This window comes from Hermetia illucens, chromosome 2 (assembly GCF_905115235.1).
Source record: "Hermetia illucens chromosome 2, iHerIll2.2.curated.20191125, whole genome shotgun sequence".
Lineage (NCBI taxonomy): Eukaryota > Metazoa > Arthropoda > Insecta > Diptera > Stratiomyidae > Hermetia > Hermetia illucens.
In genome coordinates, this window is record NC_051850.1 from 69424419 (window position 1) to 69496507 (window position 72089).

Sequence of the window (72089 nt, forward strand, 5' to 3'; positions counted from 1 at the left end):
ATCAGCGACAGTGATCTGCCCAGAACTGAGCGATTTAAATACTTCGGGTTAACGCTATCAGCCAATGGAGAACTGCGTTATGAAATTGCTTCACGCATTAACGCAACCTGGATGAACTGGCGTTCCACAACTGGTGTTCTTAGTGATCGACGTATCAACGAACGTTTCAAATCTAAAATTTATCGCAATGTTGTCCGTCCTGTCGCTCTCTATGGTTCTGAGTGTTGGCCAACTATAAAAGACAATGAGCGGCGTCTTGCGGTAATGGAGACGAAGATGTTACGTTGGGCTAGTGACGTGACACGTTTTGATCACATCCGAAATGAGAATATCCGCGATCGTTATGGGGTTGCACCGATCTTGGGAAAATTGCGAGAGAGGCGTCTTTGATGGTATGGTCACGCAATTTGTGCTAACGAGAGTTCACTTGCCAAGATTGGTCTGAATATCGAGGTCGATGATAAACGACCAAAAGGCAGGCCTAAACAACGGCGGCTTGACATGCTGGACGGGGATTTAAAAGCCTCGAGATTGCACCCAGATCAGGCATTCGATAGAGTCAAATGGCGAAACCGATCACGACCAGCCGACCCGCTTGTGAACGGGACAAAAGCTGAAGAAAAAGAAGTTGTGTCGCAAGGAACAACAGGACAGCCACCACGATAAATTTCCCTTGCGAAGCTTGACGACCCAAATTTGAAATTTCAAATTTGAATATTCAAACCACGAAAGCGGATTAAACAGGAACCTTCACAGGACTGCCTCTTGTCGTAGACCATTGTTGATGGTGAATTGGAGTGATTCTGTTGCTTTTATCTGGCCGAGATATCGAATTCTTATTTATGATTTCATTGAGATCTACATCCAAGGGACCGCCATGGAAGAATTAAACCTTCGCGCTCCCCCTCCTAGGACCTGCTAATCTACCAAGGCTCGATTCGCGACAATGTTTTGATCCACCATTTTCTTCCAGTCGATATTTTCGCAATGACCGTGGTCGCATTTACCAAAGAGATTCAGGATTCCAAGTCATGACATCCGTTTTTCTTATGTGGGATGGTGGGTAATAATTATAATTGATGATCTAGACAGGGGAGCCACTGGCTTCTACTGTGGAAAGGAAATGAGAAAATTGCAAGAAACCATCTGGCATCTTTTTTCACCAATAAGCCAAAGTTCCGACGGCAGCCATTCGCAAATTTGGCTTTCACCTTTTTCTCCAGATCTGGGTCTCAGCAACTTCCATCTCTTTGCTCGTCTTAATGAGCAACTTCAAGTAGAAACGTTTTCAAATAATAGTCTTGTTACGATTGTTGAAGGGGCTTTTTGGACCGTCAGACCAATCAAATTACTTTAGATACTATCAACCTTTCAGAAAAAATAAGATATATAGTCGCGTGATCCGTCCCACCAGAACCGATGCAAATATTCCCTATAATTTCACGTGAACATTTCTATCAGGTGGTAATTTATTTATTCGTATTTTTACTCAGACCGTTTCTCTATTTCTCGAAATAAGTTCAGGGTATGAATAAAGCCAACTTTTCCGCAATGGTTTCCATTTTCTATACATTACCTCCTTAGGCAGGAAACTCACGCTAACTTCAGATAATTCATTTGCCATTTCTTATACAGTAGTGTCCTTTATTTATTAAACCTACATAGATCGTCCCCGATATAACGTAAATTAACATCTTATATTATCTTAAATGGACTTCATACTTGTATTGCAGTTACCCTACGCCGTTTTCTGATCAAAAACAGACTATATTCACCAGGTTGTCCGGATAGCTAAGTGGTTAGAACACAAGGCTGTCGTACGAAAGGTCGCTGGTGGCAGTGGTTTGACGTCGGATACCAATCGACTCAGCTGTGAATGAGTACCTGAGTCAAATCCAGGCAAGCGCAATGCTGAACACATTGCCTCCTACAGTGTATGGTTACGGTCTTGAATGAAGTGAACTAATACACTTCAAGGCCCTGATCCAATATGGATTGTTGCGCCAACGATTATTATTATATTCAAAAGATATCTAGGTAAATGTACAAGTTTTTCGAATATTCAAAAAATCATTAGAGTGTAACTTTAACATTGCTGGTTCGAAGTCCAATTTAGAAAGAAAAACATTGTATGATACACATATTATTTATTTGGCTTTTTTCTCCTCATTTTTTGTGCATGTTTCTTCTTATTTTGAAGTTTCTTAATTCTATTGTCTAGTTCACGCTTCTTCGCAAACTCAACACGCAACCGTTTCTTGACAATTTGTTCAGGATTTCTCAATTCAGAGTCAATTCCCATCCGCTTTTTGGCTTCTACTTTAGCATTGTGACGAGCATGTCGACTAACAGGATAACGTTGCTCATGAGAAAGTGGTGCCTCGTTCCCTTCTTCTTCGCGCCATACTTGTTCTTCAATTTTCGTCTTTTCTTTCCAGTCCTTGTAGCGTCCAGTTTTGTATGTCGCTGGTATCCATAATCCGGACTCAGTTCGAATTTTACCTATACGTGGATCCTGAACTGAAACCATTTTCTTTTTCACACGATCCCATTTCTTCATTCCCTGCGAATATTTCACTGTTTGCGCTTTGTCAACAATGCTGAACTCGGCATTTTGTGCCTGGCGATCAAAATTGTTAATAGCAAAGCCTTCTTCAGTATGTTTATCTGCCGATTGATACGGTATGTAATTTTCTAAATCTTTCTTCGCGCCGGTTTTCTTTCTACTTTTCGATTCCGGTTGAACTTCGGAATTCTTAGGCTTTGTAAAGCCAACTATATTCCCAAATACTTTCTTAATATCTTGCTCGTCAGTGTCTTTAGTTTCCTACATCAAAACATTAACATATAGTTCCGTTAGAAACTTATCATTTCATGAAAACTTACTTCATTTTTTTCGGATTTCTTCCCGTGTTGTTCTTCCACTTCGGTGTCCTTGTGGTTAATACGATACTTATCTATTAGCACGGAATGTGCAGCTCTTTTCTGTTTCATAACTTCCAGTGAAAACGACTTTTTATGTGGATTCAATTCAAAAATTGTCTGAAAGTAAAAAGAAAATATACTACAACTTGGGAAAAAATTAAGTGAGCGTGCATTATGTAATTTCAAGAGTTAATGGCTGATTGGGTTGATCGGGTGTGTTTGTTCCCACTATGGGCTCATCATTTATTTAGTATTTATATAAGGAAACTGAGGCACAGCACGTCGAATACCGGAAAGTCGACGCATCAGCTATGAAAGTTTTTGTGTATTTCTTGCGTAAGACCATTTGAGTGTAGAAATCTTTCATTTGCACGTTGCAATGAGTATGCATTTCTGCATTATAATTTTATCAGTAATAGTAGGGTTTCCACCAAACTTGGTATTATCATGCTTTATATAATTGCCTATGGTACCGTACTACTGTTTCTACTGACCCCTTTGATTCGATGAAATAAATTGGCTCCCCCCAACACAAAATGACACAACTCGTTGCACGTGTAGCGTTTCATAGACCACATATGCTAACCATAGCTCCAACTGTTTCCGAGTTAATCTCGTGTGACACACGGACAGACAGACAGACATTGAATCGATTTTAATAAGATTTTGTTTCACACAAAATCTTAAAAATATAATAATGTTTTATATTATTAACTTTATTTGACCAGATTATAGAATGGAGTGTAGACACTATTTTATTATTAATAGCTTTATGAAAATATTTTGGGTAGAAGAACAGAAATTACCAGTGATATTTTCGAATAGATCCTTAAAACTATCAACATCATTATCGTGGAGGATGATGGGTTTTATGGATTCATTTAAACGTAGCGGTATGTTTTGTTATGCAGCTAAAGAAAGCCTAGAAACGCTTAAATGGCTGGAAACTTATCCCACGATTGTGGCAAAATTAGATTTAATCGAAGGGCAAAGGAGTGGCAAAATTGTTCCACATTGTTGCCCAAATAGAAAGAATCGTCTATTAATTAAATCAGTAGATATCAACAATATGTCAACAAAATTTATTTCCAACAACTCCAATTCACAGCATCACACAATTTACTAGAAAAATGGTAAACGAATTTTTTTTTCCTTTTAAAAATTAATACCGACATTGTTTGCCCATATTAATAATTTCCTTTTTGCTGCTACTATTACAACATTGACTTTATTGCAACACTATTTAAGCTTCGAAAACTAATCAAAACTACTTTTAACAATAAACCGCACGCAATCGTTTGCGGGGAAGCCAGTCTAGAACTTTTTGACGATTGATTTTTTTTCGGTTTAATTATACTTTAATATCTTTTTCATCGTTGTTTAGTTTTATTGAAAAATGTGCCCAAAGTTTGCTCTTATTGCCGATCTCTACAATGGTTTAAATTTAAATATACCAGCCAGCAAAATCAACATTGTATACATTGCGAACCATGTACACTTGTTTGAAATTCAAACTGAAAAACTTTTTGTTCAGTGAGCAAATCTATAAACGGTCATTCTCCCTTGTAAAGCAGAATTTGTTTGGACCTTGCCAAGCAGAGCTTGATCGAGCCAATTGTGATCAACTCTGTGATCGGTGAAGATCGTATGGTCCCACAGTACTTTAACTAGATAATTTCCAAGATTCTCTGCGGAGTATACTTATAGTAAAGATAGTAGTTTCCTACTAATTTCTTGTTTCACATGTCAAGCTTCTATTCGACTGAAATTACATTCAACATGGGATGAAATCCCATTATGTACAGTCTAAGCCTTCTTGAAGTCACAAACATTTGGTAGATGACGATATTAACACTCCTAGCATTTCTCTGAAACTGCTTCCAGCGTAAGTAGTTGTCCAGAAATCTGTTGTGGATTGCCCATCCCAAACCATATTCGTCAATCAGGTTTTCAACGTAAGGTCTAAGTCCCTTCTCCAAAATTATCATATCATAATGAATATGAATTGGTTGCATAATTGGGGGATAGGGGATTGGGTTATATTCCGCGCTGGCAATACTTCTGTTTTAAAATGGCTTACGTTATGATACTGCATGTTATTGTTGCAACTACGGCGAATTATGATTGCCTAAGAGGTTTCCATTAGATTTATGACTGGCGAATAAGCGAGTCTTGGTAAAACAGAAAGACAGTGACTAATCATATACTGATTCCGGGTGTTAAGAAGTATGCCGAGTGTAGTGTAAGGAAAATAATTACCAACTAGACACCTGCTAACAAGACAGTGCTTGCAGGAGATATTTGCATCGTTTCTGATTTGACTTATATCGCCACTGATTTGTATATTTCCCGCTTCAAATTCTAACGTATGCAATACTTCAAAACATCACCAATTATAATGAATCTTAATATTCTACTCTTTCAATTGATTGTGGGAAAATTTCGACAAACTTAGTGGAGAGTCCACCTAGAAGTTGCGGGTAACTATCATCGAAATTATAATTTGGGCGAAGATTAAAATGTTGTGTAGTGTAGCCTGATGAACACAAAAATAAGTTACAAATATCGTTAAACATTGAGAGATTTCATTTTCTGATAATTATTCGACAAATTTAATGAAATAGTTGCCATAGTATCTAAATTACTCACCCCGGATGGCCTGTAATTTCTCATCTGCATGAGAATGTTATGTTTTTGTTCATCCAATTGTTGTAAGTCTTCCTTTCTTTCACTTTCCTTCCTTTTTATTTTTTCCAAACTATCATCCTCTATTTCAATGGAAAGCCCTACGAATTCTTCAAGTGATTTCAACGCGAAAAATTTTATGTTTTTGACCTTTTTGTTAGATTCTACTGAAGCCGCCGGACGAGAAGATAAATATTTTTTGTATGCGTTTTCACTAGTTCTATAGGTACCAGCCTAAAAAAAACAACCAATGACTTTACCTACCAATAACATAAACAACATGTAATTATTTGGTACTTACAATATGATGACTTTTTAGCATCTCTAGAATAGTATGATGTTCTTCTTCAAGGATATCTTGAGGGATAACACCAATGGAGTTATTATCAGAAATATTGAAAGGCCTATTCAAAAAAAGATGCAAATCAAGAAGATGAGCTTCGTCTTCTGTTGAACAAATTGTATAAGCAGTTCCTCTACGGCCGGCACGAGCACAACGACCTGCAATTATGACAATATACTACAAAATTCATTTCCGTCCAAGTTTTCTGGGCATAACTTACCGACTCTATGAATAAAAAGTTTCGGTTTGCCGGGAAAATGCACATTAATGACAAAATCTAAACTTGGTATATCTATGCCGCGAGCCGCAATATCAGTTACAATTAAAACAGATACTTTCTTGTGGACAAATTTAGCTGTATTTATTTTTCGGGCTGATGGATCCAGGCTAGAGTAGATAGAGGTGTTGGAAATGCCAGAACTGGTGAGAAGCTGAAAATCAAAACATTGGTTATTTGTTACTTTAGTAAATGAAGAAAAATTGTTCAGTAGTGATGTGCTCAGGCTACGGAGAGTGAGGAACCATTCCTATACCCGAAATACGACGAAATTGGGAACATTTTCATTACATTATATTATATCCTGCTGTACATGCTTACGAATGGAAAAATAACAAATGGACCTTATTTGCCTTAGTATTCAAAAAGAGAAAAGATTTCCCATGCGAATTGGAGGCAATTTTGATCAAATAAGGGCCTTTACTCTGTCGGATCTTTACCAGACCTACACATAGATTTATTTTGATATTGAGCAAAAAAAAAATCATGGATTGACCCAAAGCAACCGTCAGCATCCCAATCAAAACACATTCATTAACTATAATCAGAAATGCGTGGTACATTACTAGTTTGGAAAACCAAACCAAATATTTAATGTAAATCATTATGGCAACAACCAATTGCCACCTTGCTCTGAAGGAAAAAGTGGTTTTGTTCTATGGCAATGGTATACCGCATATTGCGGGGTCCCTTCTGATTATCTTCAATGTGTGTTTATGACAAAAGTGTTTGTGATAGACAGACAGACAGAGAGCAAATTAACCGATTTTAAACAGGTTTTATTTTACACAAAACCTTAATAGAAGAGCACCTTGCAGTTATGGTGGTTGCACTGCTCCCAGCGCAGAAGTAAAGCCACGTCTAATGGGTTATCGTCCAGTCGTCCTTTCTTTTTTTATCTATGCCTTTCATAAGGACGGGCTTTTTCGGTTATGGCCTTCGGCTATGTCTACAGACCCGACTTGGTTTTTGAAATTACGTGCGCTTCTCGAAAACGGTGCCGAGGGTCCCCGCATTGCTCAATTTTAAGATTTTGTTGAAAACAAAACCTTATTAAAATCGATTTACTGTCTGTCCGTCCGTTTGTCTGGCTGTGTGTCACACCTACTTCCTCAGAAATGGATATCAAATTTGGTGGAAAGGTGGTAAATGTGAATCCCCTTGCTTGCAGTGAGTACTATCGGGGTCCTCATTCATGCACAAGGGGGGTGTACATTTTTTTTGACCGAATATAGTCATGTGTGGCACCAAATGAAAGATATGGGTTCGTACTTTCCGAAGCCGAATTAGGGGTTAGTTGAAGTAATTGATATTCATATACAAATGACTAAAAAACTAAAACAAAATAATTCTTTCTGACCTCATTCATAAGAACTCATCTCGTTTTGGTATTGACGAATTGATATGTGATGATGACGTCATGCAGAGTGCACGAAATTCACAAAAAAATGGTAAAGTTTTACCCCCTATAACTTTGTTAATAATAGTTGGATTTTCTTCAAACTTGACCAAATTGGGCATTATGTTCTTCATTCCATGCATGCCTTCATTACATACATGCATGTTTCACACAAAACCTTAAAAAGAGTATATTTTCCACGAATTTCACATATTTCTTTCTGGAAAGTACATCATTTATATTTTTGGGGAAAATTTAAAATATTGGATTGAATGATTTATTTTCTTTTAAGGATGGGGCAAAAAACTGACATTCCTCGAGCGAAAAAAGAGGCAATTTGTATTGGTATGCAAGACAATGACCCATGTCACACAGCGAAAGGTATGAAAAATTTCCTTTCAACCGAGAAAGTTCTCGTTTTGGCTTGCCCAGGAAATTCGTCCGATCTCAAACCAAATAAGAATGTCTGGCAGTGTTTGAAACCACTCCTTTACCTTCACAACAACCCATCGGTAAACCTTTAAAAAAAAAATATTTCCGAAGTTTGGCATGAAGCACTTGAAGAGCGAAATGCGGGGTATTTAAGGTGCTGTTATCAATTTTATTTGAGCAGTATCGTTTCACTTTTTGGGGCAACCATTATGAGTGCTCCCTTCCCTGCGTTTCCCCCAAATATGAGAAATAAGATTGGTTTCATTTATAACACCCCATGACTACTCTAGGATTAATAATAATTTATTTTATGTAAATTTCTACTAGCAGCTTACTTACTGAAGATATGAGTTCCACATGATGTTGAGTTCCAGCGAATACTACCGTTTGCGAGTCTTTGGGGATAATGTATTTTAATAAAACTACCAAAGTCGTATATCGTTCATCAGGGCGGCAATGTAGAAATTTAAGGACCAGACCTTCAGGTATCTTCGATTCAACATCTAATAATTACACCATTTTAGTGAGTTTCGATATATGTTATTGGACAAAGCTAACCTAACCGGATTAGCACCGGATCACTTAGACCAGCCTTTGCAAAATCAACCAAGAGTTTGGGTAAGGTGGCGCTGAACATTACCGTTTGCCGTGCTTCGGGCAATCTGCTCAAAGTCTCGTTCAACTGCTCTCCAAAGCCCATTTCAAACAAACGATCTGCTTCGTCGAACACCACGTATTCTAAAAGGAAAATACACATTTTAATCCACATTGGAGTCATTCTTTTCATCTACAATATTTACCGACGGAAGACAACTTTAAGTCCATCTCTACACACAAATGTAAGAATCGTCCAGGCGTTCCCACAATCACATCTGGACACGTATGAATGGCTGAAAACTGAGAATCCATCGAGTCGCCACCAAGCACAAGAATTACTTTTAAATCTAGAAATTTCCCAAGTTCGCGGATGAATTTGAACGTCTGGATTGCGAGTTCCCTAGTAGGAGAGAAAATCAGCGCGCGAGCGCCTTTCGTTGGATCACGCTGTTTAAGCCTCTCAAACATAGGAATCAGGAAGCAGGCAGTTTTGCCAGAACCAGTTTTTGCCATTGCAACAACATCTCGTCCTTCCAGAATCAGTGGAATAGTCTGAAAAAGAATTAAAGAATCAACACGTCGACAGTTATACACCCGATAAAAACCTTTCTTTGGATTGGAGTGGGTATTTTATAACCACGTTTGTTGATTCCCAGAGCAACTGGATGGCTCAGACCCATGGCTTGAAACCCTCCACCCTTTTTGTTTTGCTTCGCTTTCTTTTGCGCCGCAGAGTATTCATTCACCGCTAATGCCCCTGGTACAGGAAATCCTGGAATTTCAAGCACATTCGCATCTGGCCCTCCGTCCACAGTAGGTTTCCTCCCCATTTTCAATTCACTTTGCGGAAATCCACTGAAAATTCACACCAACCGACGAGATCAACACAATTTGATCTAACCTACATCCACGCACGTTCGTATTAATGTCATCCATAAATGACAGGTTATCTTACACTCCGAAAAAAATATTGCAGCCACTATTCCGAAAGTATATTTTGTTGGAATTGTATGCGTGCGAGGTCTAGTCCTTTATGTAAATGATGTACCAATAAAAAACGGCATGTTTACAAAGAGGCAGTGTTTACAAACCGAAGAAGAGGTAAACCGCTTTCCCTTATAAATATGACTAAGTATAATTCATGTAGCTGATTTAGATTGGAATAAACCGATATTTTTTCTTAGAGGTGTGGAATTTATCGGTTACAGCGGAAAAATTGGAGTAGTAACCTCTCACCAGGTTGAACGTTCAATTTATGTTTGAATGTGGAAGGGACTCGATGTATTATTCTACATACCATATGCAAAATGTCCGTGCAGCTGGTCACACAATGGGGAAAAGTACTAGAATTACTTCGCGTTAGGTAACACAAATGTTGAGATGGAAAATGGAAAATGGCTGACAATTGTGAACTGTGAATTAGGTGCTTTTGTGGTCGCTAATTTCCAAGTTACTTTCGACGTTCGAAAGATAGTTTGTTGATAACGATGAAAATATTGGAGCTTGGTTGGCAAAAAGTGCATGCACCTATTGATTGCTAAAGGATGCAATCCGCGACTGGGCGTTGATTCCCCGTGTTGTGTATCCGAAACATTTGTGATTCCATGTTTTTGCTATCGTGTTTACTATGGAAATATCGTAAAGTACGGAAGGAGTAATTGCGTTCGTCAAGGTTCCGTGCAGTGCAAAGTATTTTGGTGTTGTGATGCTTGTGCATATTAATCAGTAATTGTACGCAGTTCTCAAATTGGATTATCTTTTAGCTTCACCGTCACTGTCTCATTTGTGGTAAGCAAAAAATTCCTGTTGTTTTGATGTAAATGGCCGAGAATACGGAGGGTCAGTTTTGTGTGCAGATGAACCTCTCTTTGTTAGACCGCCTGTTTGCAGGGTATACTCGGAAAAATGTTGGTAAAGTTAATATGTTGATATTTGAAGCCTTGTTAGCCATTTCGTTTAATATTCAGCAGTTGAACATGGACTTTTGACTGCCAAGATGGTTTGGGCGTATTCAATTTGATGCGGAGCCCGGTCACTTGCATTTCAGAATAGTTTATTCCGTTGGATAAGTCTTCCATAAAGCCTCCCACTGCAGCCTGTTTGTATCACTATGATACGAATCGAAGTTGATTTAATCAGATCAATTGGCTTTTTTCACCGTTCCCTAATCTCTGAATGCCCCCATCTGAGGGGTCTTAATATTCACTACCGCCGTACAAGTCATTTCTGCATATATCGCTACTAAACTCTTTCGCGTTCCATTACTACCTGAATATGTAAACATAGGCTTAGGAGGAGTAACCAAGGATCTTGATGAAATACGGATACGAATAAGGAAAATAAGTGTACAAAAAAGTAAAAGTTGCTTTGCGATAGCGCGACTGAAAACTTTGTGAATAATGCACTCACGATTGTGTAGTATTTTTTGAATGTTTTTCATAATCTTACCAGGATGTATCTATATGTTATTTTTATCCCGGTTCATTGATAATGTATTGCTCTTTTTCCGTTGATTTCAAGACAGCATCGTCACGATGCAAATTATCTACTTCCACTGCCACCATGTTATCAGTAGATGTTCAGTGCATATGTCATTTACTGAAAAACACCCCGAAATGCAACGGCGATGACAACTGACTAGTTAGCCAAACATTTAGACCAACTCGATCATCACTATGAAGTAGACCGGCCGAAACTACCAAGGTCAGTGTGCAGGTAAGAGCATCCGGAAGGGGGAGGGGAGAAATCACAACCGGATGTCGCACTATTTAGGCTGTGGCAAGGGAGCAACTTGCGTGTCGAACGCACACAATTGCGGTCGAGGCTGCCATGATTTCGTGAAAGCAAAATTACTTTTCGAAGTCAGAAAATGAAACTTGAAACTTCTATTGTCGTTTCTTGCCCAAGGCCGCCCACCATCAATCGATCCTTAAAGGTGCGACACGGCACTACATCCAGCACAAGCGTCAAAGCATTTTGACATTTTAATAGGTGGATACAAACCAAAATTGAAAAATCGTAGCACTTAACTGAGTCCATTATATGGAAATGATGTTGAGACCAATCTTGGCAGGTGAATTGTCGTTGGCACGAATTACGTGACCATTCCATGGAAGACGCCTCTATCGCAGTTTTTCCACGATCAGTGCAACTCCATATCGATCGCGGATATCCTCATTTCAGATGTGATCAACACGTGTCACGCCACTAGCCTAACGCAACGTCTTCGTCTCTATTACAGCAAGACACCGTTCATTGTCTTTTAAAGTAGGCCAACACTCAGAACCATAGAGAGCGACTGGATGGACGACATTGCCGTAAATTTTAGATTTGAGACGTTCGTTGATACGTCGATCACAAAGAACATCAGTCGTGGAACGCCACTCCCTCCAGGTTGTGTTAATGCGTGAAGCAATTTCATAACGTAGTTCTCCATTGGTTGATAGCGTTGATCCAAAGTATTTAAATCGCCCAGTTCTGAGCAGGTTACTGCCGCTGACAGTGATTGTGCCTGCTTCATGGCGATCGGTCGTCAAAAATTCAGTTTTATTGAGATTCAATCTGAGACCTCGTTACATGGGGCGCTGAGCGTTGGATATCCCGTGTGACGGTGTCCATAACAAGAACAAAGAGGAGTGGTGAGAATACCAACAGAGACACTATGAGGTTTTGATATACCAACTACATTTCGAACTTTATTTTTCGGATCATGCTAGAGCAATTGAACCCAGTGCACGAGTTCTTTTGGCATTAAGTGTTGTCGTAGAGCATACCAGATGAATTCATGTGGCACACGGTCAAACGCTTTCTCTAGATCCAGAAATGCAATGTAAAGAGGGCGATACTTCTCACGGTGTTCCTCCATGAGCAACCGCGCAGCGTGTATTGTGTCAGTAGTTCGGCGGTTCTTGACAAATCCGCTTGATTCACGGTTATTTCAACGATTTCGCGAATACTGTTGTCAAGAATGCGTTTAAAAATCTTCATGGTATAGTAACCGGATCGGACGGTAATTTTAACATTCTACTGGACTACCTTTCTTTTTCCATGTTGGAACAGTGGTACTTTCTTGCCAGTCAGATGGTGTTCTTGCTTCCTAAATAACCCGATTAAAGAATTCACTGAGCCACAGTGTTAGGTCCCAGCTCTTCGCTTTCCAGAGCCCAGATGCGCTGTCATCAGGTCCTGTGACTTTCCCCGATTTCACTCGTTTTATTGCTTCCTCGACTTCAGTTGCGCTGACAGGTGGAACCGGTGCGAATGTCGGGAATGATTGTGTAAGTGGAGGATGAGCAAATTCTCCTCGCCATCTATCTGTTGCGGCTCGACGGTTGGTAAGCAAAGTACCGTTCTTGTCGTTAACGCAACAGAAGTGTTCGATATTCTGTGTGCGTTCTTTTCGGCTTTTGACATTTTTGTAATGGGCCACTCGGGTGACAGTGATAGCTTTCTTTGCTTCCCGGTTGGCATTCTTATAAATTTGCCAATTGGCGAGCGTTTTATCGTCAAGAAACTTGTGATAGAGGCGTTTCTTTTCACGGACCTTCATTTCAAAATCGTGATTCCAAAGCCAAGTATCTCGGTTGATGTACCGCTTATCTGACTTGGTGACCCCGAGGGTAGCAGATACCGCATTGAGGATCGTGTCTTTCATTTGGTTCCACGATTCTTCTACATTCGTAATGATTGGTAATCGCGTAAGTGAGATAATTTTTTCTTTCTTCTCACGAAATCGCCACCATTTAATGCGCGGCGTACCAGTGCGTTCCACACGCTGTTTTATCGGTGGCTTACTTCGCAGGACAGCAATTAACGGCCGATGTTGAGGTGTGATGGTCTCATAGGGAACGGCTTTGCAATCAGTGACGGTGGTAAAATGTTGGCGTCTTATGAGAATATAGTCGATTTGCGTTTTACTGTTCCCACTATAAAATGTAGGAAGATGAGACAAGAGACAAAAGTACAAGGTCATGCGTGTCCACAAAATCGATTATACGCTCGCCACCCTCATTGCGCGCCCCGAACCCCCTTCTCCCCCATTGCACCTGGTGCCGTCTGCCTTTTCACTCAGATGACCATTAAGGTCGCCTGCAACGATGATGTGGCTACAGCAGGTACGTTACATGTCTTTTCATCGAGAAGTTGCCAGGAGGCATCTTTCTCGGCATCAAGTCGACATGTCTGTGGTGCGTAAGTGGTGAAGAAGTGAATAGTGCGATCAGCTGATATGGTGAGCTTCATCAGCCGATCATCAAATCGTTCGACTTCTTTAATGGCATCACGGAAACTGAGATGGCAATGCCAACACCGTATTGAGTGTATGGACTACCAAAAGAGAAGTTTATAGCCATTTTTACCCCGTTCGCGTTCAATGTTGCAGCTTGTCGCACCAGACCATCGGGTTTCTTGCAGAGCTCAGACATGAATGCGCCTTTTCTGAAGGGGTCTTGCGAGTTCCTCGGTCTTTCTAGTTAGGGTGCCAACATTTAGTGTGCAGGCACGTATTTGTTTTGTTCGGACTAACTTACTTACGTTCTGATGCCATCCATGCATCTAGAACTCTTGCCCATTTCTGGGCATGACCGGGACCTGTGTTGCCGCGTGGACACCCTAGCATTTTTCCGAGGCTTGTTATTCGATCCGATCATCTTGTTTCTAGCGACAATGTATGCATATTCTTTGCCGGCCTGTCGCGAGACCTGTCACCAAGAGAGATCGGGCAGGATTTAGCATAGTTGAATAAATCCAACTATACTTAATTTATCTCTCCCCAATTTCAGCATTTTATTTTTGTTTTATTGAGGATAGTAGAAAATTGCCCCAAACCCTCGTCCTTTACCTGGGCTTGGGACCAGCTTACTATGTTAATTGCATGGCGGAGTTTCAAGTGTATTTTGCTGCCTAAAAAACCATATAAAGATATTTTGACAGGCAGTGCAATTTGTGGCCGCGTCACGTTGCGTAGCGTAGATGAGGTCGTACCTTTACGTGTACTTGTCTGGGCCGCAGAACAAAGATTCCCATCTGATTGCGTAGTGCCCAGAGGCTGCCCAGCCGTTTGAGACAACCAAGCAACAGCCGGTTGGAGCTACACTTCTGGCATTCTCTCAGCAAGGTGCACCAAGCCGTTTTTGTCGATGCCTCAAACATGGCCATAAGTGCTGTTATATTCAGCAAAAGTGAAGTAACTGAACTCTGTTAAACGGAACTGCAGCATTTACGATAGTGAGTTATTAGCCGTGTATTTCGCAATTAAATATTTCCAGTATTCCCTTGAAGACAGACATTTCACAGCGTACACGGACTATAAGCCCGTCAACTTTGCTTTGAAACAAAAACTCGACAAAGCGTCCCCTCTCCAATTTCGGCATATGAGCTTTACCAGCTACTTGCATTCCGACATTCAACATGTGTCTCGAAAAGATAACGTAGTTGCTTTGGCACGTGTCGCAGAAGTCAAGATTCCCGCCACCGTCGATATTGGTGCAATCGTGCAAAAACGCAGGAGTATACTTTTGGCGAGTTTCCTATTTTCGGTTCAATATCCAGCACATACTGCGAAACCTCAAGCAGAGAACCAAAGCCATATATTCCGGCCGGACAACGAATCGGTTAGTCACCGCAAAGTATTTCTGGCCATCCATGAATAAGGACATTAATTTTGAGTAAACAGGTAGGCGTGTTCCCTTGGCCCACCAAGGGTTTCGGGAGAATCCACTTCGATTTAATTGGCCTTTTCCGAGCTTCGCACGGTTTCAGGTATTGCCCCACAATCATCGATAGTCTGAGTGAAATTATGCGGTGTTTCCAACGATTAATTATTTGAAATAATAAAAACTTGTTTCTTTTTCGTTGGTGTGAGTATTTATTCTTGCAAATACCGATAAGTTTAGCACTGATGAAGGGAACAAGTGGTTCCCGAAATATCGGTATTTGCAAGAATAAATATTCACACCAACGAAAAAGAAACAAGTTTTTAATCTCAGAAAAAGATTCTGTTTTGTTTAAGTTGAGAGCCTAGTTATACCTAAAAAGGTGTTTGCTCTTGTTCTTCGTAACTTTTTCATATTTTCGAATTATCTGAAGTACACACTTAAAAAAGATACTCAAAATCGAAGATTGTAAGTCATAAATAAATATGTGATGAAAGATCTATGATAAAACAACAGAAATGTCATTTGTACTTAAAAAGGGAGTTATTTTTTTCAAATAGGCAAATTTTCCCCACAATTTTTATATATAATATATATTTTGGATCAACGATACCAATAACATAACTAAAAATATGGCCGTACGTCCAGCCGCCTACGAGCAGCCTACGATGGCGCGGTTCGCTGTGATGATAGTTCATGTCATTATGAATTCGACGGCGTTTTTGATTTTCTGCAATTAATTAAGACATGCTACTAGGCGCAAGTGTGGTTGATACACTATGCCCCAACAAGGGGTAAACGGCAACCATATACATGAACTGTCAACAAATTGTTATCACAGCTTATCGTGCCGTCATTGACGACAAAGCATAGCTAACTACAACGATCTACCACATTCCCCCTTGCCCCTCAAAGCAATTCGAGTACGTAGGGATGAGATATACGGAAAATTGAATCAGCTGTGATTGACAAGCCCTCATGGACTTGGCTAGTATTAGGGAGACAGGCACTTTTTTGTTTATGAATTAAGGTACGACCTCATTTACGCTACTCGACGCGACACTACATTCAGCACAACTGCCGTGACGCGGCATGCCTATATTGCACTAGCTAACTACAAACAAGTACATATTTTGACATTTTAACAAGTGGATACAATCCTAAACTGAAAAATAATGGCAGTCAACTTCATTCATGAATGTCGCGTCACACAGCGTAGCTCAAATGTGTATTGCTGCCTCCAAAATAAAGATATTTTGACAGGCTGCACTGCCCGTGGCCGGGTCGTGCAGCGAAGATGGGGTCGTACCTTAAAGATATTTTGACAGGCAGTGCAGTTTTTTGGCGGCGTCGCGTCGCCCGTTCTACGGTACGCAACGGCAATTGCCTATCAAAATACCTTTATACGTTTTTGCAAGCGACAATACACACTTGAGCGACGCTCCACCGAGTAACATTCAGCTAATCGACGTGACGCGGCCGCGACATATAATGAACTCAGTTGACTGCTACGATTTTTCAGTTTTGGTTTGTATCCACTTGTTAAAATGTCAAAACATGACGCGTTGCAGCAGTTGTGCTGTATTTAGTGTCGCGTCACGTAGCGTATATGCGGTCGCACCTTTCTTTATTTCCTTTTGGGGATACAGTGTGTATGGATAGGTTTGAAAAATAAATCCACAAGTTCATACGTTCGAGTGTAGTTACTGCCTTTTAGATATACTCAGGCCAAGATTTATTTTTACTTCAACGAGCGGCATTGTTGGTCAAAATTATGATTTTGTAAGGTTTTGTGTAAAACAAAACTTTATTAAAATCGGTTTACTATCTGTCTGTCCGTCAGAATCATTTTTCTCGGGGATTGTAGCAGCGATTCACCCAATTTGGCAGAAAGGTGGGAACTGTGAACGCCCACGCATAGCGTGACTACCCAACCGAAAAATCTGGCTGCCACTATATGATGCCTGGGTTCCGAAATAACTTTCATACGATATCTGTTTAAATAAAGTTAATAATAGTATATTACTATAATTTATAGTAATTGGCTGCAAAACCTCCCTTAAATCCATCTTAGCACCAGGAAATTGCAGTGATGTAGGCTATAAGATAGAGCATGATCCTACCAAGTTTGGTGGAAATCGTACTATTACTAACAAAGTTATGATACGTCAAATTCGTCGTTTCTTTGCAAATTCAAGATTATGAATGTCAATACCACCCGGAAGTGGATACTCTCACATAATGTATGCATATATTACTTACTAACGGGACAAATGCACACTCAAATGTCTTTATATGAGAAATACACAAAACCTTTCGTACTTGCGTTATTGCACGCAATGCAGTTTCTTCTTCTTTCTCTTCAGCTTTTGTCCCGTTCACCAGCGGGGTCGGCTCATCGTGATCGGCTTCGCCATTTGGCTCTATCGAATGCCTGATCTGGATGCAATCTCGAGGCTTTCAAATCCCCATCCAGCGTATCAAGCCACCGTTGTTTAGGTCTGCCTTTTGGTCGTTTACCATCGACGATGATGTTCAGATCAATCTTGGCAAGTGAATTCTCGTTTGCACGAATTGCGTCGCCATACCATCGAAGACACCTCTCTCGCAACTTTTCCACGATCGGTGCAACCCGATAACGATCGTGGATATCCTCATTGCGGATGTGATCTTAACGTGTGACGCCACTAGTCCAACGTAGCATCTTCGTCTCCATTACCGCAAGACGTCGTTCATTGTCTTTTATGTTCGGCCAACACTCAGAACCATAGAGAGCGACTGGACGGACGACATTGCGGTAAATTTTAGATTTGAAACGTTCGTTGATACGTCGATCACAAAGAACACCAGTTGTGGAACGCCACTTCATCCAGGTTGCGTTAATGCGAGAAGCAATTTCATAACGCAGTTCTCCATTGGCTGATAGCGTTGACCCGAGGTATTTAAATCACTCAGTTCTGGGCAGAACACTGCTGCTGACAGTGATTGTGCCTGTTTCATGGGGATCGGTCGTCAAAAATTCAGTTTTGTTTAAATTCAATCTGAGACCGTGTTGCATGAGGCGATCATTCCGTTTTTGAACAAGTTGCTCGAGATCATTTTTGCTATCAGATGCTAGGAAAACATCATCTGCATAAAGCAGTGTATAGGGCGCTGGACGTTGGATATCCCGTGTGACGGTGTCCATAACAAGAACAAAGAGGAGTGGTGAGAGGGCGCTTCCTTGATGAACACCAACAGAGACACGAAGCGGTTTTGATACACCCGCTGTACTTCGAACTTTACTTTTCGGATCGTGGTAGAGCAATTGAACCCAGCGCACGAGTTCTTCTGGCACGAAGTGTTGTCGTAAAGTATACCAGATGAGTTCGTGTGGTACACGGTCAAACGCTTTCTCTAGATCCAGAAAGGCAATGTAAAGAGGGCGATGCTTCTCACGATGTTTCTCCATGAGTAACCGCGCAGCGTGTATTGCGTCAGTAGTTCGGCAGTTCTTGACAAATCCGGCTTGATTCACGGTTATTTCAACGATTTCGCGAGTACGGTTGTGAAGAATAAGTTCAAAAATCTTCATGGTATGGGAAAGTAACCGGATCGGACGGTAATTTGAACATTCTGCTGGGCTATCTTTCTTTTTCCATATTGGAACAGTGGTACTTTCTTGCCAGTCAGATGGTGTTCTTCCTTCCTGAATAACCCGGTTAAAGAATTCATTGAGCCACAGTGTTGCGTCAGAGCTCAGATGCGATGTCGTCAGGTCCTGTTGCTTTCTCCGATTTCATTTGTTTTATTGCCTCCTCGACTTCAGTTGCGCTGACAGTGAAGCCCATGGTGTTTTACGTAGGCACCTGTCGTGAGACTTAAGGCACGGATTGATTTTGTGACCACAGTCAGAGCCCCGCTGAGACAAGCAACAACGGTACCAGTCTATACCAAGTGCATGGCTTAGCATTCATACTGGTGGATGCAAGAATTACCTAAATCTCTACCGAACTATGGAGTACGGCACCCTTGTTGATACGCAACACCACGTTGAGGCCCGAAGCTCTCTTCTCGTTTGAGCATAACCACAACCACCATGAAACTCCCACTAGGGGGGCCAACCGCAAATAATCGAGCTGTCCTCACATACAGCAGGAATTTACCCGAAGTAGGCCTTTGGAGCATTCGCCTACTGAATCACGGCCGGCAAACCAAAGTGATTACAGCGTCTCCCGGTGCCATCACTATGGAGGTTCTGCTCGGCCACTTGGTTTTGGTTTGGCCGATAGGGCTGCCGCCCCATCTTCCTCGCCGCCACTTCTGAGCAACCTCTGAGTTGCACTGACAGGTGGAACTGCTCCAAATGTCGGCAATGATTGTGGAGGTGGAGGATGAGCAAATTCTTCAGTTGAAATTTGCTCGAAGCATTTTCGCCATCTATCCGTTGCGGCTCGACGGTTGGTAAGCAAAGTACTGTTGTCATTAACACAACAGAAGTGTTCGATATCCTGTGTGCGTTCATTACGGCTTTTAGCAAGTCGATAGATCTCTCTCGCCATCTCGAGTGTCCAGTTTATCGTAAAGATTTTTGAAATGGTTCGCTCGGGTGACAGCGACCGCTTTTTTTGCTTCCCGGTTGGCATTCTTATAAACTTGCCAATTAGCAGGCATTTTATCGTCGAGAAATTTTTGGTAGAGGCGTTTCTTTTCACGGACCTTCATTTCAACATCATCATTCCAAAGCCAAGTATCTCGGTTGATGTACCGCTTACCCAGCTTGGTGACCCCGAGGGTTGCAGAGGCTGCTTTGTGGATCGTGTCTTTCATTTGGTTCCATGATTCTTCCACATTCGTAATGGTTGGCAATCGTATGAGTGAGACCGTTTTTTCTTTCTTCTCACGAAATCGCCACCATTTAATGCGCGGCGTGCCAGTGCGTTCCACACGCTGTTTTATCGGTGGCTTAATTCGCAGGACAGCAATCAACGGCCGATGTTGAGGTGTGATGGTCTCATAGGGAACGACTTTGCAATCAGTGACAGTGGTAAAATGTTGGCGTCTTATGAGAATATAGTCGATTTGCGTTTTACTGTTCCCACTATAAAATGTGGGAAGATTGTGGCGCGGCAGGATTCGCAGCATTCGAAATTTATTTCGAATGTTGCGAGTGCGAGCGAATAGATGGTGCGGATCTATCCACTTTGCGTAGCACGCCAATGGAGTGGAAGATCTCAGAAAAGTGTGCGATGAGTAATTTTGTTTTTTGAGACCTGTCACTAAAATTTAATTATTCAGTTGGACTTGAAAAAGATTAGAAAGTTTAAATAATATTAAAGTGATTTCAGATTGTTTATGAATTGGCTTTTTAGTCCGAATTATTAATAAGTTATTATTGGAAGTTTTTCCAACTAGCAGATCGAGTTGAATGGCTGCTACTGAAGACTGTATCTTGTGTGCTTAATCAGTGCGGAGTAAAGGAATAGATAGTCTATTGTATTATCAAGTGAAGTAGCAAAAATTGAAGGATTACTTAATGATGAAACCTAGGGGTTTCAAGATGACACAATCGTTTGATGAACCATGTATTCATAAGTACAAGGTTATGGGTGTCCACAAAATCGATTATACGCTCGCCACCTTCATTGCGCGCTTCGAACCCCTTTTCCCCATGGCACCTGTTACCGTCTGCCTTTTCACTCAGATGACCATTAAAGTCGCCGGCAATGATTATGTAATCGTCAGCAGGCACGTGACAAGTCTTTTCATCGAGAAGTTCCCAGAAGGCATCTTTCTGAGCTTCATCAGCCGATCATCAAATCGTTCGACTTCTTTAATGGCATCACGGAAACCCTCTGAGATGGGAATGCCAACACCATATTGAGTGTGTGGGTTACCAAAATAGAGAAGTTTGTAGCCATTTTTACCGCGTTCGCGTTCAATGTCGCAGTTTTTGGCACCAGACCATCGGGTTTCTTGCAGAGCGCAGATATCAATGCGCCTTTTCCGAAGGGCTCTTGCGAGTTCCTCGGTCTTTCCAGTTAGGGTACCAACATTTAGCGTGCAGACACGTATTTGTTTGGTTTGTTGTGTGCGGACTAACTTGCTTACGTCCTGACGCCGTCCATACGTCAAGAACCCTTGCCCATTTCTCGACAGGACCGGGGCCCGTCCTGCCGCGTCGACTGAGGTGGACACCCTAGCATTTCTCCGAGGCTTGTGACTCAATCCGATCATCATGTTTGTAACGACATTGTATGCATTTTCTTTGTCGACCTGTCGCGGGGCCTGTCACCAAGAGGGATCAGGTAGGATTTAGCATAGTAGAATAACTCCAACTATACTCTATTTATCTCTTTCCCTGATCTCAGCATTTTGTTTTTGTTTTACTGAAGATAGTACAGACTACGTTGCCTCAAACCCTTCTCCTTTACCTGGGCTTGGGACCAGCATACTATGTTAATAGCATGGCGGAATTACACGCAATGCAGCTTCAATGTGCAATAAAGATTTTAGGTCGGCAAAGTTCGTACCATGTCGGCAAGGTTCGTTCGCTTTTCGTTTTTCGGCAGTTACTTTTGAATGTAATTAATTCAAATGAATTAGTTGTGAGAAGTGCGGAAGGCACTATTTGAGTTGCAAGTGCTAATTATTGATGGTACTGGTGGCATTAATTTTGTCGATTCCATTCATAAGAATTGAATTTAAGGTATGTGCACTCTGGCATCTAATTATATAATTTAACACAAAATATGTACGCAGGTCGATTGTCCGCGCATAAAATCACGGCATTGCACATTATCTTCAAGTTTATACAATTAGCCTATGTATCTCCTTCTTTTATGTTATGAAAATCATAAAATTAAGTGTCACTAAGAGTGCACATACACTGGTTTAAATTCAATGTTTATGAATGGAATTGACGAAACTAATGCAAGCAATCTCATACGCACATATAGGTACGCTAGATGATGATTTGAGAGGCTTTTGACTCCATCCGGATCATGACCGAGCCTATGAGTAAAATAGTGCAATCTACTAAGAGGAGTTGACCCCAACTGTGAGCGCGGACGAAGGTTTAAGAAGGAGAATAAGAAAAAATCCAAAGAGCTTTGATACTTGAAGAGTTGAGATTCCGGCTTCCGTCTTGTAATTTATTTAGGGAACAACGTTTATCGATCCTAGTATTCAAAGTCACTAATTTGGTTCTCGTTTAAAGTTAAGAAAAGGATGCGACGTCATGGCGGCTCAGGCAATGGAGGCATCCATATCATCATAAATAGATTCCCCGCGTTAGAAAATGACTTAAATATTTTTTTACATCGAACTAATAGTTCCACTTGTCAAGTTATCATATCCGTTTAAAAAGACCGATTCCGAACGCTAATTTGCTAATTATAATGGTTTAGAAATTGAATTCTTCAAGGCGGAAAAGAAAACGCGGTGACGTCATCGAGCGAGCAATTTGAATGTTATGTGCGTGAGGGCATCCGATTTAGTGTTTGTCACTTGTTACTTTTCAAGTAATCAATCAGTTTTTTACAGGAAAGTGAAAAATTGAAGCGTGAATGGACAATCCTTCAAGTTACTTTATGTTTCGGCGGTAGTGGTAACAAGCTTTATAGCAAATTCTGACATGTTTACCTGGACGGCAATAAAACGTACGTTTCTGAAAGATTCATAGGCCGGAAAAAATGGATTTGCACTGAGCAGGATTCGAACCTTGAGCACGTTGAATACCCTGCCGTATCTGTTCTTTTGTGAGTGGATTTGATTTGAATAATAGTGACACAAAATACTAATGCAATGGTATATTATCAACTAAGATTGGAGTTAAACTTTCAAAAATGTTAACTCTCACTGAAATGATCCTCAGAATTTAAGCCTGACTCCAAAGGGACTGGATTCCGTCGGATGATGGCGATCCACTTCTTCCGAAAATCTCCTTTCGAACAGCCAAGAAAGCTTTCCGCGGGGATTTATGGAGTTATTTGTGCAGCAAGCCACGAAACAATGTTTCATCTTTCTCCTTAGTGGGCAATTAATATTGACAGCTTTATATTTTTACGTGTAACTACCAGTTGCCGGGCTACTAAAGCTTTTCAGTCTGTTTGAATTGGTTAAAATTGAAAATGCTGATAATTTCAAACCCAGTTTTTTTTTCAAAAACGGCTTTGTGAGTTTTGTTAGATTGCACTATAAAAGTGATTTTCGTCATTAATGAAAATAAGGCGGGGGGTCTATTGGGGGCACCGATATGATTATCATGAATGGCCCAACAACCGGAACTCCAGGCACCTCGGTTTTGCCCTGAGTTGCATCAATCCGATATCCCTAAAACCTGTCTGGCGGCCTGGCCTGCACCATCGCTCGATCTGAAGCAGGGTCTGCCTTCCAGCACACATATTGTCCTTATAGACTTCCCGGACTGGATCATTTTCATCCATATGGAATGAGTGACCCGCCCACCGCAACTTATTGAGCTATATTTTTTCCACAACCAGACGCTCATTGTATCGCTCATAGATTTCATTGTTATATAGGCTATGGAATCGCCGATCCTCCGGTAGGGGTCTGAAAGCTCTTCGGAGAATAATTCTTTCGAATGCAGCTAAAATTTCGCAATTTTTCTTGCTAGGAATCCAAGCCTCCGAGAAATAGACCACGTGCAATCTGACACAATATCTAAAATTACTCATCATCATCAACGGCGCAACAACCGGTAACCGGTCTTGCGCCTTAATAAGGAACTCCAGACATCCCGGTTTTGTGCCGAGGTCCACCAATTCGATATCCCTAAAAGCTGTCTGGCGTCCTGACCTACGCCATCGCTCCATCTTAGGCAGGGTCTGCCTCGTCTTCTTTTTCTATCATAGATATTACCCTTATAGACTTTCTGGGTGGGATCATCCCCATCCATACGGATTAAGTGACCCGCCCACCGTAACCTATTGAGTCGGATTTTATCCACAACCGGACGGTCATGATATCGCTCATAGATTTAGGCTACGGAATCGTGTAGGCTACGGAATCGTCCATCCTCATGAAGGGGGCTAAACATTCTTCGGAGGATTCTTCTCTCGAACGCGGCCAAGAGTTCGCAATTCTTCTCGCTAAGACCCCAAGTTTCCGAGGAATACATGAGGACTGGCAAGATCATAGTCTTGTACAGTAAGAGCTTTGACCCTATGGTGGGACGTTTCGAGCGGAACAGTCTTTGTAAGCTGAAATATGCTCTGTTGGCTGACAACAACCGTGCGTGGATTTCCTCATCGTAACTGTTATCGGTTGTGATTTTCGACCCTAGATAGGAGAAATTATCAACGGTCTCAAAGTTGTATTCTCCTACCCTTATTCTTCTTGTTTGACCAGTGCGATTTGATGTTGTTGGTTGGTTGGTTTTCGATGCTGACGTTGCCACCATATACTTTGTTTTGCCTTCATTGATGTGCAGCCCAATATCTCGCCCCAATGGCCGCCTGCTCGATCTGGATGAAGGCCGTTTGTACGTCTCGGGTGGTTCTCCCCATGATGTCGATATTGTCAGCATAGGCCAGTAGTTGGGTGGATTTAAAGAGGCTCGTACCTCTTGGATTTACCTCAGCATCACGGAACACTTTCTCGAGGGCCAGGTTAAAGAGGACGCATGATAGGGCATCCTCTTGCAGTCGACCGTTGTTGATGTCGAATGGTCTTGAGAGTGATCCTGCTGCTTTTATCTGGCCTCGCACATTGTTCAATTACTACTCCACCATTATATGTGAAATATTCATTCAATTGTCGGTTACACTAATCTTGGCAGATCCATTGGACAATCGCATTGACCTGCAAGAACATTAACACAGAAGGTGATCTAATGATCGGTAAAACATAGAATCTGAGCGATGTTAGGTTAAGGAAATTGGAGTACCATCGATGAGATTGACAAGACCCATAAAACAATATTCGAAGTTTGTTGACATTAAAACATACTAACATTAAAATTACTTCTGATCAGTTCCAGAATTTTTTTGAATACATTAGAAAAAAGTTTCTTGCTGCTGGAGACTGCAATACGGAAGATTTTACTTATTTTTCTAGCGCCAAATTTGAAATTGTAATAGGATTTCATAGCAATAATCATTAGAAGTAGGTTGAAAAATTCCTGCCTATGTTCTATGGTAAAGTTTCATCACCATTAAATAGTTGCGGAATGCAAATGGTTTTTTTTTTTATTTTGCAATTATATTTAAAGTTTGTTGATGTAACATCGGAACAAAATTTTTGAAAAGGAAAACTCCATTCGAAAACGAGGATATCAATGGCTTTGGTACCAGTAATGACGGCATAGGTATTCGCGGATAATGCTACGAGGGCGGAGAGTATATTAATAAGGTCTAAAATCAAACATCTCTGAGCACCAAGCATTCGACTAACAGAGTGGGTTGTGGAATTAATATCTGCTGTATTTTACTAATCAAAAGTTATAGTTTCTATGAGATAGTTTGAGTCCCTGTGCCTTAAAACGCAAACCTTCATAGTGTTGGGGACTACAATGCAAAACCAATCCACCCGGTTTTTCCTACCAAACGAAAAACGGTTGTGCATTGTATTAAGACAATGCGTTGGACTGTGTTTCCTCGAACCATCCAATGATCCTAGAGAATCTCAAGGTGTTCTAAGTCATTTCTGGATATCGTATAGGGATTCGTTAAGGTGCCAACAGTAGAGCAGCATCACTCCCTATCCTTCTTCTTTTTCTCTTCAACCTTTGTCCCGTTCACAAGCGGGGTCGGCTCGTCGTGATCGGCTTCGCCATTTGGCTCTACCGAATGCCTGATCTGGGTGCAATCTCGAGGCTTTCAAATCCCCATCCCGCTGGATGGGATATCAAGCCACCGTTGCTTAGGTCTGCCCTTTGGTCGTTTACCATCGACGACGATGTTCAGACCAATCTTGGCAAGTGAATTCTCGTTTGCACGAATTGCGTGTCCATACCATCGAAGACGCCTCTCTCGCAACTTTTCCATGATCGGTGCAACCTCATAACGATCGCGGATATCCTCATTTCGGATGTGATCCAAACGTGTGACGCCACTAGTCCAACGTAGTATCTTCGTCTCCATTACCGCAAGACGCCGTTCATTGTCTTTTATGGTCGGCCAACACTCAGAACCATAGAGAGCGACTGGACGGACGACATTGCGGTAAATTTTAGATTTGAGACGTTCGTTGATACGTCGATCACATAGGACACCAGTTGTGGAACGCCACTTCATCCAGGTTGCGTTAACGCGTGAAGCAATTTCATAACGCAGTTCTCCATTGGCTGATAGCGTTGACCCGAGGTATTTAAATCACTCAGTTCTGGGCAGATCACTGCTGCTGACAGTGATTGTGCCTGTTTCATGGGGATCGGTCGTCAAAAATTCAGTTTTGTTTAAATTCAATCTGGGACCGTGTTGCATGAGACGATCATTCCATTTTTGAACCAGTTGCTCGAGATCATCACTCCCTATCCTCTCATATTAAAATCATAGATGTATTTAAAAAGGATTGTGGAGAGGGGAAAGGCATAGTTTACCTTTCCTTGCACGTTCATTTGATTTGAAGATTAAGTGAACAATGTTTTTTATCCGATTTCGCATCACTGCGGTGGTGTGGAAAAATGCATGGAATTTCTATTAAACCAATTGGGGAAACCGAATGCTTCAGGGAGAAAGGTTTTGTGTCCTTATATAAGGAATTTCTTATGCATACATTATATGTTCTTTCTAAAAACAGTCTCTGTTTACAGGAAGCGCTGATTTCCGAACCCCGCTTAACTGTTGTTTTAGCACGCCCGGCTAGGAATCCGCATCTTGGTTGCCTACTAGTGCCCCTAAAGGCTAGCTGCTGCTGAAAGAAATAATTATTTAAATCCTGTTCAAACGTTTTTCCTTAGGAAAACCCACTGAAATCAGAACATTGGATTCTATTATACCTAAGCTCTTTATTACATTACTTACACTTGTAACAATTCTTAATAGCAAACTAGCACGTGAAACCGTTAGCAAACTGCTTTTTATTCGACGCTGATGGATATTGTTTCCCCGGCATTCAAAACTTGCGCGTAAAATAAAGTGTTGCTAATGTCCAAAAGTTCAAGGGCAGCTGTACTTCAGTCAAAATCAAGAAGCGGTAGTCATGATGTACTTTGACTTGGCATATTGATTGCAATGTATTTGCAGCTCAAAGGCAACTTGCCCTTGAACATTAGGCCGCACAATCTTGCATGAAAGAATCGTTTAAACAGTCTCTACCGAATTAGGATATAGTAATCACTATAGAGTAACGTTCTGACTATTGTTAATTACATAACAGTTTGCGCTCCAACCTGGCTCATCGTGCATGTCACGCTACTGTAACATGGAACAGGCCGTATCAACGTTTGATTTGTTGTGAATTTCGTTTCCCTGTATACACTGCAAAATAAAACCTTATTAAAATCGATTCGCTGTCTGTCTGGCTGTCTGTCACACGCACTTTTCTCCAAAACGGCTAAACCAATCCAAACGAAATTTGGTGGACAGATGGGAACTATGAAATTCCACGCATACAGCGAGTGGAGTTTAAAGGGGGGCTCCCCATACATACAAAGGGGGGATTCAACAATTTTGTTCACCGGATATAGCCATGTAGGGTATCCAATGAAAGGATTCGATTAGTACTTTCCCAAACTATTTGTTTTGTCGTGAATTACAAAGTGCGCGAGTGAGGAGTCAAAATGTACGCACTTAAAGTGAGACAGGGCCGTTTTCGGAAACTACCCAACCTAAAAATCCGACGAAAATTAGTGTGGTGCGCTTAGATGAAATCTAGGCTTCAAAATATGTCCCATTCCGATATCTGAACTTACTAATAGTATATTTTTAAATTGATTCAAAAACTCCTCTTAAGTTCATCCTAGGAGTACTAAATTTCACCGACATAGAGGATTGTCTCGTGCATACACATGCCACATCTTATGGAAAGTTATAGCAGTTCAATTTCCTGCGAATTTACCGTATACTAAGCCATACAAATAAGATTCTGACGTCAACATAAACGAGAATAATTGAAATTCGAATGAAATGTTAAAATTCCATTCATGAAGAATCTAGCCCTTTGTTTGCAAAACAAAACCTTATGAAAATCGTTTCAATGTCTGTCTGTCCGTCCGTCCATCTGTCTGTCTGTCCGTCCGTTTCTCTGTCTGTCTGTCACATGCAGTTTTCTCGGAAACGGCTGTACCACTTGACACGAAATTTGGTGAGAAAGTGGGAACTGTGAGATTTAGGGGGGTCCCCATACATGTTAAAGGAGGGTGTAAAAATTTTTTCCACCGAATATGTGGTATATCAAATGAAAGGTCTCGATTAGTACTTTTCGACGCCGGTCTTAGTTTTGAGATTTGTTAGAAAGGCGGGGAGTGTAAGGGGTTGGAAAGTGATGATTTTTTAACGGACCTGAGTCTGAAAAAATTCATGAAGCCTCAAAATACCCTCCATATCGATATCTATCCAAATTAAGTTAATAATATTACATTACCATATTTTTGGGAAAAATGAGTAAAACTCCCCTTAAGTTTATCCTAGAGTTATGAAAGTTGGTAGTAGCATAAAACATAATATGAAGCATATTATCCCCAAGTTTGATCAAAATCATACTATTAGTAACAAAGTTACAGTAGCTCAAAGTTGTCTTTACAGTGTAAATTTGTAACCCGAAATACTAAATCTGACATGCTAAATGCACCTAACGGGCTACGTACAAATGGGATGGTTCTACTTTTAAATTTACTCACAGAAGAAGCAAACAAAACCGACTTGTTTGTATCTGTTGCAGGTTAAATTCTTCGCATTTGATAATAATATTAAACTCAGAAGCTGAAGCGTATGAGGTTGACTATTATCAATGCATGGCTTCCCATCAAATGATTAATTCAAATCGTTTTCTAAAAGCTAGAGGGCAATGGAATTTTTAACTATGTGACACGGAGCTGTCATGCACTCGTCGCTCCTCACATGTTCTTCCTTTTCTTCAGCCTTTGCCCCGTTCACAAGCGGGGTCGTTTCATCGTGATCGGTTTCGCCATTTTATTTTATCAAATATCTGATCTGGATGCAATTTCGAGGCTTTCAAATGCCCATTCAGCGTATTGTACCAATCTGTAAGTGAATTCTCGTGAATGCGAATTCCGTGACCATACCATAGAAGACGCCTTCCTCGGAATTTCTCCACGATCGCTGTAACCCCATATTGATCGCGGATATCCTCATTTCGGATGTAATCAAAACGTGTCACGTCACCAGTCCAATGCAACATATTCGTCTCCATTACCGCAAGACGCCATTCATTGTCTTTTATAGTCGGCCAACACTCAGCGGCAGGTGGACGACGTTGCGTAAATTTTAGATTTGAGACTTTCGTTGATACGTCGATCACAAAGAACACCAGTTGGGGAATGCCATTCCATTCAGGTCACATTAATGCGTAAAACAATTTCATTACGCAGTTCTCTATTGGCTGATGGCATTGACCCGAGATATTTAATTCGCTATGTTCTGGGCAGGTTACTGCAGCTGACAACACTGAGCAATTTAAATATCTCGAGTCAATACTATCAGAAACTGGAGAACTGCGGTATGCTCCTCACATAGGGAAACACAAAAATTTTATAACTGAAGCGTCAAGATTGCGGTTTCCCGACTTGTTTAGAATTTGTTGGTGGGTTGTGGCAATATTGGGCTTATCGATTTTTTATCTGTTCTATGTCTCCAATAAGATTCTCCACTCAATCCCTGCGAAACATAGTTGTAGGCTGGCATGTTGCTATCAACCTTTCCTTTGCCATGGAACCCACTGTCGCAGGATAGCTCCAGAGATACGCTTCGTAGAATAATGGAGGAAGAGTGCAAACTGCTTGGAAAGTAGTGGGGTAAGCTGAAGAACATTGCTTTATGTTAACCATATGTTAAATATCAAAGGGTTTGTAACGAATAATGTACTGTATCAAAACGGGATCGTATCTACGAGAACATTTTTCTCTTACATCCTGGTTAGTTCTCCTTGGGACTATTATGCTATTCTATGATGTTTTAGAAGGCGGTAAATTCAAATTGGAAGTATAAAAAAGCAATTTTTTCATCGTTTCTTCAATTATTTTTATACAAAAAGGTACTGTAAACAGAATGTCTTAAAAAACACGTCTTTGAATTGTTGATGATTTTGTGGAAATGCCTTATTTCATGATTGTCATGACAAGTGAGTATCGGTCAATCCATAATTATAAATTTTCATTGAAAAATGCGAAAATGGGGGATGGTTAACCAACCATTTTGAAAACAAATCGGGGAAAGCAGAAGCTAGACGCTTCAGGTATGAAAGGTTTTGTGTATTTCTTTTATATCAATTAACGGAGAGAGATATGTATGCGCTAATGAAGTTTGCGGGTAGTGTACAATAAGTGTTTACGTTAGTACCAGCGGAAAGTAACTTACTTCCATATATGTATGCTTTTGAGCGCAGGGTAAAGTAGAAACATGTGGAAATGCCTTAGATAGTATACGGTAATAAGCAGTTTGTTAACTTTGGATGGTCCCAATATTTATGGCTTTGATAAGTATATATATTTATTTAACTTGGAGTTTGGCAATATTGATGGAGTAAGAAAAAGTTGACTGACGCTTTCGTCCAGGGCAGGGACAACTCATCAGACGCTGTCCCACCTCTGCCCTGGGACTGCTCCCTCCACCGAATGTAACGAGAGATGGTAATCGCTCCATTTATATAATATCGCAAACACGTAGGCAGCATCTGATGAGTTGCCTCTGCCGTGTACGAGACCGTCAGTCATCTTTATCTTTCTTTTTTTGGAAAACTTGGGTGTTTAACCTAAAAAGAGGAGCCCGTGTACTACAAAAGAGGAAGTAAATTTTCTCCCAAGTAGTCCGGTCCATCACCAAGTGGGTGCGGACTCAGGATTTCCAGCATCCTCAGCAAAAATCAACACATGAAGGAGTATTTTCCATTCTTAGCTATGGGGAAATGGAAAAACGTGCATAGAGAATTGCTCACATAAAATGAACACAAAACCTTTCTATCCGAAGCGTCGAGTTTCCGGTATTCCGACTTGCTTAAAAGAGGCGTTAAATCCTCTTTGGCGGCATGTCGAAAATCTGGAAATGTAACTATCTGAACACCAACATCGAAAGTGTCATAACTGCCACTCGAAAGCTCCGACCCTTCGTCAAAACTTGCCTGTTTAGTTCCATTGAAGTATCCTAATACGACATACTATCTAACGCAGAACTTCGTTCGGATTGACACTTGGTAAGTCGGCAGAATTTTAAATATAAAAGAAACTGGAAGAAAGCTGCTAGGGAATAACTTGTATAATACACATTTCTCCCTCTTCTTATCTGTCACGTAACTCTTGAGAAAGCTGATGAACTGTCGAAAATAGCTAGCAAAGGTTATGCTTTGGTAAAAAATCAGATTCATTCTAATGTAATCGAATCAATTAAACGACTACTGACAATATTATGGCATAATTTTACCATTGCATTGGCATAGGACTCGTATATATTCTCCGAAAAGCTGTCATTTTGCATTATAGGCTTTGAATGAGTATTTTAATATTTACTAATTATCTTCTACTTTGTCTTTCTCCGCAGGCATATGTCGCAGCCGAATTTTCCCATACATAATGACTTTGATCTTAGTCATTCCCAAAATGACTGGAATGAGCTGAGGATCGGGAGAAATGTTAATTTTGAGAAATCTATGTTTTTGAAGTATGCTATCTATATTAAAAAAAATTTCCTATGTAATTGATGAGGAGTTCTCGGAGACGATAAATCATAGCAATCATGAATTCCGTATTTTCCGCTTTCAAAGCATCGAAAAATGAAAAATCGAAACCGTTAGCAGGGAATAAAAAGAGTTCTTCAATGAGCCAGGAAAGCAGTTATGAGAATTTAAGACACATTCGAGAAATAGGATCAAGTTCGAAAATGATGACATCTATTGTGAATGATGATGTTGAAGAGAATATGTTGAATAACCGCACCCATCCGCTTATGATTTCAAAACTGGTAAGCATGGGAGATGGTGCTTCAACAAAGGATGCTGGCACCTCCGATAAATTTTCTGATGCAAATAAAACGGCACCAACGAGAAAATCGACCATCGATGAAAAAACGGCACAACTAGGTTCACTTGCAGCAACACAGTCCCTCGTGATTATTGGGGATATGTCGCCCACATCTATGGATAGTGGAACAACAACTTTACAGCGTACCACTTATCATGATTTGAATGAACGTAATAATGAGATTGTACGAAGTACAACCCCGAGTCCGACAACCCGATGCGGAAGCAGTTGCAGCAGCATGAAAAAAACCAGTGGTCCAGTTGATTTGCATTCTAAATTAGAATCAAATGAAAATGAAACCGTTGAAAGAGGACCCTCTCCACTGACAAGCCCTCGCCCAGATCATGTAAGACCAATTATAGTTAATAATAATGGAAGTGCACATTCCAAGGAAGACATACAACCGACATCAGCTGGGTCGAGCTCAGCGGCGACAACACCGAAGACAACAAGGCATGCTAAACTCCGATTAAGTATCAGCAACTTTACGAATAATTCTTTGCCATCGATTCATGGACGTTCTGCACAATTAAACACAACACCTGGTGGAAAACAAAAGCAAAGGCTTTCGACTCATCAAAGGAATTTAAGTCTTGATTTCAGGTACGATGAAAATCCAAGTTTGTTCAAGCCTAGTTTTACTGATTACATAGAGTCACAACAGTGGAAGGTTACTGCCAGATTTACTGAACTTAATTTTCAGAACATAAAATTATGGCTATGGGAAAATTTATTTTAATATTAAAAAAATAATCTTGAATGATCAAAGAAAGAGACCTCTTTCCTGGAAAAAAAACACTAAACTTTATCCAATTTGGGGAATGGGTTTTATTAAAGCATGGTCAATTACGATGCATTATGGTTTTTGAGATATTGCAGAGGTAAACTTTAACATAAACAGCAGACCGTGCATTGGGAGAATGATAATTTACTGAGGAATGAAAGACCTGTCACGAAACTCGATTGGATGTCGAGATTTAAAAGCTCTACAATGTAGTGAACGCTGTGTTCAGTAAACATTTTCATTGACAGCATGAACGGCTTTTTAGGTTATTTCCAGATTTTGGTTATTCAGATTTCACTCAGGCACAGATCTTTCTTCTTCTTTCTTATGTGAGTTTTTGATTTGAATTGAAATTGTCAACAACATGCCTATGTCACAAATTAGAAGTCAACCAGCTTGAAAGCCCAAATGTTGATTCAGTAGGTAAAATTTTTATTTTAAATAGTGGAAAATAACGGAGACATTAAAACAAAATGTAGGAATTATTTTTTGGGTGGCGATGATAACATTCTAAATATGGAATGAAATATCATTTCTGGTTGTGTGCATATTGGAAAATTTGTTGGATGGAAGATTCAGCAAGCTTCATTATAAGGTCTGATTGCTAAATAAGGATTGCATTCTGGTCTAAGTTAATACTATATATGGGATTTTCCTGGAAAGCCCTCTTCAAGTTCATATTAAAAGTACATAACTTTACATCATTATAAATGATAACAAGGCATGGTACTGGAAAGTTTAGTGATTATAGGGCACGATGCTGTAAAGTTTGCTGAAAGTGCTACTCTTGTTGTAAAAATGTTGTCCAAACTTTCTTCTTTTTTTGCAGTCTTCCGTATAAATTTACTACCTACTCAATTGTTTAACAAATGACAATAAATATAAATTAGTCGGCAAACTATTAACTATGTTTTAGCAAAAAGTATTAACGATAAACTTTTTGCTAAAACATATGTGCGGTATGGCTTTTATTAACATTGAATCCGTATTTTCTTGCCTCTTTTTCTATATATGAAGTTTGTCGAAAGAGCATACCCATCTCGAAATAAAATAATATTAAATTCGCTGCCGTTGACTAGAAAAATTTAGAATCGGTGATGGAATATAGAGTGTTCGGCAATGAATGAATAAAAAAAAAATAAGCTCCAATGAATTTTCTATTTACTGTAACGCTAAAGCATAAAATCGCACTAAATCTGATTACATGTGAACTACTTATTATCAATATAAGTAAAGGTGAAGTAACGAGAAATTGAAGTTTGTGGCACTTTTAATAGTAGAGCACATGAACATTATATAGGAAAAAACAAATAGTGCGGTGCAAAAATGAATTAATGTTATGCGAAAATGGCAAACATTCCAATTAAAAGTTGTTTTTCGATTAACCAAAAAAAAATTATTTTATTGAACTACAATTCACTAGTATTAAACAAGTCGGAATACCGGAAACTGGCGCTCCGGTATAAAGGTTTTGTGTTCATTTTATATGAGAAACTTTCTACGCATATTTTTCCATTCGTATATAGCAAAAAACTCAAAATTCCTTCATATTTATTTTTTCAAACCACAAGAAATACGTACATATTACAGATGTAGATATTATGCTCATCACTGTGATTTTTTTCAGATTTTTCGGTTGAATAGGTTCTGAGAACGAGACTTGTTATACTTTTTGATGGTCATATTTTGAGCCCTCACTTCCCTACTTTTTACCCGCCATCAACTATGGAACCCGTTTACCAATCGAGCCCTTTCATTTGATATCCTACATGGCCATATTCTGTGAAACAAATTTTGCAAATTTTTTAAACTTAACTCAAAATGGCGCCGCTTTCTGTATGTAAAGGGAATAACAGAATAAATAAAGGGAATAACAGAATAAATCGGATGTGACAAACTGACGACTCAATTCTAATAAGGTTTTGTTTCACATAAAATCTTAACAAGTCGGGAAACCGGAAGCTTGACGCTTCAGGTATAAAAGGTTTTGTGTTTCCCTATGTTAGGAGCATAACGTAGTTCTCCATTGGCTTATAGCATTGACCCGAGATATTGAAATCGCTCAGTTCTGGGCAGCTTACTGCCATTGCCAGAACTGAGCGATTTAAATATCTTGGCGTTAATTACCAGATTTCCACGAGATTTAGCACGTATATTCGAAATATTGTCCTCTATGCTGGTACGAAATTCGGAAGTCCTAGGACGAATCTAAGGGGGGTTTTCCAGTAAATTTCTAAAAAGTAGTAATATATTATTAGCAAGTTTATTTGAGCAGATATCGGAATGGGACATATTTTGAGGCCTAGATTTCATCTAGGCGCACCACCCTGATTTTTTTCGGATTTTTGGGTTTTGTAGTTTCCGAAAATGAGTCCTGTCTCACTTCAAGTGCGTACATTTTGACTCCTTACTCACGCACTTTGCAATTTATGACAAAACTAATGCCAGTCTCGGAAAGTGCAAATTGAGACCTTTCATTTGATACCCTACACAACTATATCCGGTGAAAAAAAATTTTCAATCCCCTCTGTGCATGTATGGGGAGCCCCCCTTTAAACTCCACCTAAATTTATGCCACTCGCTGTATGCATGGGATTTCATAGTTCCGATCTATCCACCAAATTTCGTTCGGATCGGTTTAGCCGTTTTGGAGAAAAATGCGTGTGACAGACAGACAGACATTGAATCGATTTTAATAAGGTTTTGTTTTACACAAAACCTTAAAAATGAAATCCAAGTTAATAATTCTATAAACTAATGAAAAGTATCAGGCAGAAATTTCCTTAAACTTAGTATTTTGTCCAACATGTAATGACTGATCGAGATTGCGGTGGTCAGAAGATCATCCTGAAAGGCCGGAGACGACCAAGAGGGGAGAGAAAGATGGCGAAATTCACCCTGAAGGTCCGCCCACAAATATTGAAACTACAACGAAGCGCTCCGTTGACGCGTTCTTGCACGCTTCTGCACTAGCCAGGCTCCGGACTGTGGGGGGTCTTTAAGCACTTCAATCTCTCACGTATTATTATACTAAAATTCACGTGTCCTTTCTGGTGCGTGGGTTTTGCACCGGATCCTGAAATATATACACAAAGGAGTGTAAACAACACGTGAGTTAAAGGTAAAGTTTACTTCGGCATTTATATCACTGCTATTGTTGACAGAATTTTGGCGGATCGCTTGGCTAGCAAGATTACTGCGACAGAGGTTGGTAGCCTGATCTTTGTTGCGGTTGCTACGGTGATTCGTCTCCACAATCAACATCTTGGAGCCAATAACATAGACATGCTCAAGAGAATTTTACCGCCCGGGGTGTTTCGACTCAACGAAAGTGTCAGAAAGTTGAGAAGGGAAATTGGCCGGGTCATGCAAGCATATCTTGGGAATCCATTACCGATAGTGAACAGATATGTTGCGGACCACATTGGAAACTACCATCTCTCCAATGAATCAGAAACTTACGTTATGTTCCAATCGTATCGGCAAATATCAAAAGAGCTTCAAAACCAAAGAGGATTTTACACAGATCTCACCAACTCAGGTCGGAAAACTAACCTTGATCTGGATTATTCAGAAGACTGGGGAAGTGTTTGAAACGCAATTTAGAAGCAGCACGGCTCCCATACCTTATGTGTTCATGCGAGGCTCTCCCCGAAATGACCATATCTGACATCTCTGAAGCTGATATTGGAATAATCCTTGAAAAGGCAGGCATTTGGAAGACACTGAAGTTGACAAACTATTTTAATCATATGTTTGCCCATCCGAAAGCAGTTGCACAATTGTTCAACAAGGGGATAACTTATCTCATTCTCAAGGAGCAGGGTGCCTCTTGCCCTTCAAAATATCGATCCATCTATCGATGGTGAGAAAGTGTAGTCTGTGAACCCCTTTACATATGGCAAGGGGGGCTCCCAATACATGCAGAAGGGAGGTGTAAAATTTGTTTTCACAGAAAGGACCCGATTACTTACTAATGCTTTTCGGAACCGATCGTATTTCTTATATTGGATGAAACATAGGGGAATCAGGGCTCAAAATGTCTGCCCCAAAAATGAGAAATAGGTCTCGTCGTCAGAATCTTAAATTCATCCTAGAAGTACAAGATTTGGCGCGGGTACATAGGATTATATAAAGCATAACTTTGGGAAGTTTGAAGGAGGTCCAATTATTATTAACAAAGTTATTGGCGCCGAATCTTTCGCATTTTACGAAAATTTATTGTACTCTATGGGTGTACACGTCATACATCATCATCACTATGTAAAGTGAAGTTATATGAACGGCGGGGTCCATGGCGTTTAGTTTTATTTTTTAATTATTCCTAATTCTATTTTCTAGCTTCCGGTTTCCCGAGTTGTTTAATTTGTTCGAGTTGTGAGCTTGGCCAACTTGAAAAGTGAAGTTTCGTGAAAAGCGCGTCTGAAGTTTTTTGTGTATTTCCAATCAACAGAGGGGTTGCACCAAAATTCAAATAAAGGCATTTACATATTTTTCCCATCTTAAACCTTTGAATATGTCATTATGATGTTGGGCCTTCTTTTAGCAGAAAAATCAAACATGGGTTTTTTAAGAATTTTGCGTCACAGTCAAGTGCATTTTCTTCGTGAGTTTTTCTTTGAGAAACATCCCTTTAGCCAATTACGTACATCAGGTTAGGTCATGGCAGATAATAAATTGTCTCCTTTGAACTTGAAAAAGCAGAGAACGGGATCCCATATCGAATGTAACTTACGTCCAACAGAAATCGGCATATTGCTATTGCTAGGCATTGATATTGAATGCTCGAATAAACGGTTGACTAACGGCGTACTGTTGTACAAGACTGAAGCATTCCTCATTTCAATTAAGAATGCTTCGCTTCCGACAAAAAATTATAAATTGTATATCCTCTATGATTTTTCAATCGCCAAATGTAGGTTATACAACTGTGGAAAGGAAAGCATCCATCACATTACATCTGCGTGCGGATGTTGAGCAGTACCGAATACGCGTGCCGTCGCAATTCCCTTTGCAAGATTATCCATCAAAACCTTACGTTGATATATAACTTAGTGGCAAACTTTTATCCTGATTATACGTTCCGCAGAGAATCTTGGAAAATGGTTGGGTCAAACTAATGTGGGATCACATTATTGCTATCGACCACCATGTTAGTCACAATAGACCCGATCTAGTTCTGCTTATCAAGGAAGAACGAGCGTGCCTCATAATCGATCTAGCCGTATTAAAAAAACGGATCTACGAATATAAGAAAAAGAGACTACAAAAGATAACAGTAGTGTTAATCATAATTTCAGCGATGGCATCAGTCTTGCAAAATTTACATCAAATGCTGAAAACGCTCGACCTAAGAGCCGGACTACACATGGAGTTTCAAAAAGCTGGCATCCCTGCAACCTGAGCCATAGTCCGAAGAGGCCTGTTCGGTATCAGATTAGCTTGGTGGGCTCTACTTTAGATTTGCACCGCTTACGGTTTAACATCTATGACCATGAAATTGTCACTCAAGTTGGGAGAATGTGGCCATTCTGGAAGTCCGTAGTCAAGGAGGGAGTACACATTCCAGAAAGCCATCGCAAACCATTTTCAATAGCCAAATGTTTTGGTACCACTAGAAACTCAAAATTTGCAAATTGATGGCCTACAAATTTCTATCCTTTTTAGTAGGCTTTTATGATAAGCAGGAAATACTTTGAGTACGTCCTCGAATTCTGACTCATAGGGCAGAAATTTATCGAAAAATCTCCTTAAATCATCTTCGAGGTGTAAGATTTGAGTATAAATGATAATATAAGACGTAATATAGTTCTCGTAGCTTAAGTACTTAGGAAGAGAGTAAGTAGCTCTCGAAATACGTATTTACTAACTGTTAAAATATATTGTAGGAGAAAGCTACCTAGTTTTATTTTTATTAATAAGACGTAATATTGGAAAGTAGAAGATCACAATCTTACTAAAAAAAATTGTAGTAGGCTAAAGTACTCTTCTTCGTCGAATTTACTGCACCCTGCCTTGTAAATAGGTATCACAGTGAAGTGAACAGTACAAGTACTACGTTTGTAAGTAGTGTCTAATTCATATCACTAAGTGTTAATGTTTAGGATGATTTTTTTTCGTAAATAAATAATACAGTGGCAGAGATAAAAATGTTAACACTTAAAAAAAAATCAAATTTTCTGATATTTCTCCACCAAACGAAAATATTTTTGGTATTGAAATAAGTGAAAATATATAATAATTGTTGAAAACATGTTTTACATGTTGCTCCTAGGACAGAGGTGAGGCAGCGTCTGACGATTTGCCTCTGCCCTGGTAAGAAACCGTAAAGCCGTCATCGCTTGACATTTTCGTAAAGTTTGGGTGCAAGCCCTAAGCGAGGGGTCCGTGGACCAGGAAAGAGGGAGTAAGTTGCTCCCCATTTGGTCCGGTCCAGAATTAAGTTGATGCGGACTTAGGACCCCATCATTCTCAAACAAATATTTTTTTTCAGTTTTTTAGTCACTTGTATATGAATATGAATTACTCCAACCAGACATGTGTGTATGTAGGTATATAGTATATGCGTGCTAATGAACTATGCGGGTAGTGCCCAATTCAGATAGATATAAGAAGTAAATCGGAAATATGGGTACGATCAATATATATACGTGCATATATGTGTACATTATTCGGAAGCTATATAGGGATAGAAAAATGAGATTGAAATTTTTTACATAAGATGAACACAAAACCTTTATACCTGAAGCGCGAGCTTCCGGTATTTTATACCTGAAGCGCGAGCTTCCGGTATTCCCACGTTTGCTTGTTTGAATCAGCACATTAAAGTCTATATATTTTTATTCATATTTAATACGACATACTTGTTCAAATTTGCCTTTTATAGGGCGTTAAATGTCCTGATCATTTTTCTAAAAGGCCAGGGCCTTACGAGGCAGCAGATATTTCCGTTTTGTTACTCTGATATTTGTGTACTTGACTTCATTTAAAATAGAAAAGCACTCGGATTTCTGATGTGTCTGTATGTTTTACACTTTTGTCAGTTATTAACAAGATGTAATTTTAATTTTGTAATTATAATTTTCATTATGGCGTAAAATGTTGTAAAAACCAAAGGAAAGTAAATAACTTTTGAGAAATTATCTTCAGCTTTTCATGACAATTTGATTCAGCATAATTTACTTTTTGTACTTTTCAGATCGATGGGTATCCTCTTGCCGCCGATATCACAAGTAACAAACACGAGAATCAATTTGACTCAACATCATCGAAACCGTAGTTTAGACAGTGCTTTACAGAGAATACCAGAGGTAATTTATTTCAAGCAATATTTGCGTAAAGTTTAATAATTTGTTTTAGGTTGAAGTATCTTCTCCAAATGCGGAATCTGAGAACACATTTTGCACAAATTCCATACTAGGATCAACTATGTGTTCGAAGATTGTCAGCTCAACGTCAACGAATCCTCAGAATACTCCAAAAGCGTCACTGAATGTTAACTTGAAAGTTCTAGGTACTACTTATCATCCAGATGATAGTGATTGGTAATATTTATTTTGCATCGAATTGTAGATTCCGACGAATGTGCAAAACCTATGAAAAACATTGAAGCTGAGAAAACAGGGTCTAGTGAAAAGAACCCAGATAATAAAAAGCGAGAAGATTTAACAAGCTTAGGATCTGACGATTCAGGTAATTATTATTTGCAATATATTCAGATATGATACACATACGTGTTTACACTGGGTGCCACTATCAGCTGAAAAAGCGCTGATTCACCGTTTTTGTACTGCTTTCAGTTGAAAGTAAAGCGGAGAGAAATTCGATTATTGCCATGAATATCTTACTTTTTTTCCATTATCGTCACCACTAATTATCGAATGGGATGTAAAATTATTCTTTCTTAGAAAAAAAGAATTTCACTTTGCCTGTGTTAAACAAAATTGTGTTCAGTAAATTTTTAACTGTTTTTGTTTTTCTTTTTTTTAAAATGCTGGGGTAACCCTTTTAATAAGTGCGTGTAACGAGTGTCTGCATAGAAAAGTCAATACATTTCTCGTTACTTTTGCGATGTAGTAATTTGTTTTTCATGTAATTTCTATATTGTTTAATATATTATTTCTCCCAATAGGAATAATTTGCGGATCGGAATCGGATCAGTTGTCACTTAACCGGATCCGACAATCGCATGAAAGTCTGGATTCTGGTGAAATAGATCCTGAAGAAGAATGTATTGAAATTTTGGAAACAACATCAATGGATGAAGAATACAAGATGCTACAATCAGATTTATGTTTTTATCAAACGCCAGGATATAAAAAAGCCAGACGAGATATTGTAGGGGATAGTGGACGAAGTGTAGAAAATGTGAACAGGAGTAGTTACACATTGAACTCGAAATTAGACGACTCTATTATTAGTGGTAATAATGTAATTGGTGACAACAATCACGTTGGAAACGAAACAAATGCAGACTGCGAGACTCCAGTAATCAATCAAAACGAGGATGATTGTGATATAACACCAACTCCGAATGATGATAAAATGAAACAATTTGACATGCACGCTAAAACGCAGCAAGCGAAGTCGGAGGTCGAAGGAAATAAACTCGAGCATGTAAAGAACGAAATATTATTCAAAAGTTTCTTTGGAGCTACAAAAAATGCAATTTTTCGAACAGCCCAAAGTATTATAGATAGTCATGAGAAAAAAAATGCGTCTAAAAATAAGACAGAAGAAATAGAAGTAAAGTCGCCAACAGAAGTATCGAGGAAAAAGGAATTCTTCGTGCTCAAATCCTGTTCAAATAAAAGCAACAAAACAGCTACAACTCCAGAACCTAGTCCGCCAGAAGAAGATATCAAGCAAATAACGAAATCTGCATCTGCAACATCCTTAAATAAGCTTAAAGTACCAGGTGTAGTTAAATGTTTTGTAAAGGAGAAGGATCAATCGTCAATCGGAAAGACTGAAAAAGGGCCTAGCGGCCTTCTGCGCTTCTTTGAATCGCCCGTATTCAATATTCACTTTGCCATTCATTATTTATTTTATTCAAAAGAACCGGGAGTTCTAAGTTTCATAGGAAATAAAATATTCAGTTTTCCGGATCAAGATGTTGATTTATACATCCCGCAGTTGATAGTGATGTATATTCAAATGGATGAGTTAGCAGAAGTGTTGGATCCCTATTTGACTTTTCGATGCCGAAAATCTGTAGACTTCTCTTTGAAATGTTTGTGGTTGCTTGAGGCATACGATTATCAAATTGAAATAAACTCGGCATTGTCGAATAGTAAGCCTACCCTATCACTCATGAAAGAATTATACTCGAAGAAAGAAAGGAAACAATTGAAGACGTGTGAAATAGAAGTTCTTTCGCCAATAAGGAAAACACATCACCGCTCTCAATCAGATGCGACTGTACTACTGAGCGATTCACATCGCTTTCCGTCTTCCGGTAGTCTGACCCTGAAATCGAAAGTGCAGACGCCTACTTCTGCAAAGCTTTGCTTAGGTGATTTGACGTCTGGGAGAGCGTTCGAAAGTGGGTGCACATGCTTTGAATCAGTTCGAGGTACTGTGAACGGTCTTCTGGGGCAAAAGACTGTCTGTTGCTGCGGGGTAAGTGTTACAATGAAACGTCTTGAACACTGAAAGTAATTATTTATTTTACAGGCACCTAAGTTGGCACCTCAAAAGGAATTCATGAAAGCTCTAATTAACATCGGAAAAAATTTGACTTCATTGCAGACAAAAGCTGAGAAGACGAGTGCACTACGAATGTTTCTTAATTTAATCAATAAAAATTTACCAGCTCGTGTATGGCTTCCATTGCACTCAGACATTCCACATCACATAGTTAGGATTACTGAGGAGAAGACTGCTGTACTAAATTCAAAAGATAAAACGCCGTACATAATCTATGTAGAGGTTGTTGAGGTAAACGATATTTATTCTTCGCCGGTAATTATGAAAATGATGCCAAGTCTGAGGCACACGAAAAGTGAGGAGAATTTAGAATCAAAAGAGAATAATGTTCCTTCGGCAACAAATTCCGCTACAAACCTATCATCGAAAGACTGTCCAATTGAATGTGAAAAGAGTAGCAATAATATTAATAACAACAGTAACACTAGTTGTAATGTTAAGGAATCTAAGACTCCCGATTGTGGGAACGATATTGGAAATAAAGGGGATATGAATGAATTACATTTGACAGAAGACGATGTTTGGTCACAAGAGGATGACGAAATAACAGCGCAATATATGAATCTGCATAGAATGTGTGAGCGTGATGCGATTTCGCAAATGTCATTGGATTCATGTGATTCTAGAGACCAAAGTATATTTTTGTAATAGTAATGAAATATGCCTGACTAATCTAATATTTTGTAGGTGTACCCGCGTTGTTCAATATAGGTGACGTTAGAACAAGGCATTGTAAAAATTTGACGTGCGAGAACATGAAACCATTCAGTAACGACCCTGAAGATCCCTCTGCGGCTGCTTTGAAGGTATTGTCTAACCTAACTATTGTTTAAAAGAAAGGACACATAACATTTTTTCTGTGTAATATCAGGAGCCATGGCACGAGAAAGAAAAGCAGATACGTGAATCCTCTCCTTATGGGCATTTGTCAAACTGGCGACTTTTGTCGGCTATAGTAAAATGCGGGGACGATTTACGACAAGAATTGATGGCAACACAGTTGTTGCAGGTAAGAACAATAAATATAGACCTATATAAGGAAGAAATAATAAGAATCCAGGCGTTGATTTTAGTGATAATATTGGAAATCAGTATATTATTTTGAATATTGAATTTTTTGAAATTTTCTTTGAAAACGCGAAGCAACATGATTTTCATTGGAAAGTATACTTGAAATATCTGATTTTATCTGCTACTGCACATTGTTGATAAGAATAAGGACGCATTCTTGTAGTCTATTTTACAAATGTCAGGGAAGAATGATTTTTGGATACATTTGATATGATTTGGAACTAATGTCATGCTTAGGGTAATGTAAACCGAACTTCGAAAACGTTTTGCATCATTTTCAACAACCAGAGATTCTAAGGATATTAACACGCAGTTATTTCTACTTTATAGATGTTCAAAATTATATGGCAAGAAGAAAGTGTTGATCTATGGGTTCGTCCGTACAAGATTGTTTGCCTGTCAAACGATAGTGGGTTAATCGAACCCATTCCTAATACTGTTTCGGTACATCAGATTAAGAAAAATTCAAATAAAAGTTTACGTGATTATTTTATTGGTGAATATGGTGATACGGATTCGGAGAAGTTCAAGTCAGCCCAGAGAAATTTTGTTCAAAGCTGTGCTGCTTATTGTCTAATTTCATATTTGCTACAAGTGAAAGATAGGTAAACATGCTTAAATATGCTTCGTCTGAAAAATGTGTTAATGTTCATTTATATTGCAGGCATAATGGGAATATTTTGCTTCATTCGGATGGACATATTATTCATATTGATTTCGGCTTTATATTGAATATTTCACCGAAAAATTTAGGTAAGTTTTATTTGGAAGTCATAGGAAATTTGAAAGCTGTTTTAGTGGATTCAGATTTTGCGAAAAACTCATCTCAAAGACTAAACTAAGGAACTCACAACATTATCCAGATAATTGACAGACACCTATGTTAGACCGGGTAGATCTGTATACAGTGTCCCGTTTATGATGATATACATTTTAATGGGGGTTAGTACCTCTTGTTTCCGGAGAATTGGCCCATAGAATGACACTCTAGCTTTTACCGTTACAAAGCTATAGCGTTTTTCGTGAATAGCGTCAAAAAGCTTGACCTTCGCAAAAAAATCACAATTTTCCACTCATTCAAACATTATATCCCAGATTTGATATCATTTTCGGAAATTACATAAAATTTCTTATAAAAGGATATCTTTTCAATTTGAAAGGTCATCACCGGTTCGAAGATACAACTGTTTAAATGTTGGAGAAATTTCAAAATCGATTTTTTATCTAAATTTCAATATACACTATTGTAACTATACTTTAAATTTACAAACCTGCAAACTTGATAAAAGTTGCCTCAGTATGTTAGCTTTCAAATGACATGTAAAAATGATGTAAGTTTTAAAGCGAACAATGGAAAATTAATGCACCAAAACACTACAACTACCATTTAAGTGAATTTGATCCATATCAAGACCACGTTTTCTTAATGCCCAATATTCGTAAATTTTCCAGAATTATTTTTACATGTCATTAGAAAGCTAACATAATGAGGCAACTTTTATCAGATTTGTAAGTTTAAAGTACAGTTACAAACATGCATATTGAAATTTAGATAAAAACTCGATTTTGATATTTCTCAAAAATTTAAACAGTTATCTTCGAACCGATGATGACTTTTCAAATCGAAAAGATATCCTTTTATAAGAAATTTTATGTAGTTTCCGAAAATAGTATCAAATCTGGGATTAAATGATTGAATGAGTGGGAAATTGTGTTTTTTTGCGAAGGTCAAGCTTTTTGACGCTATTCACGAAAAACGCTATAACTTTGTAACGGTAAAAGCTAGAGTGTCCATTCCATGGGCCAATTTTCCTGAAACTGTACTGTGGTACTATTCACTATTAAAATGTGTACCATCATAAACGGGACGCCCTGTATAATCTAGTCTCTTTAGCATTTTGTGTGAAAAAAAAAAAACCTTATTTAACTCGACTCAATGTCTGTTTGCCGAGATTTTCTCCGAAATGTCTAAAGCTATCGCTACAGAATTTGGTGAGAATATTTCGTCTGTGAATAGCTACACGTGCACGTGTTGGCTTTTGCGAAAGGGCAGAGCTACTTTTTCCTTTACAGAATATAGTCACGTGCATTATCAAATGAATGGGGAAATTAGCACTTTTCGAAAATAACATTATTTCTGATATTGAGTGAAATGCAGGAGAGTGAGGACTCGAAATGTGTGCTTCAAAAAGTAGAACAGGTCTCGTTTTCAGAACCTATCCAACCGGAAAATCTGGAAAAAAGTCACCTGGATGCATCTATACAAAATCTTGGCCTCAAAATATATCATCATCATCAACGGCGCAACAACCGGTATCCGGTCTAGACCTGCCTTAATAAGGAACTCCAGACATCTCGGTTTTGCGCCGAGGTTCACCAATTCGATATCCCTAAAAGCTGTCTGGTGTCCTGACCTACGCCATCGCTCCATCTTAGGCAGGGTCTGCCTCGTCTTCTTTTTCTATCATAGATATTACCCTTATAGACTTTCTGGATGGGATCATCCCCATCCATACGGGTTAAGTGACCCGCCCACCGTAACCTATTGAGTCGGATTTTATCCACAACCGGACGGTCATGATATCGCTCATAGATTTAGGCTACGGAATCGTGTAGGCTACGGAATCGTCCATCCTCATGAAGGGGGCTAAACATTCTTCGGAGGATTCTTCTCTCGAACGCGGCCAAGAGTTCGCAATTTCGCTCAAAATATATCCCATTCCGATATCTGCTCAAATAAACTTAATAGTAGCGTAATACTACATTTTAGAAATTCACTTAGAAATCCAAATTAAGTTTATTGTAGCCGCAGACGGTTTTGTAGTAATATAGCTGGTGATATATCGCATGATACTAGCAAATTTCACGATAATCGTATTGAAATCAACAAAGTTATAGTACGTCAAAGTAGTACTCATAGACCAATTACTATACGCTCATTACCAAATGAGTACACATATACTAGAACCCTTCACCACAAATCATTCCGTTACATTATCAACTGTTCAAACAAGTTTGCTATCTGAGTTGACTTGGTATGTTAGACGCGCAGTGGGGTTGAGCACTTTCTCGCAAATGTAGTATTTTGAGGGGGGGGACCATATGGAATTTTTATTTAATTTTTTTTTGCTTTTACTCAATTGTAAGTTGAATTCATAAAAAACATATATAGTACAATCAAGTTTAATATGCATTCTTTTACTATTAGCAAAGTTATATCGTCAAATTTGCCTTCTTCGTGTAAATTTATTGCATTCTAAAATATCAGAAAATGTCAGCTTCAATGTGGTGCTGCCAATAGTCTGTAATACACTATATCAGAGTCCTATATGTATCTAAAACGAAAGTGTTCTTACTAGCAGTAAACTATAAGAAGAGTTCTTTGAAACGTATGTAGCTGAAAAAAATTTACTAAATATATTAATTACTTAATAATTACTTATATACTACTTAAACTTCTTAACAAACTGAGGATTAGCTTGGTGGATAAAGTGGACTCGTGATGGGGGTAAGATGAAAATTCAGATATAAAAGATGTTTGCAATTTTTTTATTGTTTTAAGGTTTTTGTGTAAAAGCGGTTTACTGTCTGTCTGTCGCACGCATTTTTCTAGGAAACGGTTATAGCGATTGATACCAAATTTGGTGGATAGGTGGGAATTGTGAACGCTGACGTATACAGTGAATTAGGGGGGGAGGTCCTCATAAATGCAAAAGGTGGGTGTACATATTTTTTCACCAAATATAGTCATGTGGGAAATCAAATGTCCCGTCGTCAGAGAACTGGCCTGGAACCATTTCTGCCATTACTTCGGGCTAGTTCCTGAACTCTCCCGCCTTGCGAAGCCTTCAAATCAGGTAATTCCTTTCACCAACCGGGAGGGGAGAGGAGGAAAGGATCTGTCAGGTTAAGGAATCCCCTGCCATCCGGCTCCTCCACCGGTCGAGCTCTATCTTCTTTGCAACGAGAAGGCCCGAACGTAATGGGCAACAAAGTCAAATTTGTGCAGGTAAGACTGAAAACCTCCATGCTAACTTAAGAACTGGGTAAGGAAATAGTCAGTCTCACCATGATTACCATCCTCCGGGAATGCCTGTGGAAAAAAATTCTGGAACCTGGAACGAAGCCACGATCTAACAATCAAGGTTTTCGTGATGGGCTTTGAACAGAACCCGGGCATGGACACTGGAGGGTAAAGTTCATGAATGCCAGGAAGGACAAATCTACAAATATGGAGGGTTTCAACTTGGTTTTCGAACTGGACTAAAAGAGTCTGAATGTGCTCAGGGGAAGTCACCATATGGTGCTCCACTTTTTCAGGAAACTGTAGGGCATCATCTCCATTTTGAGAACGAAGAACAACGATGGTCTTCGACTCACACCATATACAGCAAATTGCAGCATCTTCGGTGCGCTCTCCCACAATGGAGCTGCGGGCGGAGGATAGCGCATACAGGGGCGGAACCCCGTATAGGGGCTCGCACTGGTGAAGGGACTACAGAGTGAATCCTACATGCTAGTAACTTCCCCTACACCTTCCAAGGATCAAGCGGAAGGAAATGAAGCCAGAGACGTGAACGGAACTGACTTGGTGCCAGTTCGAGTGATCGAATCTATGCAACCCAGACACCGGAAACCAATTATGGTGCTAAATGGAAAACAGACGAATGCTCTGCGGGATGAGATGAGATTTTTCATGGATGAGAATATGGGAACTGTACTTGCAAGTACGGCTTTTCTCAGAGAAATCAAACACGAGGGGATTGAGTCTCTGGCGATACGGTGTGGGGGAAACTCCATCACACGCGGACTGCCGCATACGCTTCTAACTGTTTTCCATAACACAATAGACTAAGTTTATGTCGAAAAACATAAAGATTGGTCAAATCAATCTGCAGCATGCCAAAGCTCCCTCCTACCTGTTGGCAGCGAGAATGACAAAGCTACAGGATTTCCCTTACATCTTTCTGGTGCAAGAGCCGTTCGATTTAACAGAATCTGTGGCATTGGATCAGCAAAGGGCGCTAGGATCTTCTACAACGAAAGATCCATAAGACCGGGAGCTTGCGTCCTGATGTCAAGACGGTTAGAGGCAACTATGCTGAGACAGTACTGTTCCCAGGACTTATCTACGGTCATCATACAATACCAGATAAATGGCGAGAGGAAAAACATCATAGCTGCCTCCGCTTATTTACCCTATGATTCTTTGTATCCTCCACCGACGCAAGAGCTTAGGGATCTGGTGACGTATGTAGAATCAAGTGGTCTCGAGCTCTTAATAGGCTGCGATGCGAATGCTCAACATATTTGTTGGGGCAGTAGCAAATGCAATCCAAGAGGGGAGAAGCTATTTGATTTCCTCACTTCAGCTGGTCTTATGACTGCAAACGTAGGGTGTGTGCGTTCGTGGGACCGAGAAGATGCGAAGTAATTGACCTAACAATCTGTACCTCAAAATTGTTAGAGTTGATTACACACTGGCGAGTGCTAGATGAGGTCTCACTGTCAGATCACCGATATCTAGAATTCAATCTGACTATTGCGGGCGAACAGCCTGCAGTATAAAGACGGAACCCTAGGAAAACGGATTGGGCAAAGTTCAATAAAATTCTTGGCAATAAAGTACAGTTCCCTAGGCGACTAAGGATTCGTTTGGCGCTGGAAGATGAATTGAAAACTCTGAACTGCACACTTTTAGAGTGATATGAAGAGGCTTGTCCTATATCCCGAGGCCAAAGCGGTAAAACGGTTCCTTGGTGGAACCGAGAACTGCAAAAACTCAGGAAATCAACCAGGTGACTTCTAAACCGTGCTTGCAAAAGTAACAAGAACGAAGACTGGTTAAATTGCAGGAACTCACAGCGTGAATATAAGAGGCTCGTTAGGTGTTCGAAACGAAACTCCTTTAGAGCGTACTGTGAGGAACTGGATGGCGAAAGAGAGACGTCAAGGCTGTGCAGAGTCCTCAAAAGGGATGAGTCGGCCAAGTTGGATTTTCTTCTTAGAAAACCCGACGGTGAAATCTCGGATGCTTTAGCGAAAGAGGGGTCAATCGCCCCTATGCCGGGATCGGAGCCAGCAATTGGAGTATCAGTAGCATTGGCTAAGTCTGTTTTCAAAAACTGGGAACAAGATTCCCATAATGACAGGTGGCAGAGCCTAAATGCTGCTCGACACACCAAACTTTTCCTGCCAGAACCCAACATACGTACCGCAAAGTTTATCCTGTCGAAAAGGAGGAGGACTTGCAGGTGTATTGTGGGCATTCTGACAGGTCATAATTCACTAGCTGGCCATATGTTCAGAATAGGAATTACTCAAGACTATACGTGTCCCTCCTGTAATGAGGAAGTGGTTTCCACGGAGTATTTCCTATGTGAATGCCCCGACTATGGACGCCGATGTTCTACAATTGCGACGGGTAGCATCGCATCCACTAACGGAAATCCTGCGATTCGTTAACGAATCCGGAATATTCCGTTAGACGGGGGTGGTGAGTACAATGGGCCAACAGGGCCTGAGTGCTCAGAAGATGTAGCTTCCCCCCACCATACACACCATGCTTCCGATTCAACCATGCACCTAAGTTACCAATGAGCCGCGCAGTCAATCTGCCTTTAGTTTAATTTTTTCAAGAGAGTTGCTACTCATCTAGGGTTCGTTTCCGTTCTTCACGAGCAACCACCTCCCTCGGCTCTTCCCCGTTGCGCTTGTATACGGCTTGACGCTCCTCAGCAAGAAGGGCAACGGGGATCACTTCCGCGATCACCATCATGTTCGATTCTGAGACAGTGCGGTAGGCAGACGCCACTCGCAAAGCTCTCCGTCTCTTTGCTTACGATATATCTCTTTGCCAAGAGCGTTAGCCCACACCTCTGCGCTGTAGAGTAGGACAGACTACGTTGGACTCATCAGCAGACGTCGCTTGCTAGCCGTAGGCCTCCAATATTTGCCATTAGCCAACATAATGCCGAAACTCCATGTGCAGCCTTGTTCGTTGCTGCTTTGATTTGCTCAAAAACGCTCATCTTTAAGTCTAGAATCAGCCGAAGGTACCTTACCGTTCATTTTGACTCGATTATTGACTCGCCGAACGATATAGGACGCTGGGTTGGAATGCTCTTCTTAGTCAGGATGGCCACTTCGGTTTTTTCCAGTGCAAGGTTGAAACCATGAGCAGTCATCCATCGGCTTACCCGCCGCATCAATATGCCAAATCTGCTTTGCGCCTGTTCGACAGTGCTTCAAGCAACAAGCGCCGCGTCATCATCTGCATAACTGACCAGGTGCGAGTCATCTGGCATGTCGGGTTTAAGTAGGATATCATAGGTAGCGTTCTAGAGGTCCGGTCCTAGGATGGATCCCTGTGCTACCACCGACGTGACCTCCATCCTTCTCTGACCCCCCCGTTTCATAGAGCGCCGGGGTGGCGCACATCGAGAGTTTGTGTCCACTACTTCAAAGGCAATTTATTGACGGTCGCTTGCCGAGGAGTCTTCCAAAACTCGCCACCAATCCACCAGTGGCTCCGGCGCGAAGGTTACGTCTGGAATGCTTCCTTCGCAGCCTGGGCGTCCGAACACTGGGGTGGCTCCGGTGTTTAAAACTACCAGTCCTGTTCTCGCCATTTCGAAAATTCGTTTCCCTCTGGAGTCTGAGTGCGGTATGCCCCATTCAAGTGCCCTAGCATTAAAGCCACCCCCGAACCAGGATCCGCCCCTCTGTGTCCAAGATAGCCTGCATCGAAGGTTCGGCATCGTCTCATACGGCGTTAGGTTATCCCCAAATATCGAATTCAGACAAAGCCGTGTCTCGGTCTTGGACAAGAACGCTAAAAAGAGTGGTGTCCCGAATCCAGATGGCAGCCGTACCAGATATGACAGGGTGCCATGAAGCTGGTTCCTTGGTTCGGGATTGCTCACTGATGAGCAATAAATCAAATTTGGTCTCCGCAGCGAACTGCGCTAGCAACTCGTGAGCGGTTGTAGGATGCGAATCATGTTGACTGGACACCGCCCCGAGTCGCAGTGTCCGCAACGTTCTCATCAGATTTGCCATGGTCCCTGCATAGGACGCAGCTGTCCCTTTCATTGCAGGTGTTCGCTTGGCCTGACTGACGGCATTTACGGCATGTTGCCCTTCTATCAGGTCGCCGACAGGTTGCAGACGTGTGCCCATAATCCAAACATCTGCAACATTTGGTTGGGGCATCGCGAATTCATATCCTACACACTACCCAACCAATTTTGATTTTTCCGCTGTTTACAAACTTCCTCGCATATCGCTCCACAACTTGCACCAGAGTGAGTTTTTGGCCTCGGGGAATGCGGGGGGTTCTCAGAAACTACCCAACCGAAAAATTTGAAAAGAGAGAAGAGGCTGCCACTATATAGTGCCTAGGCTCCGAAATACCCCCCATACCGATATCTGTTCAAATAAAGTTAATAATAGTACAATATTATAATTTTTAGTAATTGCAACCCCCTAAGTTCATCCTAGAATTACGAAATTTGCAGCAATGTAAGCTATAACATGATCCTACTGAGTCTGGTGGAAATCGCACTATGACTAGCAAAGTTATAATAGGTGTGCTAGGTACTAATGGGGCAAATGTGCATTGAAATTTTTTTATAAAAGAAATAAACAAAGCCTTTCATATCTGAAGCGCCTTACGTCCGGTTTCACGAATTGCTTATTTATATTAAGGTTTTGCGTGAAACAAAACCAAATGGGAAATTTGAGGGAAATGTAACTATTATTAACAAAGTAATAGAGGGCGAAATTTTTGTATTTTCTATGAATTTATTTCATTCTCAGGCGGTTATGATGCATATTTTGGGGGGTCATCTGAACAGTAGAAAGCATGTGAATATCTTATTTTTACCCTTTTGCATAAATTAGTCGAGGCACGATACACATATGTATATGTATGTACATGCTAATGGTGTTGCTGGCGGCATCCAATTAACGTATCCAGTTCAATATGCACATGGAGTGCGTACATATATACACATTAATCATCAGTATCCGATAGTAGAATATGTTTGTGGGATGAGCTTTATTATGTACATGTATTAGGTTGTTGCAAATGAAATGTCGGATATTTGAGTAAAATTGCAAAAAACTATAACTTTTATGAAAATTAATTTTATTAGTCAAAATAAGAACCAGTAGCTTCAATGCACTTCTCCCAACGAGATGCAAGGGCATTTATTCCAGTTTCGTAAAAGTCTGGGTTTCTAGAGCTAAGAAATTCTTCAAAGACACTTTTGACAGCTACTTCATTGCTGAATTGTTTCCCCGCCAAAAAGTGATCCAAATGCTTAAAAAAGTGGTAGTCGGTTGGCGAGAGGTCGGGTGAATATGGTGGATGAGGAAGAGTCTCATATCGTAATTCATTTAATTTTTGGACCGTCATTCTGGAAACATGAGGTCGGGCGTTATCATGGAGCAGTATCACTCCATCTCTGTTGACCAATCTAGGCCACTGAACACGTAATTTCTCGTGCATTTCATCAAGTTGGGCACAATATTTCTCTGCATTAATTGTTTCACCACGCTCCAAAAACGAATAATGAATAATTCCAGATGCAGACCACCGAACAGTTACCATTACCTTCTTCGGGTGAAGGCTCAGTTTTGGCATGTGTTGTGGAGGCTGATCGGCATCTAGCCATTGCGCTGATCTGCGACGGTTGTCGTACAATATCCACTTTTCATCGCATGTCACTATTCTGCGCAAAAAGGGATTGTTCCTGTTGCGGTTGAGTAGAGAACTGGATATTTCCATTCGCAGCGCCATGTTTTGCTCGTTGAGTTCATGCGGAACCCACTTATCAAGCTTCTTCACCTTTCCAAGCTGTTGTAAGTGCCGAGATACTGTCGAATAGTGTACGCCTATTTCCTCTGCAATGTCACCAATCGATGATCGGGGATCAGATTCCACTATGAAACGCAACTCGTCGTTGTCGATCGATGGTCCTGGGTGTCCACGAGGTTCACTTTGGAGGGTCATGTCGCCTGATCGGAATTTTTCGAACCACCGCTGTGTCATTCGTTCGTTTGCTGCGTCAGCTCCAAATGCTCTGCAAATGTTTCTGGTTGCCTCCGCTGCGTTGTGACCAAGTTTAAATTCATATAGAAAAAGTAGACGTTTTTGACTCCCTTCTATGCTTTTTTCTTTGAGTTTTACTTGGAACTTCAATGACGATTGAAACTGAAATGACTCCTTGATCGAACGAACGACTATTTATACTCAATTATCCCATACCACCAGAGTCACCTTGCGGCAGTTTTAAACATTAAAATCATAACTAACTTCACTTCATTGAAAAATCCGACATTTCATTTGCAACAACCTAATACATGTACATATTTTGCAGTTTGGAAATATATGAAGGGATATTTTGAATTTTTAACTATTTACGAATTTAGAAACGTGCATAGAAAGTTTCTCACATAAGTTGAACACAAAAACGAAGCTTTGAGCTTCCAGTATTCCGCTTCATCAATTGTTCGACTACTTTAATGCCATGTCAATACAATACTGAAGGGGTTACCAAAGTACAGGAGTTACTAGGCTTCGTGTTCTATAGCGCGGCTCTTGGGATCCGAGCGTAGAGTTTCGTGCAGAGTGCAGATATTGATACTCCTCTTTCGAAGCACTCCTGGAAGTTTCTCCGGTTTGCCAGTAAGGGTATTAATTTTTAACGTGCAGACATGGGTTTGTGTGGCTCGGACTAGTTTGCTTACATCCTGACGTCGTCCATGCATTAGGAATCCTTGCTGATTTCTCGACAAGATCGGGGCATGACCTGTCATGTCGACTGTTTAGTCAAGTATTTCTACGAGGTTCGTTCGGCGTGATCGATTTTTTTTTTGTGAATGTATTTTCTTCATCGTGTCTCCAAAGGGAAGTGAGGTAGTACCGTACACTGCATCATGAAAGAACTTGCATGTGGGCGTAGGCTCTTTAATGGTTTCATGAAGGACATTAATGGTAGTCTTATCATGCATAATAACGAGCTATTTAAGAGGTGGAAGGAGTATTTAACACGGTTCTCAACCGTACAACATCCAGTGAAGTTGAACCTCTTGTGGATGAAATAGCTCTCTCTCCGCCGAGTTATCGGAATGCTCTGATCTGACACAATTTCGAACGGACAACTATGTTGGCATACTAATCAGATATTGGTAGACTTGTTGATTAGAAGGCAGGAGTGGCGGTGGAGGGGTCTCGGAGGGGATCCAAGTTTATTCGTCCTCTCACTGCCATCAATACCTTTGTGCCCTATATATCTATTTCAAAATTGTCCTGGGAGAATGGTTTTCACCATTCCCATACGAGTTAAGATTTGGTTTGGGGTGATATAATGGCTCTTAATGTAGTTAATGATAATAATAACATTGCACAACGAAACAGTTCGATTTAAACGTAGATGTGTCGAGTACTTAATCTCGACACGGTACCGGTATACTGGGGGGCAATATGATTAATACTGCGTTTGTGTTGTAAATGTCTTTCATCAAAAAATATACACGGAGTCAACATATTCCTTTGCTCTGCGATTTGTATTATATTTTTTTTTTCATTTCGAATCTCTTGTGAGCTTTGAATAAATGTTATGGAAATTTCTTTGACAATTCGTGGTAGACGTGATGTATTCATACATTTAATAATGAAATATTTGAATTTACGTTCATCCGCCACATATGATCTCATCATATTGTTACGTGTATACCGACACTTCTGCAGTCAGGGATTGTTATCGGCATGTTGACTTTCGAGGCTTCCGAAGCCATTGTCACACACAACGCGATATCTTGTGAGGGATTCAATATTGTGATTACTGTCTAACGAGTAGCTTTAGTAGTATTGAATATTTCTCATAAATTTTGAATAAAAATGAGTAAATAAAATTAAACTTAAATTTCCTTTATTGGCTAATCATTTGGTGATAAAAAAAAAGAAATACAGTATTTCGGGGATCAATTGTTCCCTTCTTCAGTTTCAGAAAAAAGAAAACTACAATATTTGTTTTTTTTTATCAAGCCAATAAGTAAATAATCTTTTCAATTCGTTTAGTTTTATTTAAAATTCTGCTAAAAAACCACCTCTTAACTCAGACCAAAAATCAATAGTTCAGACGAGGAGATACCGCTCCTTGTTTTTGCACTTGAATGTAAAAGAAGGAAAAGCAACATCATCTTTGCAATACTGGAGAATACCATCGTCTCGGTTATGAACTGCAATCACACGAAGTTATGTTTTTCTGGTATTTAATAGTAAAAATTAACATCAGAATCCAGGATATTCAAAGAGGTAAAAAGGGTATTTAAAGTGGTAAACAGGATATTCAAAGTGGTGGCAATACACATTGGTTTCAAAACTATAATAGATAATGTTGTTACGCCAATAGGCAATCGATAGCATAAGTGCGATAATGTTGAATATTTCCAGTGAAATGAACAATTGATTATCTTTCCAGGATTTGAACAGTCACCTTTCAAACTCACAGCAGAATTTGTAGAAGTGATGGATGGAACCGAATCAGGGTTGTGGATTGAATTCAATCATTTACTCCTGAAAGGTTTAATGGCAGCACGTAAACATATGGATCGTATAATAAATCTGGTTGAAATAATGCGGAGCAGTAAGTCTTTTTTTCTATTCTCGAATTCTATTTGACACATTTTCTCCCCAGATGCCCAGCTACCTTGCTTCAAGAACAGTTGCTCAGGTACAGTTCAAAATCTGCGGAAACGTTTTCATATGAACTTAACAGAGCAAGAGTTAGAACGTAAAGTGGAGCAACTTGTGCAGGATTCATTGAAAAGCTTGTCAACGAAACTTTACGATGGATATCAGTATTTCACAAATGGCATTTTGTGAGAAAGGTTTTTTATGAGAATCTAATGAAACTAAAACCCGAATTCGGAAATTCACACTAATGAATAAAAACCACGCAGTAATGTTCCCTTAATGAGGAAAGCTAAAACAAACAACTAACCCTAAAACCTGATAACAAAAAGGAAATCAAATGAAGTAAGGATAATTTCTTTTGTAAAAAAAACTTATAGTTCTTCACTAACGTATTAACTAATTATATATTTGTAAGATCAAATTATATTATAATGGATTGTTAAATTTATTAATATAGCGAAATAACTGAACACTGATTCTAATAAGTAAGAATATTGGTAAATATATGTCTATTCGTACTTCCAAATTTATTATCCATGTAATTTTAGTTAATTCATATCCTTGAAAATATGGCATAAGTCCAGCATTAAAGTGGTTTTCAATGCAAATATACATTTTGAACTTTTATGTATAAACGTAAAACTTGGAACCTTGAAAAGGACGACGACATACACATATTGCTAGTATTTTAATATAACATTAGATAATAAAATTATTGGAAGTTTACACGAATGTCCGTTATCAATTGTAAAATATATTGTAATTCCTTATTCTTTTGTTAAATTCTTTCGGAATTTTCATACACAGTAATAAATAAAATTTTTAAATTTTACATTGACTCTTGCGGAGTTTATATATAAAGGGAATGAGACGGTTGCATTTACACATAATAATAGGAAGCTTGTGTGATTCCGGTATAGCTCGCCAGTAAAGAGCCTGTAAAATTTGGATTGGTATGGGTCTACAGCTATAGTTTATTATTATTCGGAATTCGTAATTTAAATAAACCGCGCTCATGATTTTTCAAACATTTTTTTTGTACAAGATGACATCACCGTAGTTAAGAGATTAGATTTTCGTCTGCTGCTTGTAGTCCAGCCTGAAATTAATAGACAAGGAGTAGCTTTCTCCAAAGTACAATTTTTTGTTTTTATCGTATAAATATATATTTCGGAAGCGTGTGTGTCGCTTCTTCAGTACAAAGCTACTAAAAACAACACTAATTACTATTATTTTCAAATTTTATTTTAATTTTAAACTTTTAAACTAATTACCGTTGCAAGTCTTATTAGTTTCGAGAGGCAGTTATTCGAATCCGTGTTTAATAATCGGGTCGCGTCTTCTCTCAACATTTCTAAACTTTCCCAAGGGTTCAAAGTTGTCGTTCTATTTGCATGACGCAAGAGCTCAAAATTTTTCCGTTGGGTGGTATGACCTTCGACTATGTGCACTGCAAGTCCCAGAGGGGACTACGATTGTCGGCTTTGCTGATGATCTAGCTGTAGTTGTTGCAGCAAAACACCCAGAAGATGTGGAGGTTTACGCGACGGAAACAGTGAGAGCGGTAAACTCCTGGCTAGAAAAGGCCGGGCTGGTCTTGGCGGACGCGAAAACGGAAGCGGTCTTAATAACGAACCGCAGGGAAAATAACACTGTGAAAGTGGAGGTTGGTGGACATACGGTCGTATCAAAGCCGGCTATCAAATATCTGGGGGTAATAATTGACACCAAATTGAGTTTTAGGGAACACCTAGAGTATGCATGCCAAAAGGCAGCCAGTGCCATCACGGCACTTGCAAAAATGTTGCCGAATATTGGTGGACCGAAACATTACTGGAGGTTAGTGCTAGCCGGAGTGGTGCGCTCCATCCTGCTTTACTCGTCACCTGTGTGGGCAGAGGCGCTTTCAAACTCTCAGACGCGGAAGCAGGTGAACTCGGTTTACCGGCGGATGGCTTTGAGGGTTTGCAGTGCCTTTAGAACCACATCAGATGAGGCAGTATTGGTGGTGGCAGGCATGATCCTTGTTGACATTCTGGCTAAAGAAACGAGTGTCCTGTACCATGCAAGACGTATGGAGGGGCATGCACAGCGTAGAAATGCGGCAAGGTTAGAGAGATCTCTAGCAACGCAGATGGGACGCGTCTACGAAAGGTCGATGGACGCACACATTAGGGTGTGGCTTGAGCGAAAACATGGGGAGACCAACTACCGCATTACCCAGTTTTTTGCGGGACACGGTGGTTGCTACAGGCAGTATTTGCATCGCTTTGGGTTAGATGATTCTCCGAATTGACCCAGATGCGATGGCATGCGGGGGATCCAGAGCATGTGATGTTTCACTGCCCACGATTTACGATGGAGAGGAGGAGCTTAAACCAGGTGCTGGGCAGAATCGTGACCCTGGAGAGCTTGGTTTCGGAGATGCTGAAGTCCGAGGAGAAGTGGCTTACGGTTGACTCCGCAATCATCCAAACGCAGGAGGAGTTGCTGAAGGAACAAAGAAGGAGGAAATCCGCAAATAGGAGAAGGACGAGTGCCTAAGAGCAAACCTACCCCGCGAAGTAATGCCTTACTGGAGGTTCCGCGGGGCTGGGGCTGGAGAGGCCGGGGGTGGCTTTTAGTGGGTGCGAATGCCACATGCGCCCGATGTAGCTCCGGCGTTCGGGCGTTCTCGTACGGCTACATTCATTATGAAGCACGCGTGAATGCGACCTGGAATGCCGTCAAAACCTCATTATAAATTGGGTCGACATCCCCAGTCACTAAGCTTCTCCTGATTACTGGGTTCATGGAGTGCCTTATAAGTGCAGTATTCGTATTGCTCCTTTGTTCAGTCCGGTAAGTTGGTGACTCCAGACCGAGCTCAAATGAAACCTCTTGGAATATTTGTTGCCTAGTTGGTAGGGCAACTCGATTATTTTTCATTATCACCCGGTATTGATTGACAACGTTCTGCTCCGGAGCATGACTTAGTTCCGGGAAGCGGGTTATGGACGCGTCATGGAGTCGGTATCTGTACCCTGATGGATTCCGTTCCAAATCCGTGACACGGTAATAGGCGCGGACGATAAATTCGTTAAGTTGGTTCGTCCAAACCATGCGACGCCTAGGTCTCCCGTCCCTGGTGGCTGACGGCATAACCGCCAAAACATCCAAGGCCGAAGAGCCGCTCTGGTGTTGTTGAACGACCTTTAACGGTGTTGGGTACTGTCTTCGTGTCCCTGGGGTCCCATTAAAAGAATTTGAAATATTTTCCCCAATTCTGTTGCCACGAGTGTTGAGGAGGCAGTCAACCCTGCAACAGAGCCCAATGTTGCAATGTCCCATGGTTACCTCCAAAGATAGGGAAGGTATTTGGAGGGGAGCCTCTGAAATACAGTGTAACGTCACTGCAATTCATGTGATAGGCGCGTCGATCCCTTCACCCCGGAATACGGATTTGTTAAGGAGGTTTACTCCCCCTGAACGGGAAGAATCGGTAAGGGAAGACGAACTCAAAGGGAAACGTTCTGCTTGTCCGCGGCTACTTATTTACAAGATTAACTTGCGATATTCGTAGCTGACCCGGTGGGTCATGTCATTATCCGCAACCCATGACACGTGCCTGGTCGCATGCAGCTCTGCGTTTGCAACTCAGGTATATATATATATACGTTAAAAACAAAAAAAATTTAGGTTGTCTATTACTTTTATCACTGTACTTAATTATCGTGCCTCATTTGAGAGCAACCTGTCAATCAATTTATTAATAGCACTGGATTAATCAGTGCATGCCAATAGTGCGTCACTATTTTTCTAGTGAATATTAAGATTGAACGAAGAGTCTGCCTTAAAGTTTGCGCAGCAAAGGGAATTTGTTCGGAAGATGTTAGAAAGAGCTTATGGTGATTAAGTTTCATTAAAAATTCAGCACAAAGCAATTCAAAGAAGGTCGTGAAAAAGTTGCCCCGTTGTGGACGACCATCAACTGCTGCAACAGATGAAATCATAGACGAAGTGAAGAAAATTGTTCTTGGAAATCAACATTCTATGTTAAGAGGTACTATGACACCTCAACATCTCTCACGAGTCAGTTCATTCAATTTTGTTCGATAATTTGGGCATGACACGAGTCGCCGGTAGACTTGTTCTACAGATATCATTGGAAATGGTAGATCGCGTCAATACTTATCTTACATTTATAAAAAGCATAATAACTGGTAATGAGACATGGATCTATGAATTTAACAAGCAAATAGGTCAACAGTCATCAGTATATAATAATAATAATCGTTGGTATGGATTGTTATATTGGATGAGGGGCTTGAAGTATGTTAAAGCAACGGTACACTACAGTACACTGTAGGAGGTAATGTGGTCAGCATTGCGCTCACCCGAGATTATTACCCTGATTTGACTCAGGTACTCACCCACAACTGAGTCGACTGGCATCCGACATCCAGCCACGATAACAAATCCCTCTGCACCAGTGAGATTTGAACCGTGACCTTCCGCTACAACAGCCCAGCGCTCTAACCGCTTGAGCTATCCCGACAGTCATCAGTATGCCAGAGAAAAGGGGAGCCAAGGACGGCAAGTAGATCCAATCAGTGCGAAAACAGAACATCTATATTCTATAGGAAACCCCCTTATGCTGCCTATCGAACAGAGCAATAAAGAATGCTGTATATAACTCTTAAAGCGGAGGGCATAAAATCATGGGACAGCGTTCACGGAAATGTGATGCAACGACTTAGAGGCCGTTGATCTCAAAAATTATCCAGGGGTAATTTCCTTAGCAAGACAGGGGCCCTGATAGTTCGAAGAGACCTCTGGATGCGATCTGCTAGAAATCTGCAGTAAGGTGGAGTCAAAGAAAGTTTCGTGTCTGGACGGCATACCGAATAAATATCCTCATATTCGCGGTGACTAATATTGACAGCTACTAAAGAAGACTCCGGTATGACATCATTGACGGACCCAAGAAATACGTTGTCTCCTATAAAGCTCCATATCGAGCCCACTGTTGTGGAACATTATGTATATTAATCTACTCAACCTTTCAGTTCATTTCCTTATGAAAAAGACCAGCAACCATTTTGTCCTTGCTTTTCGTTGTCGCTCCCCCTATTTCCAATGTTGGTTGTCGATGGAGCGCCCACTCACCCTCCATTTCTTTCACCAATGAGGTACTGGCGATTAAAAGAGGTTAACGATCGAACCCAACCCTCTAGTTAGGGCGGTCAGCATACAACCGACGTTGGCTGACATTTTTTAATTACCTATAGTTTTCTAATATATTTTGCAAGTAAGGTTCGGCTGCTTTGTAAATTACGGAGAAATGGGACAGCGGAGTACGCAGAACGGTTTGAAGTTCGGTCCTTTGTTGATATTCTAAAGCGCCAAATATGTAGTTTCCGTGGCAAAGTTCACAAAGTGGATTGTTTGGTACAACGAGACGAAAATGGTAGGTGATCTAACCGGTCGAAGTTTAAGACAATTTTTAACCTGTGAACAAATCTATTGTCCGAGTATACGAGCAGAATTCTATTGCGCCGGGCTCAACATATGTTGTGGTGGAAGGGAATGTCGATTAGCCTAATGACAATAAAATGAATTACTTCTGGTTATATATTTCACACTACAGTGCCGATCGTGAATTTTCGAACATGGTTTTTAATGATAAATCGTCCTTTTAGCTGTTGCATACATACGAGAAAAACACACATCTATTGCAGCGTTAAATATAACTAGTTAAGGTGCACCTTTGGGGATATTTTAGTAAACAAGGGTTTCGTACCCTTTGCCTGTTTACTAGCGCTACTGTTATGAAATGAAAACACACAAGGGTAGGTCTGTACAGTCACTAGATATGCATCCGATTGAATATGTGGGCTACCATGAATCTTAAGCTTCGTCAAAAACATATAAACTAATATATCGTCTTCGTAGTATTCGAAAATACCTTTCAACGACATTGGACAAACATTTAACAGACAGCATGCGCAAACGGTTTCAAGCTTTGTAAGAAAACTATGGCGGTTAGACTTGCTATTAGAGAAACGGATGTTAACCTTACTGTTGTATAATAAAATTAATGAAATAAAAATCCATTTATTAGAGTAGTTCCAAAAGTACACACTCTTCTGATGTATCCTCTTCAAAAGAAGCCACGAGTGGCCGTGTCCAAAATTAAATTCATTGGTGAAATACAGTACAGTGTAGTTTCTGTTATGTAAGAGAATAACATTGTAATCGATAAGCATCTGAAACTCGAGCTGAGAGGTCAATTTAAATCGGTGCATTGACCTATAAGGATTTCCTAAGATCATGGAATTTAATGTTCACAAATATGTACCGTCACAGTACTCGTCTTTCTGAGATTACTAATTGCCCTAACGAAATTGAATGCGTTTGTTGCGCCGGCCGTTTTAGTAAGCTTCCTCCGATAGTTGGGCTTGGGATCAACATGTTATGTAAATAACATGGTGAAGTTTCAAACGCACGAAAAATGAACCAACGAATCTAAAATATACGAAGAAATCAGAAATAAAGAGAAGCAGAACACTTGCAATGTTACTCAAAGTTGAGCTTAATTCAGAAACTCGTAAATTGGTCCACCCAGAATATTATTTTTGCGTCCTTAGGCGACCAAAATCATTCCAGTACATGAATCGCCAGCAATTGAGTAACACTAGATAGTGAAGCGAATCGTCTAGTGTATACAGGGTGGTTCAAAACAACCGGAAAAATAATCCAGGTGTGATTCTAAGCAAATGTTTTTCGTCTTCTTAACCCTTTAGCTAGCACAGGCATTTTATTTTTTTTTTAATTTCTAAATTACTTAAGGGGGCGTCCCGTGTGAAGACCGTTTTTTTGCCTTTTTTTGAAAAAATATTTCGGAGGACTGGATAAAGATAGAAACGTAATTTTTTCACCATATGTTTATTGATATCTCTAGTATATGCGATAAATTTTTCAGCTTGATGTCGTAGCTAGTTTTCGGAATACGTGTCAATTTATGCACCCATCTCCAAAAAAAAGTGTTTTTCTGCTGCCACGCTGGAGGGCTCTGTGTTCATCTGAGGAAAAAAACTAAACAGCATTTTAATGTGGTAGGTAAATTTTTGGTGGGCTTTTAAACTTAATTTTTTGGATTTTGGTGTTTTTTTACGACTTTTTTTATGAATAAAAAAAAACACCCGTCCGATTGCAATTATCCTAGTTTGCGAACCGTAGAAATGTGTACTAAAGAAGCCGTGAAAATTTCAAACAATTTGGTTGGATAGATTTTGAGCTATGGTGGCAGCCGATTTTCAAGAAGCAGTTTCGAGAAAAACGCATTTGAAAATTTAAATGTGATTATCAACAGTAAAATTTTCACTCACCATTAATCTGCTATACCTAGTCCATAGAGAGCACCCTCCGTTTCTTCGAAAAAGTCTTGTAAGGTCGATTGTTGCTCTCTGGTTTCAATTCTGGCTCTTTTAGTGGGGTCAGTCGATCCCCGTTCGGACCGCCAAATTCGCGCTTCATTACGGTGGTCGGCATAAACCTGACATATGTGACCAACTTGACATCCCATTGTCACTAGGATTTTGAGAATGCCATTGAATCCTGCATTGAAAATAATTACAGCCAGAAAAGTGGCTATTTCTACGACCTTGGTCCCAGAATGAAGGTGTTTAGGAGCGAAAGTCCAGAACAATGCATTTAACGACTCATTGTTATTCTGGGTCTTTGCTCCTAAACATGTGTTCAAGAGATCATCTCCTGACAAATCTTCGTAGATTGGTTTGATGACTATTTGAACTTCTTCAGTCAAAGGTGCCTTCTCGTGGTGGAAACTATGCAGTTCTCCTTTAGCTTCCGCTTTGCGCCATTTGCACCAACTGTCCTCGCCTGCTGGACAATTTTGATGCTGAGGATTTTCGTCTGTAGAACATTTATGGAAGAAAGTTGTTCAAATTTTTTGCTTCATTCCTTCTATCGAATTTGCGTGTTGACGAATAGCTAGTTCAAAAAATGTAGTGAGGTCGTTAATAACCTTATCAGTAAGTTTTCCAGCTCCTTTTCCAGCAATGCCTTTATGATTCTTCTTTGCATTTCTAAGCCGCGTTCCCATTCTTTTCTTGACATGTCCTACGTATTCCTTTTTTACTACTACGTATATTTTATTATTTGCAGAAATACCGGAGAAAACTCCAGCAAAATCCAATATACAAAACTTGTCGCAATTGGAACATCCATGCTCATGCTTGCTAAAAGTTTCTTTGCTGATGTTGATGCGAAGTCCTTTTTCTTCTCTGATAAGTATCGATTCCCATTAAATACTCGTTTTTTAGTGCGAGCATGACGTTGAACGTTAAAGGGATCTCGCTTCGTACGGTCCATTTAAAAAAATCACTGAACACACAAACAGCACAATACTTACAACAAAATATAATTGAGTATAGCTTGAAAGCCTTTCAGTGCTCACTCTAGACTGGATTATCCTTTTTATTCCAAACAGCAAATAAGTTTAGACAATTGATTGGTTTTCCATCTTTTTATATTTATACCTGTGTTCGAATTTATAAAGCTCAGGTAAAAAACTAACAGGTAAAAAAAGATTCGATGCTCTTTCTCATCGTGTACTCTAGCCGTGGCTGCAAACTCCTTACCTGTTTAACATTGTAATTTCTGAAGGACTCGGAATATCGGAAAATCCCTTTGTCCACATATTGTCCACTATATATAGATGCAATTCATGCAAAAAAAATCGATTTCTTCAACCCGACACACGGGATGACCCCCTTAAATCACAATAATTCAAAAATTTATTTTTTTGCATTGAAGCGAATAAATTTGTTCATAACGGACAGAAAAGAACATAGCTGATATTCTGATATATGAAAATTCAAAAAATTTTATTCTGAACGTTTTTATTAAAACAAAAATATAAAAAAACCTTCAAAGTGAACACGCTCTATTAATAAACAATAGGAAGCTCTTTTGCGGAAACTATGTACTACTTTTACAATAGTGATTTTAGAAGAAACTTAAAGGAACTTTGAACCTCTCTATAAGTCATTTGTCCTAACATCCCTACAGGAAGTAGTCCAGTGGATTCAAATCACGCGATCTTCTAGCCCGTACTAACCTATAACGGTCTATCCACCGACCATCATATTCTGCGTTAAACAGGGATGTCACACCCTCGCAATTTTTGGAGGTGCCCCGTCCTGGGAAAACAACATCCTGCTCCTTCTGCTAAGATGATTTTTTTCTAAAGATTTAATGTCTGCGCCGGCTAAAAGGGTTGAGAAATCGAAGAAAATGTATTCAATATTTTTTACTTAGAATGACATGAGGAATGACTTGCCATACCGTTTGTCCGGTTGTTTTGAAGTAGCCTGTATATTTTCAAACAAACCCTTGTTTTATTTGTTTGACTCTTCTATTTTTCGTAAATTTCCGTTAGTGTCAATTATTTTTTTTTTCCATTTTGGTTCGAGGAACCGAATCTCAAGTATACTTGATAACGACTTTTATTGAAAGCTGTGCAGGATTAATTTAGTCGCATCTAGCGGCGGCTCCTGACATTAGAATACCCAACATTGATAGCTCCGCTTCAAGTTCACAACGCTCGTGAGCCCTGCGAAGCGTGCCATTTGAAGTTTTCGTCAAACCGCGAGGATTATTCGAAAACATTTCGCTCGCGGTTACCCGTGTCCGTTACTGGGTCATTAGTTCAAAAAAATTGAGACGAAATGTCAAACCAGGAATTCATTATGTTCGATACCCAAAAGGCCACGATTGGTGAGATAAGCTGCGTTTTACGTGGCACCCGCGAGCCTCACGCCTGCTAAATAATTCTCTCTTCAAAATTTCGGTTTGACAGTTAAACGCTCGGAAAGCCATCAAACCCGCTTCGTTTGGAAGTGGACATGGACGCTCAGTTCCAACGGAACGACTTTCACCGCGCCCGTCGCTAGTGCACTGCGCGAGGCTCGCGGAAGCCTTACGAAACGCAGCTCATCAGGGCTAACTGTCAACCGCTATCACCATTCCATAATATTTAATTTCTCAACCAACTCATAGCTGTGTGCCGTTGACGTTCGCGAGCCTCACGACACCCATGACGCACATGGTAAGTGTCGTTTCCTTTGACTTGTGAGCGTTTAGCTGTCAAAACGAAATTTTAAGGTCATAATCATGTAGAAAATAGTTTATGTTATTGTATGTATTGTAATTAATGGGTTTAATGGAATATTCTCTTTGTTGCTCGGCCAATTTGAGATTTTGTCTCAATATTTTGAAGTCATAAGGCGAAGGCGTTCGGAAAATGACGACGATCGCGGCTAGACGCAAAGGACAAACGGAACACTCGCGAAAATTGTGAACGTCAAAGGCACGCAGCTGGAATCCCCCTCTGACTATTCGTGAAACCTCAGTGATTGTCATTCCAAGAGGACAGTGACGTTTACTTTCGATTGTTTTGGGGTTTGCTTCAGCCATGAAGGAGTTCGTTTTGTTCGTTACTTTCTCCGTTGTCCTCAGCTTAGTAATATCTCAGTTAGCACCTTTAGATAAATATGTATCTATACTGTTTGGAAATATCGTTGCAGGGCGGCTCGTTCGGCGAATTCACAGCACACGATTGCCGGCAGTTGGGCTTCATTAAAGCACAGCTTTTGTGCTCGTCGTGCGCAAAGCTACCAGACTTCGGCCTAGAGGACATAAAGTAAGGCTATACGTCAGAATGAAACCAGGACCCCCGCTTGGTCACTGTACCGCCTTCAACTGCTTTACTAATTTCATTTAGTACTAACGAAACCAAAACTTACTTTCAGAGATCATTGCCTTGAATGTTGCCAAGAAGATTCTTTGCCGGTCGAGGTGAAAAAGTATCCGAAGGCGGTCTTAGAGGTGTGCACTTGCAAGTTCGGAGCTTATCCTCAAATTCAAGCATTTATTAAATCCGACCGTCCTTCGAAATTCCCGAACTTACAAATTAAATATGTTAGAGGTCTTGATCCTACAGTTAAACTTCTAGATAAAAGTGGAAACGTAAAAGAAACACTTTCTATCACAAAATGGAATACGGACACGGTGCAAGAGTTCTTCGAAACACATTTGGAAAATACGAAATCAGAAGACGATTTTCTAAGAACAAATGAAATCTAACAATTATTCAATTGTAACAAGTAATAAATCTAGTTCTACCAAAGTAGATGCTTTTGAAATGCTACAAACCTGAGTCGGTAACCATCAGAGGGTAGAACAGGACTTTAGAAATATAGTTTAGTTGCCATTGATATACAGTTGTTGAATCTGGCTGAACTATATATACATAGGCCTGGCTATAGCCAGGACACCACGCAAAACGAAAACCGTCTAATCCTTGCGGTCGATGAGGTCGGCGTTCTTGACGAGGTACCCACTTCGGTGTCCTATTGTATTCAATTTTTTTGAGATAATATATTACGTTTTTTTTTAAAAGTAGTCGTAGACTGGGTATATAGTGCAACTGTTTAACGAGAGTATTGCGATCAGCATTTACTGTCGAAAAGAACTCCGTCCATGCCTCCCTCATGTACACTTACTTTCTTTTCTGGCCGGTTCCCCTTCGAGTCACATAAAAATGAAACAAGTTGAGAAACCGGAAGCTGGCGGCTTCAGGAATGAAAGTTATTGTGTTCCTTATGTAAGAAACTTTGAGTGCAAGGCAATTCCGCTTTTGTGCTGACTTAAAATTCAATTGCGTACATTTTTCAATAGCTTTTCTACATAATTTCATCTGGAAATTATTCCACTGATAATGCATAATTAATTTAATACACTTCACAATAGGAGTTCAGTAAGTGTAAAGAAGTTCACCTAAAACAAGTCGGGCCTCAGGCTACCCAACCGGTAACATGAAATGCCTCACTTGGTAGATGTCACGCGAAAGCGCAAATGACGCCACAGGAGAAGAAAGAGAGGGAAACCGGAAGGTGGACGCTTTAGGTATGGAAGTTTTCGTGTATTTCTTTTAGAAAATCATTTGAGTGGACATTTGCTGCATTAATACCTAGCAGTGATATATGCATATATTATGTGAGAATGTCCACTTTCGCGTGATACTGACATGCAAAGTCTTGAAATTGAACAGAGAGACAATTTTGACCTATTACAACTTTTTTAATAATAGTGCGATTTCCACTGCTTGGTAGGAGGGTCTATATTATGGCCTACTTTGCTCCAAAATTTTACGACTAGGATGAGGTTAAGGGTGGTTTTACAGCACAATACAAAAAATTATATTAATGTACTATTATTAACTTTATTTGAATAGATATTGTTATGGAGGATATTTCGGAGGTTAGGCACCATATTGTGGCAGCTTCCCGATTTTTTTGCAAATTTTTTGGTTGGGTAGTTTCGGAGACTGTTCATTAAAGAAATTCCCACCTTTACAGCAAAAGTCAAAATTAAGACTGGCATTGGAAGTTACAAACTGAGACATGCATATATGGGAACCCTCCCTCAAGGTCAACGTAGAATGATTTAACTCGCTGTATGCATGAACGTTCCCAGTTCCCACCTCTACCAAATTTGATGTCAATCGCTATAATCGTTTCTGAAAAAAATGCGTGTGACAGATAGGCAGTAAATTTTATTTTAATAAGGTTTTGTTTTACACAAAACTGGGGAAAATAGCATCTTCATATGTGGACTTTAATATTTAACTCACGCGCAAAATTCATAATTTTGAACTGCTATAACTTTGATATTAATAGCCGAACTTGCGCGACAGCAGTATTATAAATGACACTATACTCCACGCTGCTATATGCGGTCGATTTTAAAAAGTTGGTGATATGCTTTTATTAAGTTCGTTTGAGCAGATATCGGAGTGGGACATATTTTGAGGCCTAGTTTTGATATAAGCAATTCACCCTGAATATTTTCAGATTTTTGGTTGGTGGTGAAAAAAATTGTTCGTCCCCCTTTGCATGTCACTCACTGTATGCAAGGGATTTCATAATTCCCATATGCCCACCAAACTCCGGTTTAATCGGTGTAGCCGCTTTGGATAAAATGCATGGGACAGACCGACAGTAAACCGATCATAATAAGGATTTGTTTTACAAAAACTTTAGGAAGCGTACGGTAGTGATGACGTTGGAGTGTATGCAAGTGCCCCAATGTATTAGGTTGCACATGAATCAAGTGAAGTTAGTTGCCATTTTTCTGCATCAAACTACCACTAGTTGACGCTGTTGGTGTCAGGTAATATAGTATAAATACTCTTACATTTAATCAAGGAGCCATTTTAGTTTTGACTATCGTAGTGATAACAGTGAATGCAAAGGAAAAAAGGATGGAAAAGAGCCAAGAATCAGGCGACGTAAACCTTCAAATTGAGCCACGTGGACATCCAGGACCATCGATTGACAACGGCAAGCTGCATTTGCTAGTTGAATCCGACACACGTCAGTCTGTGATAGACATTGCAGAGAAACTAGGCGTACACTATTCGACAGTTTCCCGGCATTGCAACAACTTGGAAAGGTGGAAAAGCTCGACAAATGGGTTCCGCAAACCCTTACGGAGCAAAACATGGCGCTTCGAATGGAAATTTACAGTTCTTTACTCCCCCGTAACAGAAGCGATCCCTTTTTGCACAGAATAGTGACATGTGATGAGAAGTGGATATTATACGACAATCGTCGGCGATCAGCACAATGGCTAGACGCTGATGAGCCACCGAAGCATATGCCGAAACCGAACCTCCATCCGAAGAAGATAACGGTGATTGTTTTCGTGGTCTTTTCCATTATTCTTTTTTGCACCTGAAGAAACGATAAATGCACAGAAATACTGTACCCAACTCGAAGAAATGCACCAAAAATTGAGTATTCAACGGCCGAGATTAGTCAACAGAGATGGTGTGATACTCCTTCACGATACACACAACACGTTTATCCACAACAACATTTCAAAAGTTGAACGAATTGCAGTATGAGACTCTGCGTCATCCACCATATTCATCGGACCTTTCGCCAACGGACTACCACTTTTTTAAGCATTTGGACCATTTTTAGCGGAAAAACAATTTAGGAATGAGGAGGCCATCAAAACTGCCTTCGACGAGTGCCTTGTATCTCGCTGGGAGAAGTGTTTTGAATCGACTGGCACCTATTTCGTTTCAAATTTTAGTACCAAATCGGCGATTTCATGTGCAACAACCTAATAGTACTTAAGCAGCGGAATTCGGGTGGAGGCTCTCATGGTTTGGGGCGGCATCAGATATACATATAAGGCCTACTCCTATTTGCTTCATTAGCACAAAAATTGGTTTTCCAGAATTTAGTTTCCAGTAGCATAATGCCGCAATCCATCGCTCACTTAAGACTATAGAGTTTGTGCAATTTTGTGGTATCACAACTCTCGATTGGTCAGTCTCCCGTTATTGTGATAATTTTAAACCATGATCCTCAATTAAACGATGTCAATGAACAGGTATGAAGTAGGTATTACAAGAAGAGTGGGAGTGCCAAGACGTCTGGAAAAGTGATTTTAAACGATGGAGGCATTACTTTCTATTAAAATTGTTCATTCGGTATTGCTTTGCTATTTAGTTCCTTTAAAATTTGAGGGATAAAATTGAAGCGTATTGAATTATTTGCTTTGATTCTTAAGTGAAATTCGCTATGTTTATGTTTTTCCCAAAAATCTTAATTTCGGTGGGTGTATAAGGTTTTATGAAAATCATACTATTACATATTAATCAAGCTGAGGAGTTGTCTTTTTCGTGTGAACTTAGTGAATTTTAAACAGTTATAGAATGGCAACTATCAGACAATCCACAACTGAACGCTTATTAACCGATTTATGTTTTTTAAAATTAGTGAATTAGTTGTCCTTGAAGCCAACTAATTATTCCATTGTCAAAAGTTATGAAAAAGAACATATATTTTCGTAAAAAAAGTGTGAAGAAAGAACCCTGATATATAAATAATATAATTTAATGTTTCATAGCAATGATACCTACAAAATTATTTAAAAATTTTTTTAGTGGATAATTATTCCTGAAGTTAATATCCAAATTTATTTTGAACCACTTGTCGCCTCCTGTAAGGCATAGTGAAAATTAGCTTCTTGCCGGTTTCTATTTGGATATTTTTTCATTCTTCCTGGAGGAAATTCCCATTGCCCATATATGAAAAAAATTCATATGAAAAATTGCTTTTAAAAACATCCACCAAGTTTTCAATTGGTTTCAGAGCTAATGATTGACTAGGTTACTCACTTGTATCCTGTAATACATAAGCAAATCCTGTAATATTTAAGCGAAGGTGTGTTTTGGGTCATTATCTTGATCCAACGAACAAATCAAAGGCATATTTTCACATGCATGCCATT

General features: G+C 40.0%; 3 protein-coding genes across 3 annotated transcripts; 2 read left to right on the forward strand and 1 right to left on the reverse strand.

The window, feature by feature from the left end:
- Window positions 1-1956: 1956 nt before the first annotated feature.
- LOC119649320 (ATP-dependent RNA helicase DDX54) lies at window positions 1957-9668 on the reverse strand. Its single transcript, XM_038051422.1, has 9 exons — window positions 9264-9668; window positions 8862-9210; window positions 8620-8799; window positions 8401-8564; window positions 6174-6384; window positions 5912-6111; window positions 5575-5844; window positions 2887-3042; window positions 1957-2827 (listed from the first exon to the last, which is right to left on the reverse strand). Exons 1-9 carry the CDS (start codon window positions 9486-9488, stop codon window positions 2144-2146), a joined length of 2439 nt encoding a protein of 812 aa, XP_037907350.1. The 5' UTR covers window positions 9489-9668; the 3' UTR covers window positions 1957-2143.
- A 365-nt stretch (window positions 9669-10033) lies between these two features.
- LOC119650198 lies at window positions 10034-57552 on the forward strand. Its single transcript, XM_038052765.1, has 13 exons — window positions 10034-10446; window positions 31967-33048; window positions 40428-40539; window positions 40589-40742; window positions 40802-40921; window positions 41361-42850; window positions 42905-43571; window positions 43625-43743; window positions 43809-43946; window positions 44339-44613; window positions 44673-44761; window positions 56500-56664; window positions 56716-57552. The coding sequence occupies exons 2-13, from the start codon at window positions 32162-32164 to the stop codon at window positions 56901-56903; spliced, it is 4404 nt and encodes a 1467-aa protein (XP_037908693.1). The 5' UTR covers window positions 10034-10446; window positions 31967-32161; the 3' UTR covers window positions 56904-57552.
- An 8816-nt stretch (window positions 57553-66368) lies between these two features.
- Window positions 66369-67908, forward strand: LOC119650199 (selenoprotein F). Its single transcript, XM_038052766.1, has 4 exons — window positions 66369-66497; window positions 66780-66828; window positions 67307-67422; window positions 67532-67908. The coding sequence occupies exons 2-4, from the start codon at window positions 66817-66819 to the stop codon at window positions 67863-67865; spliced, it is 462 nt and encodes a 153-aa protein (XP_037908694.1). The 5' UTR covers window positions 66369-66497; window positions 66780-66816; the 3' UTR covers window positions 67866-67908.
- Window positions 67909-72089: the final 4181 nt, after the last annotated feature.

Excerpts from the sequence above, each read along its gene's own strand:
- LOC119649320 (XM_038051422.1), bottom strand. The coding sequence starts at position 9,488 with ATGGGGAGGAAACCTACTGTGGACGGAGGGCCAGATGCGAATGTGCTT. Across the intron at positions 6,385-8,400 it reads ATGTGGAACTCATATCTTCA|CTTCTCACCAGTTCTGGCAT; the intron begins GTAAGTAAGCTG and ends TTTGATTTTCAG. Across the intron at positions 3,043-5,574 it reads GAAATTACAGGCCATCCGGG|ACAATTTTTGAATTGAATCC; the intron begins GTGAGTAATTTA and ends TTTTACTTTCAG.
- LOC119650198 (XM_038052765.1), top strand. The coding sequence starts at position 32,162 with ATGAATTCCGTATTTTCCGCTTTCAAAGCATCGAAAAATGAAAAATCG. Across the intron at positions 42,851-42,904 it reads AGACTGTCTGTTGCTGCGGG|GCACCTAAGTTGGCACCTCA; the intron begins GTAAGTGTTACA and ends TTTATTTTACAG. Across the intron at positions 43,947-44,338 it reads TGGCAACACAGTTGTTGCAG|ATGTTCAAAATTATATGGCA; the intron begins GTAAGAACAATA and ends TCTACTTTATAG.
- LOC119650199 (XM_038052766.1), top strand. Across the intron at positions 67,423-67,531 it reads TTCGGCCTAGAGGACATAAA|AGATCATTGCCTTGAATGTT; the intron begins GTAAGGCTATAC and ends ACTTACTTTCAG.